A 72,089-nucleotide genomic window follows, 5' to 3' on the forward strand; every position below is an offset into this window, starting at 1 on the left:
TTTTATTATTTAATTTCATACATTTCCTCTAAATATATTACTACTATTTAGTACAAAACATCACAAAAACATTCAAAACTAGAACAGCAAAATTAAAAAAATAAAAATATACATCTATAAATTTTATATTTTTAATGTGTATAGATATATATATATATCTACAAATGAAATAGTTGTTAGGTATACTTTATATGAAAAACCAGTGTTTAATAAAATATCTTTTAAGGTAAATTGAAAATAAATAAACAGTTAGAAAATACCAAATGAAAATTTATACTCCCTTTGTTTCGTAACAAAATATCCATTTTTTCATTTTAATTCGTCCCATAAAAAAATATCCATTTCCTTTTCTAGTAACTGTACTATCTACTAACATTACAAATACTTTTACAATTTACAATATATTATACAAATGTCATTACCTTTATATCACACATACTAATAAGGTTATTTTAGTCATTTCTACTTTATTCTTACTATATCCCAATATAATACTAATATTTCTAAAACTACATATAAAAAGCAAATGAATATTTACTTATTGGACGGAGGGAGTACTGTAGTTTAACATAATATATATTTGAATTGTCAATTTTATATTTTTATTTCAAAATAGTTTCGCAATGACAAATATATTATACATTTGAATTTAAATGTTTAGAATTTAATTCGGTCAACTCAATTGATAATAAAATCCTTTAGATTTCTTTGGCATTTAATTTAAGATTTTGTTCTATTTAGGGATAATTTAAAAGGCATTTATTTGTTTGTTCACATTAGTATTTTATATTTACTATACATTATTCTAGAAAAAAAAAATACATTTCTTAATTTATTTATATTTAAAAAAAAAAAAACATATTTATTTCAGTAAATGGCATCAAATTATTATTACAAAATTCAAATCAATGTTTTAAGCTCAAACTAAAGAAACTTTTATTTATTTATGTAAAAATATATTTAATTGGTGTTTTTCCTTAAAAATAATTGAATTTAAAAAATAAGAATATGCATATCATATATATATATATATTATGTGGGACAAATGATACAAAATTTATAGTGATTTAGTAGTTATTTACTTACATAATTTACATTGTTTTAAATTTGATTTGGGTGTTTAAATTTAATTTAATCCATTTTTTAAAAAATTAATTACTTACTAATCTTCTAAATGAATCTAGATTACATCATATTTAAAGATAACTAACAATCCGTAATTACGCTTCATTTTTCTCTTTTCGCCGATTTTTGGTAAAGATTCTGTTATCACGGCACAAAATGTATGACATGCGCCATTTGTCGTTAGTGATAGACCTACTCAGATGATTCGAACCAAAATTGAAGTGGTGGAATTTTTATTTTTGATTCAAATTTATGACGATTTTAGTTCAAACCGGCAGTTTCGAACCGGATGGACAAGTCCACGCTTCATGCGCCACAAAATCTTCTTTTAATGAATTTGGATTGCGTTATATGCAGCAATGATAGCGTGCAATTTAACGGTTATAGTCATTTTTCTGGATGTGCAAGTCGTCATTAACGACTACAAGTCATGTCCGACCAATAACACGCAAGTGATTCGTGAAAATAAATATTTTGTTTATATACATATTTTTTAAAATTTTGACATAATTTAGTCCAAATATATAACATTTTTAAATATAATATCAAACATTTCATCCATCCAATTTGAAGGTGTACACTTATATTTGGCGCAAAATTTTAAAAATAATAATATTTTAATTATACTGAATAATTAAAAGTAGTCCAAACACAATTTCATCATTTTTTTTGGTGTAAAAATAATAATACGATGATAAAGTATTAATTTTGTTTAAAATTTTTTTTAAAATAATTACTTTATAATTAGATAATAAAAAATAAATATATATACTTTATAAATTGGATGAAAAAATATCTATATATTTTCTTTCACACAAAATGTGATATCGAATATAATTTTTTTTATTAATTTAAATACAATATATATTTTTTATACACACAAATTGATATTCATAATTCTCTTTTTACAATGTAAATAGAAATATAATTCAATTCGCACATGGTATAATGCAATAAATAAATAAATATATAAATAACTAAAATCATATTCAAATTAGGTGTCACCTTAAAAATGAGACACCTATAAACAAGAGTTTCTCCAATATTTTCCCTTCACACCTATTTCTCTTACATGACAAAATATTTAATTTTATTTAATTTCTATTTCAGTTATTTTGAGATAAACGCCAACAACCTCATTACATCCGGTTCTCAACTCCCGCCACCTCACAACCACAATCCCGCCCGACGGTCGAATCCGGGCGCAAAGCTCCCAGAACCCCCAGAAAAAACAAAGGTCCCATTCGGTCATTGCCTTGTCACGTGACCAATGTCTCCGTCAGCCATGACCTACACTAGACACTACCCATATTCTATACATACAAAAATCTGTATCTATACATCCCTCCCTGTAATAAAAACCCTTCATTTTCCCCTAAATTAATTAAACCCTCGCCGCCGTCACTCCAATCTCCGCCGCCGGCGATGTACTCTCCGTTCCTCCGCCGCCGCCCCTCCGCCGTCAAGGCGCCGGTCGTCGTCCGGCAAGTCTGGTCTGCCAATCTCGACTACGAATTTTCGTTAATCCGAGAAATCGTCGATCGGTATCCGTACATTTCAATGGACACAGAATTTCCCGGCGTCGTCTTCAGCCATAACCACCACAGCTCAAATCCCGGCGACCATTACAGAGCTCTGAAATCGAACGTCGACGCGCTGAAGCTGATCCAAGTCGGATTAACCCTAAGCGACGCCGCCGGAAACCTACCGGACTTAGGCACCGGCGGCGGCCGGAGATTCATCTGGGAATTCAATTTCTCCGATTTTGACGAAACCGTCGATCCGCACGCCGCCAGCTCAATCGACCTCCTCCGCCACCAAGGATTCGACTTCGGCGCGAGCCGCCGCCACGGCGCAGCCGTGAGCCGGTTCGCCGAGTTGATGATGTCATCGGGGCTTGTCTGCAACGACAGCGTGACTTACGTGACTTTTCACGGCGGCTACGATTTCGGGTACCTTGTGAAAGCCCTAATCGGAAAATCTCTGCCCGATTCGATCGAAGAGTTTAAGGAACTGATGAGGATTTTGTTCGGGGAAAATGTTTACGATGTGAAGCATTTAATGCGGGCCTGCCCGGGGCTGCACGGCGGCTTGGAGAGGATTTCGCAGCGGCTCGGCATCGGACGTGTCGCCGGAAAGTCTCACCAGGCCGGCTCCGACAGCCTGCTGACGTGGCACGCGTTCGAGAAAATAAAGGATAATTATTTCGCGGAAAAGGCTGAGGAGAGTAAGAATAATGATAAGGTTAATGTGTTAGAACAGTTTGCTGGTGTTCTCCATGGATTAGGAACTCCTTAATTTTTTGGGAATTAATTAGGGTTTCTATACTGTGTGTCCGCCATGGATGAAGGTTGAAGATGAAGTGAAGAAGATCGATTGAATAAGTGTTGTTTGTGTATATATAATTATATAATTATATATATGTATTGTTGTATTGTGCAAGTTTGTAAAATCGGTGGTTTGCTTTTTTTGGGTTTTTGATTTACTTTTTTTACTATTTATTATTTTTATTTCTTATTTAGAAACATCAAATTTATCGATATTTTTCATAAAATTTTACGTCAAATAAATATTCTCACTTGAAGTATATAAAAGGAAAATAAAAAAACACAAGAAATATACCATGGGTGCGTTGAAATCAAAATTATTATTATTCAATTGGTATAATTTTCAATAAAACTATAATATTACTTAAAAAAAAATTATACAAATATAAAAATATATATTTAATATTAAAAAAAATGATGTCAGATGCAAATAGGTAGATTAACTGTGGAAGGACGGACATAGTACTTTGTCTATGAAAGTATAATATCAAAATATAGTTTAAAAAGTAAACTGTTTTTTTAGTCCCGTAACTGGACCCCTTTATTATTTTTGTCCCGTAAGTGGAGCATGTTGCAAATTAGTCCCAAAAGTGAAAAATTTTCGATGTTTTAGTCCTCCGGCGCCGGAGACGCCCGCGGGGCTCGCCGGAGGTGACGTGTCCGCCAGGTCAGCGACACCTGGCGGACACGTGGATTTATTTATTTATTTTTTAAATTAAATCAAATTAAAAAATTAAAAATATATAAATAAAATTAAAAATAAGTTTTAAAAAATAAAAAATCCACGTGTCCGCCAGGTGTCGCTGACCTTGCGGACACGTCACCTCCGGCGAGCCACGCGGGCGTCTCCGGCGCCGGAGGACTAAAACAGCGAACATTTTTCACTTATGTGGACTAGTTTGCGACATGCTTCATTCACGGGACTAAAATGATAAGGGAGTCCAGTTACGGGACTAAAAAAAGCACTTTAGCCTAGTTTAAATTAAAACTCAAATTACTAAACCAAACTTGTTGCTCATTTTAAGAATAAATTAGGGTTTCTTTCCTTTGTTTTTCTCTTAAATTTCTTCTGTTTTTAGTTTATTGTCATTATTATATATATTTTTTTTTTTGTAAGAAAATTATTACAATAAAACTCTATTATTTAATTAAAATGTCATATAAGAAATATATATAAAATGTAACAAACATTTAATTTAATTAGCTCATTGATTTATTATTACAGCTTTCCTTAAACATCTGTAGCATAAATATGCAAATCGAATATATTATTTACTAAAATATTATTAAAGTTCAAATTCAAATTTAAAATCAAACTCTAAACACAAACCAAACAAATCTTGATTAAGGTTTCAATTAGTTGTATTGAACTATTTATCACTTTTTTTTTTTTTTTTTGAATTATCGAAGAAAAAATATATATTTTAATTATTACATAAAAATAAAAATTTTCATTTAAAATATCATACTACACACCTATTGATGTTAGAAAATTATATTTCAAATCAAATTTTTATTACTTTGAAATCCCAAATACAATCCCTACCACCAAACAAACAAACAAATCACATTATTAATTTGTTTGGAGGTGTGAATTTAATTTCATATTATTTATTTCTCAAAAAACTCATCCCTCTATCTTGTAAAATTATGTCATTTGACCGGACACTAAATTTTAAGAAAAAGTAGGTAAAAATTAAAATTTTTGTAAAAAGAAAAAAAGGAAAAAGTCACATTTTTTACTAAAAAAATTTAAGAATATTTTTGAATGACAATTAAAAAAAATAGACATAAATTTGAATGATATATGTTAAAATATTTTGCGGAAACTCTAAAGCTTGCATTATTGATAATCAAAATAAGGGGTCTATATATAGGCAACCTAAAACATACTCGATAGACTCAAATCTGAATAACGTAATCTAATGGATATTACCAAATCTAAATTTAAATCTAACAAACCTAAAACTAAATATCGAAAATCTCTCGACAACATAGAGTATTAAATTAAATACTGATTTTAAATATAAAATATAAAATATTAAATTTATTTTTAATTTAAAACATCAAGGGCGTGTTTGACAATTAGCTGATAGCTGTTAGCTGATTCAATTAGCTGGTTTGACTAGCTGATTTGATTAGCTGTTTGTATTTAAATGTTTGGTAAAACAACTGTTTGATATTAGCTGTTTATACGTAAAATGACAATTGAGTACATTTCTATTTTATTCTTATTTCTAATATATTCAATTATGTTTTTTTGAGTTTAGAATATTTAAAATTTTTTGTTATTAGTTATTGAAAATTGTAAAAGTGTTATAAAAGTATTTATTTTTATTACAGTTAGATTTAAAAAATAATATATTTTTATTAAAATATATAAATAGTTTTTTTTATTGAAAATGATGTAAAATATAAAATAATAAATTTTTTGTGTATATATTTATTATGTTAGTTATCGATTAGTTCATTATATTTACAATTTTCAATAAATTTAATTTATTTTTAGTATAAAATTTATATAATGTAATTTTAATAAAAAATAAATTATTAATATTTATATTTTTTATTTTATGTTGATTTTAATAAATTTATGTATTTTACAATTAAAATAATTTTTATATAAAAATTAATTATTTTAAATTTATAAAAGTAAAACTATAATATAATAAAATATTAATATAATTAATAAATAATCAAAATATATTTATTTGTGTAAAATTTATAATAAATTTTTAAGGTCATATAAGAAATAAAAAATTTTTTACAAAAAAAACTATTTCAAAACGCTGGGTAAGTTAGCTTTTCAGAAATGATCCAAAAAGCTAATTTCAAAAAGCTAATTTACCAAATATCTAAATTAGTTTTTTAACTTGTCAAACAGCTAAAAGCTATTTAATAAGTTAAAAGATTTTCAAAAAGTTATTTTGCCAAACACCCCCAAATATATATTTATATAGCTTATATTAATCCAAACTATTTACAAACCCTAATTAAATCCACTCCCAAATCCTCAAAACAAATTAAACCCCAAACACACAAAAAGTCAAAAAAATACAATAAAAAAAATCTTTTTTTGGTTGAATTTATTTTAACTTTATAGATTTTCTTCAATAGGACATTGTTTTCTTTGATTCCTCTTTGAAAAAAACAAATAAAAAAAAAAAAAAAACAAAACAAAAACAAAGAAGAAAGACAAGAATAATAGTTTGGATTTGAGGGCTATTTTAGCATAACTGCATTTTTTTCCTTTTTTTTTTTAAACTAAAAAAATTGTGCCCTGAATATATATATAAACACTTGCCAATTTTATGTAAAATATTATTTTTAACACCTAATCTTAATTTGAAGTTTTTTCAATAAAAAAATAGCTTCTTTATTACCACAGAATAACCATTTTATGGGTTTAAGATTATTTAAATATTACTCCCTCCCTCCGTCACAAACATAGTGCAACATTTCCTTTTTTATATGTCCCAAACACCATGCAACATTTTCAAATTAGGAAATAATTAATTATACATAATCTCTACCCTACACTTTATCCCCTCACATCATCCAAATTAAAAAAAATAAAATATATATTTATCTCTCCATCACATCACCTAATTTCTAAATTATTATACTTAATACTACCCACCTAAAAATTTGTTGCACTTTATTTGGGACGAAGGGAGTAATAATTTTCCCACACAAAGAAATGGCTGGTATTGTGCGCAAGTAATTACATCAGGATTATTATTCTTTTTTTTTTATTTTATTTTATTTTACTCCCTACATCCTCCATACCATGTTCACATTATCGTTTTTGTCGGTCCCACATTCCATCTCACTTTCTTTTTTTTTGAAAAATGATTACACACTTTAATCTCATTTTAAACTTTTTAATTTAATTTTTTTAAAATTTTAATTAAAGTAATTAATTATCTTAATCTTAATTTATAATTATTTATATTATAAAATAATTATTTTCACTGGTACATTCTTAATTATATACTAATTATATTTATCATAAATCTCGTATCTATAGTGACCCAGACATCCAATGTGGGACGGAGGGAGTACTATTTAATTTTTTACATTTTCATATAAAAATATATTATAATCTCTCTCGTTCTAAAGTAATAGTCTCGTTTTGTCATTTTTGTCTGTTCTAAAACAATAGTCTCATTTTCATTTTTAGTAACCAACCTTCTACTTTTTTACAAAATATCTCAATTTTTCACAATAATTACATAAATTAGGGTCATTTTGATCTTTTAAAAATATTTTTTACCGACTATCAATATAATACTATTATTCATTTATTATCGTGTTCATCCCAAATATCTCTATCATTTTGAAACTTTAAAAAGTATTTATCTGAACTTTTTATGCCATATTATTCAGCTACGCAAATAAAAAAATAGTAGTATTTTTTAATATAAAAGTAAGATAAAAAAAATATATATATATATATATTATAAATAATTCGTTATACAGATTAAAAAAGTAGTAGAATAAATAAAAAATAGTGACAAAATGAGGATTATTTATTAAAAATAAGACTAGTTAAATTAAATGTTTGTGATATTTTAAATTGGTGTATTGATTTGAATTTTAGTTTATTTTATATTTTTATATGATGTTTGATGAGAATTTTTTTATTTTTTATTTTTTTTTAATTGAAAATCCTACGAATTCAACTGTGATATTTTTTTGTTTCAAATAAAAACACATACATCCATAGTGTATTTCTTGTGTTTTTATTTTTTATCTGTATATTTTAGAGGGAGATATTTAGTAGAAAATTTTATATGAAAATTTAACATTAAATTTGGTATTTTTGAATAAAAAAATTAAATAGTAAAAAAAGCTAATTCAGAATAAAAAAAGAATAAACCTACTAATATTACAAACTTGCACTATACAAAAAATATACATATATATATATAACACTGTTTATCTTCTTTTTTCATTTATATTAAATTTAAATTTATTGAAAACCAAAAAATTACGTTGTTATTAATAAATCAAATTATAATCTAAAACTATCAAATTTACAATAAATCAAATCAAACTAATCAAATTAAACCAAACTAATAAATCAAATCTAAATTTAAAATGTCTCAACAATCTACACTTTTGATTAAGCACACAAAGAGAAACCTTTGTTTTTTTTTTAGATTTTAACATATATTTTTACTATTTAATTTTTATTTTTTTTCCTCAGGAAATATTAAATTAAATAATTACTTTTTATTTTTATATTATGCTCCCTCTATTTTAAAATAATAGTCTCATTTTGCCATTTTCATATGTCACAAACTAATAGTTTCATTTATTTTTTATAACAAACTCCCTACATTATAAAACTATCTCAATTTTTCACAATAATTAAATAAAGTAGGGATATTTTTGGTCTTTTAGAAACACTTTTAAATTTATTATCAATATAATACTACTTCCTACAAATGTGTGTTCATTTGACCGGACACGGGTTTTAATAAAAGTAAGTAATAATTGATTTTTTTTTTCTTTTACAGTTAAACAAATATATATAAAAGTGTAATATTTTTTTACTTAAAAGAAAACTAGAATATTTTTCGATGACAACTAGAAAAAGAAAGTGAATATAGATTTGAATGAATGTGGGAGTATTATTCATTAATTCTTGTACCATTCCAAAATGTTCCTATGATTTTGGGACGGAGATATACTATAAATTTATTTTATATTCAAAATATCACATCAATATTAATTTATACAGCATCAAATAATTATTCAAATTCTAATAAAAAATCCAAACCTAAAAGTCCAAACCAACGAACAAACACACCATTAATTCAAAAAAATTGAAAGTTCCTAGCAAAGTAACCTTATTATTATTATTATTATTATTATTTTCATCGACTTTATCTGCGAAGCAATCGATTGATTTTCTAGTGCCACATCAGCAGGCTATCGAGCTAGTGACACTTCCCAACGGCGCACTCAATTTCGATCCAATGCATAATATAATCCTCTCCTCGGTGAAGAAGCTCAGTGGTTTGCACCGCAGTTGATGGAACAGGCTGCGTGGAGATCGACAGATTAGTCGAATTAAATTATCAAATGAATCTCTGGCTGCCGCTGCCGAGGTCGAGAAGTTTCCGGTGGCAATCTAAGTTTGTAGTGAAGTTGACTTCGATTAGCTTCAGCTCAAGTTTGATTTGAGAGCTTGTAATCAAAGAAATTAATCTTTTAAATTGTTATTTTTTTTACGTAAAAAAAAATAAAATTATAAAATTATGTATATAATAACTATTATTTTTCAAAAGTTTCTTAGTTTCTTTTATTTATTTATTTTTTTAATTATTGTGCTGATTTTAAAAAATAATTGTTATGTTAGCTTTTGTTGTTTGATCTACTCTAAATTATTAATTTTTGTTAACATTTTTATTTTATTAATATAAATATAAATATTTTACATTTTAAATTAATCTAACTAATATAAATTTATAATAATTTGACATTTTTTTGTGAAATAATTATATCTAATTGTTGAATTGTGTGTATCAATGACTTGAAATACTTTTATAGAAAAATTGATAGATGATTTGCTTAAAAAATTGACTATTTGATTTATCTTTTAAGAAAAATATATAGCATTTCAACATTATGTAGAATTTATATATTAACTTCATTAATTGTGGTTTTGATTAATTTCTTCTATTTGTCTACATAGTTGTATCTATTAGTGTTTATCTATTGAGATCTATTTAGAATATTATATTATTTTCAATAAATATTATCATATGTGTCCGCGAATAATAATAATAATAATAATAATAATAATAATAATAATGTTATGTTTTAATTAAAATATTCCCTCCGTCCCAGATGCCGTGTCTGCTACACTGTAGACACTATATTTTAAGAGGGATGTAATTAGTAGATAATTAAGAATGTATTAGTAAAATTAATTATCTTATAATATAAATAATTATAAATTAAGATTAAGATAACTAATTAGTTTAATTAAAATTTAAAAAAAAATTAAAATTAAAAAATTTAAAATGAGATTAAAGTGTGTAATCATTTTAAAAAAAAGGAAAGTAATATGGTATGTGGGACGGACAGAAACGACAACGTGGACATGATATTTGGAACGGAGAGAGTATTATGTATAGTATGGTCAAATAGTGCATTATTTCTAATTTATATATAAATGGAATGCCTAAGAGTTATTTATTAAAATTTGCGGAAAAAATAAATAAATGATTGCAATTAGATTTTGTATGTTTAGTATTTTTATTTAAATATATATATATACATATATTTTTACGTGACGGACATATAATTGTTTTGATAATATAAAATTAGTATTCCCTCTGTCCCAACTTAAAGTATTTATTTTATCATTTTTATTTGTTCAACTCCAAAGTACTATTTCTATTTTAGTAAAAGTACATCAATACCAAAATATCCTTAATTTTTACCTAAATTGCAAACATACCATTACACATGTAATTAGTTTTTACATAAAATTAAAGGGCAAAAATGTCAAAACCTCTTATATATCTCCACTAAGTAATAAAATACTACTCCCTCAATCTCTTAGCAATCTATTCATTTTTTCATTTTGTTCTGTCTCATAACAAAGTATTCATTTCTCTTTTTAGCAATTGTACTATCTACCTAACATTACAAATACCCTTCCAATTTACAATACATTATACAAATGTCATTACTTTTATATCATACAATACTATAAAGATAATTTAGCTTTTTTTTTTATCTTTATTTCTACTACATCTCAATATAATACTAATATTTCTAAAATTCCGTGCAAAAAGTAAATAAATAGATAAACATGAGACGAATGAAGTATTATTTTTTAATCTACTACAAAACTTCAAAGGGTCCATTTGGACCGGGACGAAGGGAGTAATATATTTTTTTTCTAATGATGATTTTTATGAATAATAATATATATATATATATATATTTAAAATCGTGTTAGGAAAAAAAATTGGCCAAGACAAACCCGCAGTTGTTTTGTATGTAGAATATGTATTGAATCTTATTTTTATAAGTACTTGGTAAATTAAATAGCAAAAATTTGTTAAATAAATATACAAATTAAACAAAACCTTCAATAAAATTACGGAGGGATGGGATATATAAAAGAAATTATAAAATATTTGAACTTGGTGTTCCCTCCATACTGTTTTTATTTTTATTTAATAATAGTTATAAATTTAAAATAGGAAATTATTAAATTTTGTACGTGCAAATTTATAATTTATTTATTATGGCATACATTATTAACGCAACATACATCAATTCGGACAATAATAGAAATATATTTACATTGCCGTAAAATATAAATCAAATAAATGCCGTACTGAGCCTTAAAGTGAATTTATTATATTATTTTTTAATAAATATATTTATTATTTAAAATTATAGTATATTCATTTTGCTCCAGTAGAATGTATTTTTTTTTATTAATTAATGAAAATATGCATAATAATTTTGACTTTTTTACCCTTATAAATACAAAACTAAATATTTATTATAATGATATACAAATTTATACTCCCTCCGTCCAAAAAAAAAGTATACAATTACTTTTGGGGCGATGTTTAAGAAATAATAGTATTTTAATTATAGTGGGTAGTTAAAAGTAGTGTAATGACATTTTTGTCCTTGCTTTTTGGTGTAAAAGTAATGATGTGATGTAAAGTAGGGATATTTGTGGAAAAAAGTAAGGTATTTAATGAAATATTTACTTTGTAATTGGACGTTCCAAAATAGAAACATGTATACTTTCTAGCTGGACGGAGGCAGTATTTTTTATTTATTTCTTTGTATTTATTGAATTATATTTTTCTACAAAATAATATTCATATTATAATTTATTGAGATATAATATTAAGAAAATTTAAGCACATATTTAAAAATTTTAAATTATTAAATAACTAATACTCAATATCTAAATAACTAATTTATACTTCCTCTACTTTTGACAATCTATCAATTTTTTTCATTTTGGTCTGTAGTATTTATTTCCTTTTTAGTAATTGCACTATTTATATTTATATCATACAATACTAATAGAGTTAATTTATTCTTTTTACTTTTATTTCTACTTTATCCCAATATAATACTAATATTTTTAAAACTCTGTGCAAAAAATAAATGAATATATAGTTATAGAACGAACGAATTACTATTTAAATTTTCGTGCTCGAATAAGTCATATTGAATAATGCCCTTTTTTATGTTTGAATTGAAAGCAAAATAAATAGTAAATAAATTTTATTATTATTATTTTTATTGTTTTGTTAAGGCAAATATGTATAGTATACAAACGGTAAATAAAAAGAAAAAAAAAAAAAATTGTGGAACTAATGGGCGTTTGTTTAATATTATTAGTTTGATTGTTTTTATTACTCCATCAATTCCAAACAATATTTTCATTTTTTTTTTATTCTAGTCCATTTTAAAATAATAATTTTATTTTTAAAAATAATCATATTACATTAAAATTATTTTTAATTTTGCATAATTATTACACAAAATATCATTATTTTTTACACAAAAATTATTTTTACTCACAAGATATTTTTATCTTTTACTATCACTTTATACTCACTTTAAATATAATATCATTATTTTTAAAATTTTATATCAACTTCCAAGGGATTATTGTTTTGAAACGGAGAAAGTATTGTTCAAATAAAAAATATACATTTATTTTTGCGGTGAAGTTTAAGAAATGATAGTATTTTAATTACAGTTAGGTAAAAATAGTGTAATGACATTTTTACCTTTTAGATTTTGGTATAAAAATAATGATGAGACGTAAAATAATAATATTTGTGAAAAAAATGAAGTATTTAATAAAATAGTTATTTTTTAATTAGACATCTCAAAATAGAAATATTAATATTTTCTAGTTGGACGGATGAAGTATAAAAAAGTATATCGATAATATAAAAATGAGTATCTCAGTCATCAAAAAAATATTCTCCTTTTCTTTTTTAAATAAAAATTCATTACACTTTTGCATTACTTTTTACTATAAAAAAATAATTATTACTCACTTCTGTTAAAAGTCGAGCCCGATTAAATGAACACACATTTGCATACGGAGGAAGTAATATTTAATCTACTATAAAATTTCAAAAGACCTTACGGAGTAAATATTATTTTTTAATCCGATATAAAATTTGAAAAAACCTGAAATATTTAATATTCATATGTATAAAACAATAAATGCTCAGCTCCAAAATACGGCAAAGCTGTAACAGTTTTTTATATCTATCATTCAATTCAATGGCAGTTGGAAAGAAATGCAATAAAGGATCTCAACGACTTCTCGTCCAACTGCATTTACTTCATCATTTTTCTATTTTTATAATTTATATTAGAAAAAACTATACATTAAATATCATATTTATGGAAAAAACAGTTTATTAAATAATAAAAACTATTGTTAAATAATATGGTTCAATAAATTTTAATTAATAAGAAAATTATTTTAAGACTAGAGATACAAACAACCGCACTTTTACGTATTTATTTATTTATTTATTTGAGTATATAAATGAAACTGTGAATATATTCATTGCCACATTTCTCTCCATCCGCCGGAGCAAAATGAAGTTTCCGTTCCCGTTCAAATCGGCGTCGGGAACCGTCGCGGCGGCGTCGCGGCTGTGGCCTACCTGCGTCGACAGTCCTCGAACTCCTTCGTTTCGGATTAACACCGGCGGCGACGATCTGTTCGGAGTCAGTTCCAACTCGGCGGCGGATATCGACGGCGATAGTAAGGAGGTAACTGGCCGTAACCGTTCATTAGCTTCTTCAATTTTCAGTTCAGAAAGCTGTAACTACACCGACGAGCACGCGGAAGGTTTGGAATCGGCGGTGGTCGGCGGTTTGAAGTCGGAGCGCCTGTTCTTCGAGCCTGCGGGAGAGACGAAATCGATTTTGGAAGAAGCGAAGGTAATCGAAGATTGTACGGACGGCGACGGCGACGGCGACGGCGGCGTGAAGGTTGTGGCGATGGATTCCGACGATCCGTATTCGGATTTCCGAACTTCGATGGAGGAAATGGTGGAGGCTCACGGATTGAAGGATTGGGAGTATTTGGAGGAGCTTCTGGCGTGCTATCTCAGAATCAACTGCGAAATCCACCATAGCTACATCATCGAAGCTTTTCTGGATCTACTTATTCATCTCGGTATGGTTCTCTCTATCGAAGAATTTTTCTCTCCTTCTGCAGTAACTGCTCCGACTCCGATCTCCTTCACTTCTCCGCTTTCATTTTCATCTCCTTCCTCGCCTGGGAACGAAGAACACAGTAGAACTGTAAGGAACATTCCAGAAACTTCTTCTTCTTCTTCATCCTCCTCCTCCATGTCCTCATATTTATAAAACTGTTCATTCTATGCTTTCGTTAGGCTTTAAATTGTGGATATACAAATAAATTGTAAATCAAACTTTCCAAAACGTGCATCGATTGTTTTGATTTTCTACCTTTTTCACATTACATAAAAGCAAAATCAAATTGTATCTGGAAATCATTTTTGATTCTGTGCTTTGGTCCGACCTACCTGTAGTTGCATATGAAGAGCGGAGGTACTTTGATTCCAAAATCAAGCATAAAACACCATGACATGACACCTGCAAAGCACTCTAAACTTTTCCTTTTGCAGTTTATGTGATGTTTTTGTAAAGTTTGCTTTACTTTGTGCTGTCTCTCTCTCTCTGAATGTACAGATAAAACAGGAAATACAGGGGGAGTTTTGTAGTGTAAAATTTAAGGTAGGGTATGTTTTCATCTTTCTCGTAAAACAAAAGCAATGTTTTGAGTTGTTTGGTTCTATTTTGTGTTGGGTTTATCTACCTATATCTCAATACAAATATGTCATTACGCGTACAGTTATTTTATACATAATTGATTTTAGGTTGGATGTCCGGATCCTTCTTAACATGGTATCAGAGCCATGGTGCCCGTATTGGGGTTGGATCCTATATGGATTTTCGAAATTATCATCTCGAGGGAGGAGTGTTAAGTATCCCACATTGGATGTAATGTTAGGATTCCCCTGCGGTGAAGGACTACTCCATTTACAACTAATTGGTTTTAGTTGGATGTCCGGATCTCTCCTTAATAAAAAATTCTTACATATTTTCACTGACCAATAAAAATAATATTATTTATTAATTTAATATAAAACTCTAAAAGACAAGTTGAATTGGGGCGGAGGGACGTATTTTAGTAAGTATTTTATTAATAAGTGAAAGTAGGTAATAAGTTTTGATATTTATAAGTAATTGTACGTGTAATAATATTTTAGTATTAGCGTGTATGATTATTTTTATTAAAATAGAACATATATATTTTTAAATGAGATAGATGAAAATAGTAAAAAGAATACTTTAAATTACAATACATTATTTTAATTCCATAATATTTTTACAATTTTTAATACTCCCTGTCCAGCTACGATGTATACATATTTCTATTTTGGGACGTTCAATTACAAAGTAATAATTTCATTAAATACTTTATTTTTTTTTCATAAATACCCTTACTTTACATCACATTATTACTTGTATACCAAATACAAGAGTAAAAATGTCATTATACTACTTTTACCTACCCATTATAATTAAAATACTATTATTTCTTAAATTCCGTGCCAAAAGTAAATATATACTTATTATTTAGACGGAGGGAGTATTTCATAACAAAAACACTTAAAATTATCAATATTAAACAAATATGTTACTAATATATCTTGCAAATTTATAAAGGAAAAGGAAATACAATAAAATGACGGAAGTAATAATAGCCTAAATAAGTTCAAGAAGTAATAATTTTATTATTATAATAATAATTTTTTAAATAATGAAAATAGAAATAGAAATAAAAATACATGCAAACATATATAACAATGGACTGAAAATTGAGTTTGGGCCAAACCCTATTGTGTAAGCTCGTTAAAATAAATAATATTTTGAATATATATTCAACTAATATTTTAATTAATAAAAATATATAATAAGAGATATTTTTTTCTTTTGATTTTATGCACTATTTATATTTATCGACAATATTTTTTTATTTTTTATTTTTTATAAAAACCCTAAAAATATATATTTTTCTCAGAAAATGTATATATATATATAAACTTAACTTTTTACTACAATTTTAAGAATTTGAAAACTTTCAAATTTTTATGAAGAAAAAACTGAGCCAAAACTTTAAAAATTAAAAGTAAATAAAATTATTAATGGTAACAGAATCTCTTATTATTGGACTCTAAAATTCTTTTAGGATGTGTTTGTTCCAAAAAATATCAAATCAAACACCTATTATTCAATTTTTTATATTATATTAAAAATCAATTTTACATTCAAAATATCTCATTAATATCTATTTATATCACATCATACAACTATTCAAATTCAAAATTTTTACTATTCAAATCCAAACTCCCAAACAAACAAAAATTTAGGTAACTTTTACTAATAGATAAATTATGGATTTCCTTTTGACATATAGTTTAGAAAAAGAAAAAAATTTAAAAGATTCGACATATAGTTTAGAAAAAGAAAAAATTTGAAAAATATATACGGACGGTTAGGATTACATCTACAAAATCAACGGCTGATATATCGGAATGAAAATACGTTCCGAACCATTATATAAAGGGTTCGCTCTTTGCTTTTGTCGCTGTACTTTAATTCTTGTTGAGATATTTTAGATATTCAGTTTTAGATTTAGTAAATTTATATCTAGATTTGATCTTATTCATAGATTAGATTACTTAGATTTGAGTCCATCGAATCTGTTTTGTATTGCCTATATATAGGCTCCTTATTTTGATCAATTTCATTATTTTCCCCCAAAATTTCTAACAATTCTGTTCTCGAATATTTTTCTCTACTTCTTTCTCTGCTGCTACAAACTGATACTTGATTCAAAGGTATGGTTTCTTTCTCTTATTTGAATTCTATTCGATGTTAATTATGGCGTTTTCTGTTATGTTTATTTTGATATATATGTGGTTTTTTGTTTGTGATGTACGCGATGAGTGATGTTATTTTTGTTTTGGAGGAATTTTAGTTTGTATCGATGTGATATTTAGTTGGAATTTGATTTTTGGTGCGGTTGCGTCGCTGATCTTGGTTCGTATGTGTGTTAATTAGAGTTTTCTTAAGAAAAATTAGTTGAATGAGGTTAATTACGTGCCCTAGAAAGGGGAAGTTTATCCTTGATGACAGTCAAGGATTCATCTGATTGAATGATTATAAGCGGTTTTACAATCTGTTTGATTGATGTATGATGAAGTTTACTTAACCTAATAACTGTTAAGTTAATCCATTCGAATTGTTACGTACTAAACTTCTGTGCGATTTGCCATTGCTCTCTTAAATTTGTTTAAATTCAATTTTGAGTTATTTTCAGATGTTCATGTGAAGTATGTTGTTGAATAATTCCAAATCCTCTTTAAATTTCCCCATCTTGAAGGTTTTTTTTCGTGTTTAGAATTAAAAATTTGAAAGCAGTGAATAATTTGGAGATGTTGAGAAACATTCTTCTAAATCATATTGCTTACACCTTCTCTACAACTCCATGGATTTCAGATGCAGATCTTCGTGAAAACGGTGACGGGGAAGACAATCACGCTGGAAGTCGAGAGCTCCGACACGATTGAGAACGTGAAGGCGAATATTCAGGACAAGGAAGGCATCTCGCCGGACCAACAGAGGTTGATTTTCGCCGCAAAGCAGCTCGACGACGACTGGATGCTCTCCGATTATAATATCCAGAAGGAATCCACCCTCCACCTCGTCCTCTGGCTACGAGGCGGCGCCGCCACCACCACCACCACCACCACCGCCAGGTTCCATTGATTTCCTCTGTTTTTAGGCATTGCATTACATTGCCATATGCATGCATATATATATATATATATGTAGGTTTAGATCAATGGTTTTCTAGTAGTTAGATTTAATAATGCATGGCCATGCAATTGCTATGATTTTTTTTATTTTTTTTCCTTTTTGGGTTTAGGAGAACAAAATGTTGACTGTGGCTTTCATATTTTCATTTATATGACATTTTTAACTCTGCATTTGACATTATTTATTGTGAGTGTGATATATATATATATATTTGTGTTTGTTTAAATGATTTTGACAATTTTACACTATTTATACAATTTGTTTTCAAAAATATCAAATCAAATACTTATTTTTATTTTTTATATTATACTAAAAATTTATTTTACATTCAAAATATCACAAATATAATAAACAAACACACATTCGCATTTTTTTTATTGGTACTAATACTTTGTATGAAAAGAAAAGATAAACATGAGATTTAAATAGTAATAAATTTGAATAAGACATTTTTTCTTTTTAGTTTATAGTTAATTTTGATAAAATAAAAAATTTAACACTTGTTTGCTAAACTTAATTACATTATATTTTCACCATGGTTAATTACCAATTAAATTTTCAAAAATATTTCTAATTATTTTTTTCTTTTTATAATTTTTCAATAAAATATATTAAGTAACTTTTTTTTAAAAAAAAAAAAATTGTATCGAATTCAAATGGACTATGTAATTTAAAAATTATTAAAAATATTTAATTTAATATCTTCAAATCGTAAGATAATTTTGTTGGTAAATCTCCAAGGAGAGGAGAGGAGCATAGAGCTACTTGTAGGCGTTCGACACGTGTCCCCTCCCATTAACTTAAGAATTAGTGGTTAGTTTCCTTTGCAACTAACGCCAACTGCTAACAAAAGCATCATTTTGTAAACACTTTTACTTTTTAAAATAAGTAAAAAAGTGATATAACTAGTCAGTCACTATGTATTATTTAATTTATGTTTTATGCTATATTTTATATAAACAAAATTACTTGGTCAATACTATCAAAATTTTAAAATATATTTACATAAACAGAGCAATAAAACTTATATAATATTTAATGTGCGATAGCCAAATAAATATTATAGTTACTTTCTTAATATAATTATAAAATTATTTTACAATTTATATTGATAAAAAAAAAAAAAAATTGATTCGTTCTAGCGAAGAAAATCGTCGAACCGGCGTTTCCCGACGAGCTCACCGATTCGTATCGTGAATTCGAAAAACGGGTCGACGAGTATGTCGCGTCGGAGACTGTATCGATGCTCGCTCTTCTACCCGACAAAAGCCCCGATCGTGGTTACGTCACGGAAATTCTCGCGCCCGTGAACAACATATCGAAGCGTCTCCACCGATACGGATTAACGAACGTGGAAGGTTATGCGCGAACGTGCTACATACTAATCCTACTCGACGACGATCAAATCGTCGACTGGTTCGTCGGGATCGTGCGGCAGTGGGTGAGGTGGTTCTTCGACTGCGACAATTTCGCCGAAGTGAAGCGGGCAATATCGACCCAGGTGCGGATGTCATGCATACGAACGTTGGCGTCGAAGTACCGAATCCACGAAACGGAGATCGCCAAGAAGTTCGACAAGGAGCTGAGCAGGATCCCGTTGTCGTCGACGGACGAGATCGAGCTCGAGGATGTTTATTCGGACATGGTTTCGAGCGAAAAACGAGCTCGACGGCGCGTCGATGTACGGGGTGAGCGACAGCGGGGTGACCCAGGTTGATATCTGTCCGTCCCATATAAATTATCTCTTTTCTGTTTTGGAAATATAATTATACACTTTAATCATATTTTAAAATTCATAATTTATAAAAAAAAAAATTTTAATTAACTATTCAGTTATTTTAATCTATAATTATTTTTATTATACCATAATTATTTTACTAATATATTTCTTAATTACTTACTAATTACATCATAACTAAAACTTCTTGTCCCAACTAAAATTGACAAATTAGTTGGGTAATATTTTTTTTTACACTACTTTAAACTAAAAATACAAAATTAATATACCAGTAAAGTAAATTTTAAATTATTAATCTATTTAAAATATCATTAGTAATATAATAAAATTAATGATTATAAATAAATATATGTAATTGTAGCAGTATATTCAAATAAAATATTATATTTTTATAGAAGCAATAAAATATAATTTAAATATAAAAATATATATACATATAATATTAAAAAAATTATTTTAATTTTTATTAGATTAGATAGGAGGAGGGTATTATATATGGTAAGTTTTTAAATTAAGTAAGTAGCCGTTAAGTATAATAATTTTGATTTTGAATTTGATTTTAATTTTAATATACACATAATATTAAAATGTGAAATTATATATGGTAAGTGTTTTATATTAGGTAAGTAGCCGTTAAGTATAACAATTTTGATTTTGAATTTGATTTTAATTTTAATATACACATAATATTAAAATGTGAAATTATATATGGTAAGTGTTTTATATTAGGTAAGTAGCCGTTAAGTATAATGATTTTGAATTTGAATTTGATTTTAATTTTAATATACACATAATATTAAAATGTGAAATTATATATGGTAACTTTTTATATTAGGAAAGTAGCCGTTAGATATAATGATTTTGAATTTGAATTTGAATTTGATTTTAATTTTAATATAAACATAATATTAAAATATAAAATTATATATGGTAAGTGTTTTATATTAGGAAAGTAGCCGTTAGAACATATATTATAAATACTCTTGATTTTGATATTGATATTGTATACATTATTATAAGCAATGCAAATGCAAATGAAGGGGGTGGGGGGTACGAGCAGGGGCAGGGGCAGGGGCAGGGGCGGGGGGTTCTGAGAGGAAATTAGGAATTACGAAGAGGTGTGCTTACATGAGGGAGGGCGATCCATTTAAGGAAGAGGTCAAGTGCAGTGCTTAGGAGGGCGATCCATTTAAGGGAGAGGTCAAGTGCAGTGCTTCGATCTCCATCGATCGATCGATGCAATAGCAGCAAAGCAAGGGCAGGGGCAGGTGGAATTCCGAAGGTTTTGTGAAGAGGGTTCTGGAGAATTTCGGAGAACCAGCTGAAACTTGTCGACAAGTAAGTTTTGAGCTTTACTTTTACTGCTCTAGTGGTAATGTAATTTTGGTGAAAAATGGTTTCGAAGAGGCTTATGCTGTCCGGGGAGGGATCAGTGGCAAGAAGGGATGGCATGGTTATTTCTATATGTTTCTTTTTGTCTTGTGTTAATCATTCAAGAAATTATAGTATGGCACTTTTCTTGGAAAATTTTAGAATCCAATCTTGGAACTTTGGCACTTTTCTTGGAAAATTTTAGAATCCAATCTTGGAACTTTGGCACTTTTCTTGGAAAATTTTAGAATCCAATCTTGGAACTTTGGCACTTTTCTTGGAAAATTTTAGAATCCAATCTTGGAACTTTGACACTTTTCTTGAAAAATTTTAGAATCCAATCATGGAACTTTTCTTGGTTACGATGTACCTAATAATGAATGCTTTTAGATTTGACTCTTCACTTAAGCATGTGATTTCTTAGTTATTCTTGATCGATGATGTTGTGTGCTTATTTTGTAGGAGACGAGGGAGTGGCCGGATAATCGGACGACCGTAGGGAGTAATTCGTCCCTTTCCTTTTACATTTATGCATTTAATTTAATTTAGCATTTTGCATATAGAAATAGATTTATTTTTACGTCCGTCCCGGGACATGCATGCATTAATTTTGTTTCTATATTTTATACTAACTTATTTTTTAAGTGTTTTTAATTTGTAGGTAAAGCTTACGGGGAGACGAGGGAGTGGCCGGATGATCGCACGACCGTAGGGAGTAATTCGTCCCTTTCCTTTTACATTTATGCATTTAATTTAATTTAGCATTTTGCATATAGAAATAGATTTATTTTTACGTCCGTCCCGGGACATGCATGCATTAATTTTGTTTCTATATTTTATACTAACTTATTTTTAAGTGTTTTTAATTTGTAGGTAAAGCTTATGGGGAGACGAGGGAGTGGCCGGATGATCGGACGACCGTAGGGAGTAATTCGACCCATTCCTTTTACATTTATGCATTTAATTTAATTTAGCATTTTGCATATAGAAATAGATTTATTTTTACGTCCGTCCCGGGACATGCATGCATTAATTTTGTTTCTATATTTTATACTAACTTATTTTTAAGTGTTTTTAATTTGTAGGTAAAGCTTATGGGGAGAGGAGGGAGTGGCCGGATGATCGGACGACCGTAGGGAGTAATTCGTCCCTTTCCTTTTACATTTATGCATTTAATTTAATTTAGCATTTTGCATATAGAAATAGATTTATTTTTACGTCCGTCCCGGGACATGCATGCATTAATTTTGTTTCTATATTTTATACTAACTTATTTTTAAGTGTTTTTAATTTGTAGGTAAAGCTTATGGGGAGACGAGGGAGTGGCCGGATGATCGGACGACCGTAGGGAGTAATTCGTCCCTTTCCTTTTACATTTATGCATTTAATTTAATTTAACATTTTGCATATAGAAATAGATTTATTTTTACGTCCATCCCGGGACATGCATGCATTAATTTTGTTTCTATATTTTACACTAACTTATTTTTAAATGTTTTTAATTTGTAGGTAAAGCTTATGGGGAGACGAGGGAGTGGCCGGATGATCGGACGACCGTAGGGAGTAATTCGTCCCTTTCCTTTTACATTTATGCATTTAATTTAATTTAGCATTTTGTATATAGAAATAGATTTATTTTTACGTCCGTCCCGGGACATGCATGCATTAATTTTGTTTCTATATTTTATACTAACTTATTTTTAAGTGTTTTTAGTTTGTAGGTAAAGCTTATGGGGAGACAAGGGAGTGGCCGGATGATCGGACGACCGTAGGGAGTAATCCGTCCCTTTCCTTTTACATTTATGCATTTAATTTAATTTAGCATTATGCATATAGAAATAGATTTATTTTTACGTCGGTCCCGGGACATGCATGCATTACTTTTTTTGTTTCTATATTTTATACTAACTTGTTTTCAAGTGTTTTTAATTTGTAGGTAAAGCTTATGTGGAGACGAGGGGATCCGCAAAGATCCTTCGATCTCGATTTCAAATACAAGGTAAGTGATTTTAATATTATTTTTTTGTTTCCTATACATATATACTAATATCTATTTTAAATCTTTTTAGATGCATACGAAAGGGAGTGGCCGGATGACCGGACGACCGAATACATCATAGGGAGTAATCCGTCTCTTTCCTTTTACATTTATGCATTTAATTTAATTTAGCATTATGCATATCGAAATAGATTTATTTTTACGTCGGTCCCGGGACATGCATGCATTAATTTTTTTGTTTCTATATTTTATACTAACTTGTTTTCAAGTGTTTTTAATTTGTAGGTAACGCTTATGTGGAGACGAGGGGATCCGCAAAGATCTTTCGATCTCGATTTCAAATCCAAGGTAGATGATTTTAATATTATTTTTTTGTTTCCTATACATATATACTAATATCTATTTTAAATCCTTTTTAGATGCATACGAGAGGGAGTGGCCGGATGATCGGACGACCGAATACACCATAGGGAGTAATCCGTCCCTTTCCTTTTACATTTATGCATTTAATTTAATTTAGCATTATGCATAAAGAAATAGATTTATTTTTACGTCGGTCCCGGGACATGCATGCATTAATTTTTTTGTTTCTATATTTTATACTAACTTGTTTTCAAGTGTTTTTAATTTGTAGGTAAAGCTTATGTGGAGACGAGGGGATCCGCAAAGATCCTTCGATCTCGATTTCAAATACAAGGTAAGTGATTTTAATATTATTTTTTTGTTTCCTATACATATATACTAATATCTATTTTAAATCTTTTTAGATGCATACGAGAGGGAGTGGCCGGATGATCGGACGACCGAATACATCATAGGGAGTAATCCGTCTCTTTCCTTTTACATTTATGCATTTAATTTAATTTAGCATTATGCATATCGAAATAGATTTATTTTTACGTCGGTCCCGGGACATGCATGCATTAATTTTTTTGTTTCTATATTTTATACTAACTTGTTTTCAAGTGTTTTTAATTTGTAGGTAAAGCTTATGTGGAGACGAGGGGATCCGCAAAGATCCTTCGATCTCGATTTCAAATCCAAGGTAGATGATTTTAATATTATTTTTTTGTTTCCTATACATATATACTAATATCTATTTTAAATCCTTTTTAGATGCATACGAGAGGGAGTGGCCGGATGATCGGACGACCGAATACACCATAGGGAGTAATCCGTCCCTTTCCTTTTACATTTATGCATTTAATTTAATTTAGCATTATGCATAAAGAAATAGATTTATTTTTACGTCGGTCCCGGGACATGCATGCATTAATTTTTTTGTTTCTATATTTTATACTAACTTGTTTTCAAGTGTTTTTAATTTGTAGGTAAAGCTTATGTGGAGACGAGGGGATCCGCAAAGATCCTTCGATCTCGATTTCAAATCCAAGGTAAGTAATTTTAATATTATTTTTTTGTTTCCTATACATATATACTAATATCTATTTTAAATCCTTTTTAGATGCATACGAGAGGGAGTGGCCGGATGATCGGACGACCGAATACACCATAGGGAGTAATCCGTCCCTTTCCTTTTACATTTATGCATTTAATTTAATTTAGCATTATGCATATAGAAATAGATTTATTTTTACGTCGGTCCCGGGACATGCATGCATTAATTTTTTTGTTTCTATATTTTATACTAACTTGTTTTCAAGTGTTTTTAATTTGTAGGTAAAGCTTATGTGGAGACGAGGGGATCCGCAAAGATCCTTCGATCTCGATTTCAAATTCAAGGTAAGTGATTTTAATATTATTTTTTTGTTTTCTATACATATATACTAATATCTATTTTAAATCCTTTTTAGATGCATACGAGAGGGAGTGGCCGGATGATCGGACGACCGAATACACCATAGGGAGTAATCCGTCCCTTTCCTTTTACATTTATGCATTTAATTTAATTTGGCATTATGCATATAGAAATAGATTTATTTTTACGTCGGTCCCGGGACATGCATGCATTAATTTTTTTGTTTCTATATTTTATACTAACTTGTTTTCAAGTGTTTTTAATTTGTAGGTAAAGCTTATGTGGAGACGAGGGGATCCACAAAGATCCTTCGATCTCGATTTCAAATTCAAGGTAAGTGATTTTAATATTATTTTTTTGTTTCCTATACATATATACTAATATCTATTTTAAATCCTTTTTAGATGCATACGAGAGGGAGTGGCCGGATGATCGGACGACCGAATACACCATAGGGAGTAATCCGTCCCTTTCCTTTTACATTTATGCATTTAATTTAATTTAGCATTATGCATATAGAAATAGATTTATTTTTACGTCGGTCCCGGGACAAGCATGCATTAATTTTTTTGTTTCTATATTTTATACTAACTTGTTTTCAAGTGTTTTTAATTTGTAGGTAAAGCTTATGTGGAGACGAGGGGATCCGCAAAGATCCTTCGATCTCGATTTCAAATTCAAGGTAAGTGATTTTAATATTATTTTTTTGTTTCCTATACATATATACTAATATCTATTTTAAATCCTTTTTAGATGCATACGAGAGGGAGTGGCCGGATGATCGGACGACCGAATACACCATAGGGAGTAATCCGTCCCTTTCCTTTTATATTTATGCATTTAATTTAATTTAGCATTATGCATATAGAAATAGATTTATTTTTACGTCGGTCCCGGGACAAGCATGCATTAATTTTTTTGTTTCTATATTTTATACTAACTTGTTTTCAAGTGTTTTTAATTTGTAGGTAAAGCTTATGTGGAGACGAGGGGATCCGCAAAGATCCTTCGACCTCGATTTCAAATCCATGGTAAGTGATTTTAATATTATTTTTTTGTTTCCTATACATATATACTAATATCTATTTTAAATCTTTTTAGATGCATACGAGAGAGAGTGGCCGGATGATCGGACGACCAAATACATCATAGGGAGTAATCCGTCTCTTTCCTTTTACATTTATGCATTTAATTTAATTTGGCATTATGCATATCGAAATAGATTTATTTTTACGTCGGTCCCGGGACATGCATGCATTAATTTTTTTGTTTTTATATTTTATACTAACTTGTTTTCAAGTGTTTTTAATTTGTAGGTAAAGCTTATGTGGAGACGAGGGGATCCGCAAAGATCCTTCGGTCTCGATTTCAAATCCAAGGTAAGTGATTTTAATATTATTTTTTTGTTTCCTATACATATATACTAATATCTATTTTAAATCTTTTTAGATGCATACGAGAGGGAGTGGCCGGATGATCGGACGACCGAATACACCATAGGGAGTAATCCGTCCCTTTCCTTTTACATTTATGCATTTAATTTAATTTACCATTATGCATATAGAAATAGATTTATTTTTACGTCGGTCCCGGGACATGCATGCATTAATTTTTTTGTTTCTATATATTATACTAACTTGTTTTCAAGTGTTTTTAATTTGTAGGTAAAGCTTATGTGGAGACGAGGGGATCCGCAAAGATCCTTCGATCTCGATTTCAAATTCAAGGTAAGTAATTTTAATATTATTTTTTTGTTTCCTATACATATATACTAATATCTATTTTAAATCCTTTTTAGATGCATAGGAGAGGGAGTGGTCGGATGATCGGACGACTGAATACACCATAGGGAGTAATCCGTCCCTTTCCTTTTACATTTATGTATTTAATTTAATTTAGCATTATGCATATAGAAATAGATTTATTTTTACGTCGGTCCCGGGACAAGCATGCATTAATTTTTTTGTTTCTATATTTTATACTAACTTGTTTTCAAGTGTTTTTAATTTGTAGGTAAAGCTTATGTGGAGACGAGGGGATCCGCAAAGATCCTTCGACCTCGATTTCAAATCCATGGTAAGTGATTTTAATATTATTTTTTTGTTTCCTATACATATATACTAATATCTATTTTAAATCTTTTTAGATGCATACGAGAGGGAGTGGCCGGATGATCGGACGACCAAATACATCATAGGGAGTAATCCGTCTCTTTCCTTTTACATTTATGCATTTAATTTAATTTGGCATTATGCATATAGAAATAGATTTATTTTTACGTCGGTCCCGGGACATGCATTCATTAATTTTTTTGTTTCTATATTTTATACTAACTTGTTTTCAAGTGTTTTTAATTTGTAGGTAAAGCTTATGTGGAGACGAGGAGATCCGCAAAGATCCTTCGATCTCGATTTCAAATCCAAGGTAAGTGATTTTAATATTATTTTTTTGTTTCCTATACATATATACTAATATCTATTTTAAATCCTTTTTAGATGCATACGAGAGGGAGTGGCCGGATGATCGGACGACCGAATACACCATAGGGAGTAATCCGTCCCTTTCCTTTTACATTTATGCATTTAATTTAATTTAGCATTATGCATATAGAAATAGATTTATTTTTACGTCGGTCCCGGGACATGCATGCATTAATTTTTTTGTTTCTATATTTTATACTAACTTGTTTTCAAGTGTTTTTAATTTGTAGGTAAAGCTTATGTGGAGACGAGGGGATCCGCAAAGATCCTTCGACCTCGATTTCAAATCCATGGTAAGTGATTTTAATATTATTTTTTTGTTTCCTATACATATATACTAATATCTATTTTAAATCTTTTTAGATGCATACGAGAGGGAGTGGCCGGATGATCGGACGACCAAATACATCATAGGGAGTAATCCGTCTCTTTCCTTTTACATTTATGCATTTAATTTAATTTGGCATTATGCATATAGAAATAGATTTATTTTTACGTCGGTCCCGGGACATGCATGCATTAATTTTTTTGTTTCTATATTTTATACTAACTTGTTTTCAAGTGTTTTTAATTTGTAGGTAAAGCTTATGTGGAGACGAGGGGATCCGCAAAGATCCTTCGATCTCGATTTCAAATCCAAGGTAAGTGATTTTAATATTATTTTTTTGTTTCCTATACATATATACTAATATCTATTTTAAATCCTTTTTAGATGCATACGAGAGGGAGTGGCCGGATGATCGGACGACCGAATACACCATAGGGAGTAATCCGTCCCTTTCCTTTTACATTTATGCATTTAATTTAATTTAGCATTATGCATATAGAAATAGATTTATTTTTACGTCGGTCCCGGGACATGCATGCATTAATTTTTTTGTTTCTATATTTTATACTAACTTGTTTTCAAGTGTTTTTAATTTGTAGGTAAAGCTTATGTGGAGACGAGGGGATCCGCAAAGATCCTTCGATCTCGATTTCAAATCCATGGTAAGTGATTTTAATATTATTTTTTTGTTTCCTATACATATATACTAATATCTATTTTAAATCTTTTTAGATGCATACGAGAGGGAGTGGCCGGATGATCGGACGACCGAATACATCATAGGGAGTAATCCGTCCCTTTCGTTTTACATTTATGCATTTAATTTAATTTAGCATTATACATATAGAAATAGATTTATTTTTACGTCGGTCCCGGGACATGCATGCATTACTTTTTTTGTTTCTATATTTTATACTAACTTGTTTTCAAGTGTTTTTAATTTGTAGGTAAAGCTTATGTGGAGACCAGGGGATCCGCAAAGATCCTTCGATCTCGATTTCAAATCCAAGGTAAGTGATTTAATATTATTTTTTTGTTTCCTATACATATATACTAATATCTATTATAAATCTTTTTAGATGCATACGAGACGGAGTGGCCGGATGATCGGACGACCGAATACACCATAGGGAGTAATCCGTCCCTTTCCTTTTACATTTATGCATTTAATTTAATTTGGCATTATGCATATAGAAATAGATTTATTTTTACGTCGGTCCCGGGACATGCATGCATTAATTTTTTGTTTCTATATTTTATACTAACTTGTTTTCAAGTGTTTTTAATTTGTAGGTAAAGCTTATGTGGAGACGAGGGGATCCGCAAAGATCCTTCGATCTCGATTTCAAATCCAAGGTAAGTGATTTTAATATTATTTTTTTGTTTCCTATACATATATACTAATATCTATTTTAAATCCTTTTTAGATGCATACGAGAGGGAGTGGCCGGATGATCGGACGACCGAATACACCATAGGGAGTAATCCGTCCCTTTCTTTTTACATTTATGCATTTAATTTAATTTAACATTATGCATATAGAAATAGATTTATTTTTACGTCGGTCCCGGGACATGCATTCATTAATTTTTTTGTTTCTATATTTTATACTAACTTGTTTTCAAGTGTTTTTAATTTGTAGGTAAAGCTTATGTGGAGACGAGGGGATCCGCAAAGATCCTTCGATCTCGATTTCAAATCTATGGTAAGTGATTTTAATATTATTTTTTTGTTTCCTATACATATATACTAATATCTATTTTAAATCCTTTTTAGATGCATACGAGAGGGAGTGGCCGGATGATCGGACGACCGAATACACCATAGGGAGTAATCCGTCCCTTTCCTTTTACATTTATGCATTTAATTTAATTTGGCATTATGCATATAGAAATAGATTTATTTTTACGTCGGTCCCGGGACATGCATGCATTAATTTTTTGTTTCTATATTTTATACTAACTTGTTTTCAAGTGTTTTTAATTTGTAGGTAAAGCTTATGTGGAGACGAGGGGATCCGCAAAGATCCTTCGATCTCGATTTCAAATCCAAGGTAAGTGATTTTAATATTATTTTTTTGTTTCCTATACATATATACTAATACCTATTTTAAATCTTTTTAGATGCATACAAAAGGGAGTGGCCGGATGATCGGACGACCGAATACATCATAGGGAGTAATCCGTCCCTTTCCTTTTACATTTATGCATTTAATTTAATTTAGCATTATGCATATAGAAATAGATTTATTTTTACGTCGGTCCCGGGACATGCATGCATTAATTTTTTTGTTTCTATATTTTATACTAACTTGTTTTCAAGTGTTTTTAATTTGTAGGTAAAGCTTATGTGGAGACGAGGGGATCCGCAAAGATCCTTCGATCTCGATTTCAAACCCAATGTAAGTGGTTTTATTATTATTTTGTTGTTTCTTATATATATATATACTAATATCTATTTTAAATCTTTTTAGATGCATAAGAGAGGGAGCGGGCAGATGATCGGATGACCGAAAATATAGAGTAGTTAGTCGTTTTTCTTTTATATTTTCGCATTGCATTTATATTAGCATCTTACATATAATAATAGAATTATGTTTAGGTCCCCGGACTTGGATGTATTAATTTTGTTTCTAAATTTTGTCTTTATTTGTTTTAATGTGTATTTAGTTTGTAGGTAAAGTTTATGTGGAGTCTACTACTATCAAATCCATATTCGGCACGAACAAATAAAGATTTGGGTCTAAAAAATAGTTCCAAGCTATTTTTAGGTCAGGCCAACCCGGTATGGTTGAATAACCAAACTGGTTTGAGGCCTATGCAAATTATGACGTGCCTAGCAGGGTCTAGTTGATTAAAATATTCTAAGAAAAAATATTTTTTAATATAATATTAACTATATAATAAAATTAATAATTAATTAATGTTTAAATTCTTAATTATCAATAAAATACTTTGTCCTAATTATATCAATTTAGATTAATATAATTTATTATCTAATAAAAAATGATATATTATTTTTAAAATCTAATATTAAAAATCTGCGTTGGGCTGGCCTGGCCCGGTATAATTTGAAACCGGGCCATGCCTTGGTTTGGGTTTTCAAGCCCAATGCAAAATCAGGCCGAACCTATCGGGCTTGAATTTTAAAACAGCCCGAGCCAACCCAAAAAATATTACTCCCTCCCTCGCAAAAAATGCACTAATTTTTTGCGTGGTGGGGGGAGTAATACCAGCTTTAAATTGCCACATTTTTTTTTCAAATATGATATCAACTTTCTCAAATAATAAAAGCAAGATACCTTGAAATATGAATCCACCGATATGCTGAAAGGTTTTTTCTTTAAATCCGCTGATATGCTGAAGCTTATTCCAGCAATACCTTTGTATCGAACTGCAATGGTGCACCAGAGAAGTCATTTCCCAATGCTTTTACATATACCTCTTCAAAGTAAGAAATAAGTAAAAAAAAAAAAAAAAAACACAAATCATGCCTACACTGGTTTTTCAAATATCTATTATTATGAAATTGTCCAAAGCATTATTATTACGAAATACAGTTTACCAATTCTCTAAACTAAGACTACTTAGTATCAGCTCGCAAACAATTTGTCCATACCATCTTTAATGTGCCAACATAACTCAGGGGAAGAAAAAAAATGCCCGTGAGAAAATTATTAAGCACAACATGACAACTATTTTAAACATTTTAATAAAATTTGACCTATTTGCCTTATGGAAATATGTTCAGCAATTAGTGGACAAAAAATTAATGTTCATACATAGACACGAATACTAGAAACCATATTACTCTTTTTGTACATTTTTTATTATAAAACTCAGAAGGTAACAAAAAGTACACAACCATTTAAATAACACGTTGCAATACTTCAAACACACATTCGACTACGCATACCTGCAATACCCCTGGGTTTATTTGCAATAGTTATATTTGTAAGAGGAACTAAAATTTATTAATTGAGAAGATAAATATTGCATTCAAATAATATAATTTAGATAAAAAAAAATTTATAGTCCTCCTCTCTTTACTTTTTATTTGCAATAGTTTTATAATTGTTTTTTAATTATAAAAAAGAAAAAAAAATGAAGCTATAAAAAATAAAATAAAATAAAATAAAAAGATCAGAATATTTCATATTAAAAACAATATATAATAAATACTAATCTCCTCTGCTAAAAAACTATGGTCATATTTGGGTTGCGCACAAAATTTAAAGAATATTGATATTATATTAATAGTTGGTAAAAAATATAAGTATAAAAAGTAATAGCATTTGTGTAACAATAATAAAAAAATAATATTAAATTTTGCAGGATTTTACATGCTCGAGAGGTAAGTCCGATCACTAGTGATTTCATTAGTATTATAAATATAAAAATATTAATATTTTTAAATTTTAAAAAATCATTTCTAAAAATAAATAGAAACAAAACGGTCATATTTTAAAAGTTTTTTTTATCGTAATGATTTCATTGGTATTATAGTAATATATATATAATATGAATATTTTTTAATTATAAAGATTTTTTTTAAAAAAAAATATTACTTGTAAAAATAAATAGAGACCATAACGGTCATAATAATAAGATTTTAAAAGATCTTATGACTAATGGTTTCCTTAATTGCTAATCACCAACAGATTTGGATTGGGCAAGAAGAAAAAAGAACGAAGGAAAGGTAGACTTGGATTGTTAGAGATTCGACCTGAACTGCTGCTGGCAGCAGCTCCATTTTTGGGTGACAGTGCGCAAACCAGGTTGAGTAAGCTTGTGGCCATTGGGAGTGCGAGGGGATGATTTCACCTGACAAAAAAAAAAAAAAAAAAAAAAGGAGAGAATACTTCAGTAATACAGCTCAGAGGGAGTATGATATCCGAAATTCAGTAAATGTAATTAAGATCACTTGCAATGGGAGTTTTATATGCATTACTAACCCCATCAAAGAACCCGATTTTGGGAGAAGGCATTCGTAATCCTGTTGGTTTCCCTAAACCCTGAACAACACTACTGGATTGCCCTCTACCTGAAGTAGAAGAATTCGTTAGAGAAGTCTTCGATGGCTGGCACTGCAGGCCTTGGCAGCATCCTTCCTGCGCCGACAGCTACTTTTGGGAGTTGGGTTCCTTTACTTGTAGTAGTTAGTGTCAATAAATAATACTAACACTAGGCACAAGATGATTTCTGATTTCATTTAAACACACAAACACACACATGATGAGTTCCTTGGCAATGATTTCTGAATTCATTGTTAAACACACACAAACACCAACTAGAAAAATATGTAGTAATTGAGAAATCTTATTTGATCAAAGAAACAAGTAAAGCCGGAAAGAAAACATACTAGTGGGAGTCGAAAGCTTAGATCTCAACAACTATTTTGACAAGCTAAATCAAAATTTTCCTACTGTCCTCAACCTCAAGCCAATAATTAAGCTCCAACCAAATTTTGTTCTTAAACTTCACAGCTACTGAAGTACTCTAAATACAAAATAATATCCAAATCATTGCATGAAAAACAGAGGCAAATCTTCATATGCATTACGAAAATAGAAAAAAAAAATCATGTAAACCTTAAAATCTACTTGTGTGTCCACCCATACCACCTGCAATAACCCCATTGAAGTGAAAACTTAAAACCAAATTTACAAGAATCGAATCAAATGAAAACTTCAGATACTTTCAAATGTACTGCATATCTCATCCCAAACCTAGTTTGGAAGCTTAAACCATTCGAAAAGATAAGAACACTAACAATTTCTTAAACATATCCAAAATCTGACTGTGCTAAATGCTAACACTAAATAAACAACCGCTGTAAGAATTTGCACCTTCTAAGGCAATATTATGATTCATTTAGATAACCTACAGGCTCTGCAACCAACTATGGTTAGAGCTAAGAACAACAACTTAGCAGAATTCATTCAATGGATGCAATTTAATCAATAAGAAAGAATTAATCTACCAACTTCAAATCGTGTTACCCAAATTTATAGATAAAGTGAATATTCGGAGCTAAAACCTAATTTGGACAGAGTTAAGGAGCAGAGCAAAACAAAAATTAAGCCAGTCAAATTTCAACCAGGCAAATAAACCAAAATCAACCGACTGAATCATGGAGGAAGATAATCAAAGCATCTACGCCCACGCCCAAAATGCTACCATACTCACAAGATGATCAGCATAAAGTTGTATTATTAACTGGAACAAGGAGAGCTTCGAATTCATACCTGATCAGAATCGCTGATTCATTCATTCACACAGTCGAATTCATTCCCAGGATCATCCGTGCTCGGAAATGAAATGCCTGAATTCCAGTCACCATAGCATCAGGAAGACCTCTCCTACACCGCTGCTCCATCTCCCGAAAACAACGCCTCCACAGATCCATCCCGGCGGTTCCGAACCCAACCTTTCAACCCTAACTCCTTCGCATTATCAATCGTCCAATTCCGATAGATCCGACGCACCTTGCACTCTCCCCCTTATCACCATTCTCACCTGATTCAAACACCAAATTAGAACGAAACAGAAATCTATTAATGAAATTGAGAAATCGCTTACTGTTTTGACAGAGGCCTCCTCCTGCGGCGAGTTCATCGAGGACATAGTAGAGAATAGAGTGCGTAGACGGTGTCGGAGCAGAGGAGGAGGAGAATGAGGAAGATGAAGACGACGGTACAGCGGAGGAGGAGAACGAGGAAGAAGAGAAGTATGATGAGGAAGAAGAGGAGGTCGCGCGAATGTCAGGCGGCAGAGCGCATTGGCATTGCTACGCCATTGGAGATGCTTCAGATCTGAAATCGTGGTTTGGAACAATAGCGATTTTGTCGCCATTTCTGTTAAAGTCGCAAATCGGAAGTGTGGAAAAGTGATTGGTAGTGTTGTTTGTGGTTCTGCCAGAGTAACTATGGGTGTGTTTGTTTGGGGTTGAATTTTGAATTGGGATTTGAATAGTTAAAATTTTGAATTTAAATAGTTGTATAATGTGATATAAATAGATATTGATGTAATGTTTTAAATATAAAATTGATTTTTAGTATAATATAAAAAATAAAAAAATAAATGTTTGATTTGATGTTTTTTGGAAAAAAAATTGGATGAATAGTTAAATCCAATTTCCCAAACAAACACACCCATAATAAGGACTTTAAATGAGTTGTTTATTGTATGGGCCTAAACTAAAAATGGGTTCTGGCATAGTAATTATGTGTTTGTTTGGGGTAATGGATTTTAAATTCACTGTTCATCCTATTTATTTATTTTTTCAAAAATATCAAATTAAATACATATTTTTTATTTTTTATATTATACTAAAAATTAATTTTACATCCAAAACATCAAATCAACACCTATTTATATCGCATCATACAATTATTCAAATTTAAAATTTCTAGTATTTAAATCTCAACTCAAAATCCAAACCTCCAAACAAACGCACCCGTTATCTTTGTCAGTCCAGTAACTCCAGCCCAATAAAATATCTAATAAAATATTGTTACTTTTATTTAATAATATTTATGAAAATTTATTCCATTAAAAAATGTTAGATAAACATTATGATATTTTTTTATTCAAAAATCAGAAAACGAAAGATAAAAATTTGAATCTAAAACTTAAGCTCAAAAGATTTTGGCCGAACCGTGCCTAGTGCAATTTTTTTAAAAAAAGAAATTGTTTAAATATTTTTTAATATATAATAAAATTACAACGTAATTGCACATTTATGGAGTGTATTCAATAGAGATTTTATTGGATTTTACTGTACTTTTAAAATTTTGGTGTATTCAATTCGGATTTTAAAAAGACTTTTAAATTTTGAATGTATTCAATTCAGATTTTAAAAAGTCTTTTAAAATTTTAATGTATTCAAGAATCCATTAACTTTAAAAATCCATGGATTTTGTTGGATTCTTTAATAAAATTGTTAACAAATTACACTTTATAGAATCTCTTGTTATAAGGTGAGATTTCAATGGATTCTCAAAATTACTAACAATATACATATTATCTTATTTATAGCATTAATAACTATTTATTATTTTATATGTAGTTATTATTTTATTATAATAATATCAATAAGATAAAAAAAAAAATTATGTCTAATATAAAAATTACAAATATTTTAAATTTTTATATATTTGAAATAATATTAAAAATTATATATATATATAAAAAAATAACAAATAAACTTGTTCAAATAGTTTGGATTAAAATTATCAGTTTTAATGTTTGGAAATGTCAAATCAAAATTAAATTTTCTATAATTTTAATTTATATTTTCTTATTTCGATTTCAGTTATGTCGGTTCAAAAACCACCGATTATATTTGACAATGTTAGTTTATGTTTATTCATTTTTAATTATTTTATTTTTAATTTTAATGTTATTTTATTTATATTTTTTGTATAAAAATTCAAATAAATAATAATAATAATAACAATTAAATAAATTGTTACAAAATAAAAACTAATTGAGCTGAATATATATAATGTAATAAATCCGATTAAATAATACTATAACAAAAAATATAAATCTAAAATATTATTATTATTAAACTAAAATAAAAATGAGAATAATAATAAATATATTTTTTGAGAACTAATGTACTTTTAATATTTTTGTTAAATATTTGAATTTTTTTATATACATACAAGTACTGTATATATTTGAAATTATATAAATCACGAAAAAAAAATATTTAATCCACAATTTATAAACTCTAATCAAGTCTAGAGAAATAAATAAATAATCCAATCAAATCTATCAAAATTCATATAAATCAATAGATAAAATCAATTAAGCTCTACATAGATTCTATATAACTTATAAATTCACTCAAATTTACGAACTTTTCAAAATCCAAACAAATCCATTAAAATTCTAATTGAATACACCCCTCTAATGTTCATGTTATTGACAACCAATAAAAATATTTTATTATATTTTATATTTATTTTACAAAAAACATTTGTACCAAAATTCAAAAAGTTTTATATCCAAAACATAAAAGACAATATTTACTTGAAATTTTATTTTAATTTTTTTATATCACATATTAATTTATTTTTATCATAAATTTTACCTCAAATATTTGAATTTTTTAATTATTTTAAAATATTTAAAACTTCATAAATATATTTTTTAATATATGTCTAAATAAATCCCTAGGTACAAGCAGCCGACAACACATACATTTGTAATAAACTAATAAAAATAATTTTTTTAAAAAAAAAAACTAAGAATGTTCTTTTTTTTGGTACACTTAATTCTACTTATTTACTAATTAGTTAATATATTTTTTTTATGACGTAAAAATCCGCAACCATTACCCGAAAGTGGACATCTGGTAAACTCCTGGCCGCACTTAGTAGTTAGTACCCTGCAAACAATTAGTTAGGAGTATTTTTTATGACGGCTATTGGAGCTTGGACTGTTTCATATTAGAATCTTTTTCACTTTTTTGCAAGATGATATTTTTGTAAAAATTAGTTTTTTTTTTTAATTTTCATATTATTAATAAAATTATAATTTTTTAAATATAGTATATTACAAATTTTTTAGTATTAAATATTCATTATTTTTTATTATTCTGAATTTTTTAAAAAATTTATAAATTTTCATCTAAAGTGAATGGTTCTGTATTTAACTCTACATAAATTAAATGAATATATTAGTAATATTTTTCTAATTAATAAAATACTATTATTTTTTAATCTACTGTATAACTTAAAAATACCTGAATTGAGCCGGAGGGATTATTATTTTATTTTATGCTTCCCCAAGATTAAAAATAAAATATATACGTATAATATTTTTCATTTCTTTTATAAAAAAAAAAAACTTTTAGTGAATTCAAAAAACAAAATATTATATTCAAAATTTTAATGAAACAAAAGTTTAATTAAAAAAAAAAAAACAAACCCAAATGTTGATATGACAGTGATATTAATTATGCTTTTAAGATATTTTTATCAAATACTTAGATTCATAATGTAATTAATAATTTGAATAAATTTTATTTTCCATTTGCCGTTAATGTCATTATCATCGTATTAATTTTAATTAATAATTAATTAGTTTTACTTTAATTTTTATAAATAAAATTATTATGCCACTAATTGATCGTGAGTTTATAGTGCTATTTTTATTTTTTTAAGAGTTAAATTTTAATTTATTTACTATGTAATTTTATTATCCATTATAAAAAATAATAATATTTATTATTATAAAATATTATATTTATTTATTATGTTGGAACTGGACCAACTCAACACTAGTATGGTATTATCTGCTTTGGGCTGAGCCGCACGGATTTGTTTTTGAATATCCTCCAAAAGACCTCGTACTGGAGTTCACTTTGGGACTTATATTTTTTTCGCAACTTCCAATGCGGGACTTGAGATTGCACCCAAACATATTATTTGAATAAAAAATTAAAATAAGAACACAAAATCAAATTAAAAAAATAAAAAAATCATTATGAAATTATACAATAAGCGTGTCTGTTTAATAATTTTTATAAGTTAAATCGATTCTAATTTAAATTGAAATTAAATATTATTTATAATTTTTATAAAAATATATTATTTTTTAGTGAAAATATTATATTAGAATACTAATTAAATAAAATGAATATGTGTGTAGTATTTACTATTTGTTGTAGATTTTATGTCAGTTATTAATATTTTTAATTTTATTTAGGTAAATTTATTATTATTATTTTTTAAATTATAAAAACAATACTACTTTCTTTAAATAATGTAAGATAAAAAGAATAAAATGAATATTTTGAGTGATATAATATTGGATATAATATTAAAAAAATAAAGTAAATAATAGAAAAGAATTAAAATTGATGCTTATTTATTTATTTATTAATGTGGGAACTTTGTTTAATGTTGTTTGTTCTGCTATTTTAATTTGTTTAAATATATATATATATTTTATCAACAATCTATTTAATTTAAAATTTTATATTATTAATCATATACTACATTTTTAAATAAATATAAAAATTTGAGAGAGTATTTGTTTAAGATATTATATTAATTTTTTTGTGTATTTATATGTATTTTAATTTCAAAGTATTTTTTATATTAAGTATGCAAAGTGATAATATAACAAAAATATTATTTTTTTAAAAAAAATTGATTTATGTGTATATAATATATATATATATTATATTGTAGCATGCACAATTTTTTTTGTTGTATAAAAAATACTTTTACTTTTATTAAAAAACTGTTATAAATTTATTCATACAACCAAATTATTTTCTTGACGCAATTTTTAATATATAATATATATTATACTATTTTATATATATATATATATATATATTTTATGCATCACATAAAAAAACATTTGAAACTAAAATATAGTAAAAAAATAAAAATTTATTAATGGATTGAGTTTGAAATTTGATTTTTATTTTTTCTTTTTGGAATTTGGAGTATTGATTTTTTTTTTATCTTTAATTTTTTCATAAATTTAAAATTACTATTAATAAAATATTATTCTCTCTTTTACGCTTTAAGTATTATATTTACTTTTGTAAGTATTAGATTTAACATTAAATATATTTTTATATTTGTGTAATTTTTTATACAAATATTATTATACTAGTATAATAAGACACTAATATAAATAATTTTTATTTTTTATTTTTAATTTGTATTACACTTTGATATAATAATTAATATTTACAGATCATATCTAAATGTAAAAAGTAAATATTACAAGGACGGAAGAAGGAAGCATTATTTTTTTTAAGGAAAAAAATAATTTTTGGTCCCAATATAACAAAAATTCATCAATTTTGGTCATAATATAAACATCTTATCAATTTTGGTCCAAATATAACCAAAACTCATCATTTTTTGTCTCAATATAAATTTTTTATCAATTTTAGTCCCAATATAACCAAACCTCATCATTTTTGGTCAAATATAATTAAACCTTATCTTTTTTTGTCCCACCGTTAACAAACCGACGAAAATGCTGACATGGACTTGCAAGATTGTGCAATTTCTTCAAATATAAATATAAGATTTGATTTCTTTTCACGTTAATATTTTCCGTCGGTTTGTTGATTGTGGGAAAAAAAAAAGGTTTGATTATATTGGGACAAAAAATGATGAGTTTTGGTTATATTGGGACTAAAATTGATACAAAATTTATATTTGGACAAAAAATGATGAGTTTTGGTTATATTGGGACAAAAATGATGAGTTTTTGTATATTGAGACCAAAATTAATAAAACTTTTATATTGAAACCAAAATTGATAAAATGTATATTTTTAATTGAGATAAATGAACATAGTAAAAAGAATACTTTAAGGGTGTGTTTGTTTGAGGGTTTGAATTTGGAGTTGGGATTTGAATAGTAAAAATTTTGAATTTGAACAGTTGTATGATGTGATATAAATAGGTGTTGATGTGATGTTTTGAATGTAAAATTGATTTTTAGTATAATATAAAAAATGAAAAATAGGTGTTTGATTTGATATTTTTTGGGGGAAAAAATAGGATGAATAGTGGAAATCCAAACAAATCCCTCAAACAAACACACCCAAATTGATACGGACGAGTACAATACATTATTTTAATTCCATAATATTTTTACAATTTTTAGTACTCCCTCAGTCCAGCTACGAAGTATACATATTTCTATTTTGGGACGTCCAATGACAAAGTAATAATTTCATTAAATATTTTATTTTTTTTCATAAATACCCTTAATTTACATCACATCATTACTTGTATACCAAATACAAGGGTAAAAATATCATTATACTACTTTTACGTACCTATTATAATTAAAATACTATTATTTCTTAAATTCCGTGCCAAAACTAAATATATACTTATTGTTTAGACGGATGGAGTATTTCATAACAAAAACACTTAAAATTATCAATATTAAACAAATATATTACTAATAATACAAGATCAAAAAGTTAAAGATATTCAATGGTTTTCTAGTAGTTAGATTTAATAATGCATGGCCATGCAATTGCTATGATTTTTTATTTTATTTTCTTTTTAGTTTATAGTTAATTTTGATAAAATAAAAACTTTAACACTTGTTTGCTAAACTTAATTACATTATATTTTCACCATGGTTAATTACCAATTAAATTTTCAAAAATATTTCTAATTATTTTTTTCTTTTTATAATTTTTCAATAAAATATATTAAGTAACTTTTTTTTAAAAAAAAAAAAATTGTATCGAATTCAAATGGACTATGTAATTTAAAAATTATTAAAAATATTTAATTTAATATCTTCAAATCGTAAGATAATTTTGTTGGTAAATCTCCAAGGAGAGGAGAGGAGCATAGAGCTACTTGTAGGCGTTCGACACGTGTCCCCTCCCATTAACTTAAGAATTAGTGGTTAGTTTCCTTTGCAACTAACGCCAACTGCTAACAAAAGCATCATTTTGTAAACACTTTTACTTTTTAAAATAAGTAAAAAAGTGATATAACTAGTCAGTCACTATGTATTATTTAATTTATGTTTTATGCTATATTTTATATAAACAAAATTACTTGGTCAATACTATCAAAATTTTAAAATATATTTACATAAACAGAGCAATAAAACTTATATAATATTTAATGTGCGATAGCCAAATAAATATTATAGTTACTTTCTTAATATAATTATAAAATTATTTTACAATTTATATTGATAAAAAAAAAAAAAAATTGATTCGTTCTAGCGAAGAAAATCGTCGAACCGGCGTTTCCCGACGAGCTCACCGATTCGTATCGTGAATTCGAAAAACGGGTCGACGAGTATGTCGCGTCGGAGACTGTATCGATGCTCGCTCTTCTACCCGACAAAAGCCCCGATCGTGGTTACGTCACGGAAATTCTCGCGCCCGTGAACAACATATCGAAGCGTCTCCACCGATACGGATTAACGAACGCGGAAGGTTACGCGCGAACGTGCTACATACTAATCCTACTTGACGACGATCAAATCGTCGACTGGTTCGTCGGGATCGTGCGGCGGTGGGTGAGGTGGTTCTTCGACTGCGACAATTTCGCCGAAGTGAAGCGGGCAATATCGACCCAGGTGCGGATGTCGTGCATACGAACGTTGGCGTCGAAGTACCGAATCCACGAAACGGAGATCGCCAAGAAGTTCGACGAGGAGCTGAGCAGGATCCCATTGTCGTCGACGGACGAGATCGAGCTCGAGGATCTTTATTCGGACATGGTTTCGAGCGAAAAACGAGCTCGACGGCGCGTCGATGTACGGGGTGAGCGACAGCGGGGTGACCCAGGTCGATATCGGCACTTAATTTTTAATATGGTTTTCGATTTATATTAAAAAAATATAATATATATAGTTTTGTACAAAATATATAATATATAATTTATACACTAAAAAATATAATAGTTTAACATAAAATATTACTTCCTCCATCCCACTTAATTTGTCCACTTTTTCTGTATCTGTCCGTCCCATATAAATTATCTCTTTTCTGTTTTGGAAATATAATTATACACTTTAATCATATTTTAAAATTCATAATTTATAAAAAAAAAAATTTAATTAACTATTCAGTTATTTTAATCTATAATTATTTTTATTATACCATAATTATTTTACTAATATATTTCTTAATTACTTACTAATTACATCATAACTAAAACTTCTTGTCCCAACTAAAATTGACAAATTAGTTGGGTAATATTTTTTTTTACACTACTTTAAACTAAAAATACAAAATTAATATACCAGTAAAGTAAATTTTAAATTATTAATCTATTTAAAATATCATTAGTAATATAATAAAATTAATGATTATAAATAAATATATGTAATTGTAGCAGTATATTCAAATAAAATATTATATTTTTATAGAAGCAATAAAATATAATTTAAATATAAAAATATATATACATATAATATTAAAAAAATTATTTTAATTTTTATTAGATTAGATAGGAGGGTATTATATATGGTAAGTTTTTAAATTAGGTAAGTAGCCGTTAAGTATAATAATTTTGATTTTGAATTTGATTTTAATTTTAATATACACATAATATTAAAATGTGAAATTATATATGGTAAGTGTTTTATATTAGGTAAGTAGCCGCTAAGTATAATGATTTTGAATTTGAATTTGAATTTGATTTTAATTTTAATATACACATAATATTAAAATGTGAAATTATATATGGTAAGTGTTTTATATTAGGTAAGTAGCCGTTAAGTATAATGATTTTGAATTTGAATTTGAATTTGATTTTAATTTTAATATACACATAATATTAAAATGTGAAATTATATATGGTAAGTGTTTTATATTAGGTAAGTAGCCGTTAAGTATAATGATTTTGAATTTGAATTTGAATTTGATTTTAATTTTAATATACACATAATATTAAAATGTGAAATTATATATGGTAACTTTTTATATTAGGAAAGTAGCCGTTAGATATAATGATTTTGAATTTGAATTTGATTTTAATTTTAATATAAACATAATATTAAAATATAAAATTATATATGGTAAGTATTTTATATTAGGAAAGTAGCCGTTAGAACATATATTATAAATACTCTTGATTTTTATATTGATATTGTATACATTATTATAAGCAATGCAAATGCAAATGAAGGGGGTGGGGGGTACGAGCAGGGGCAGGGGCAGGGGCAGGGGCGGGGGGTTCTGAGAGGAAATTAGGAATTACGAAGAGGTGTGCTTACATGAGGGAGGGCGATCCATTTAAGGAAGAGGTCAAGTGCAGTGCTTAGGAGGGCGATCCATTTAAGGGAGAGGTCAAGTGCAGTGCTTCGATCTCCATCGATCGATCGATGCAATAGCAGCAAAGCAAGGGCAGGGGCAGGTGGAATTCCGAAGGTTTTGTGAAGAGGGTTCTGGAGAATTTCGGAGAACCAGCTGAAACTTGTCGACAAGTAAGTTTTGAGCTTTACTTTTACTGCTCTAGTGGTAATGTAATTTTGGTGAAAAATGGTTTCGAAGAGGCTTATGCTGTCCGGGGAGGGATCAGTGGCAAGAAGGGATGGCATGGTTATTTCTATATGTTTCTTTTTGTCTTGTGTTAATCATTCAAGAAATTATAGTATGGCACTTTTCTTGGAAAATTTTAGAATCCAATCTTGGAACTTTGGCACTTTTCTTGGAAAATTTTAGAATCCAATCTTGGAACTTTGGCACTTTTCTTGGAAAATTTTAGAATCCAATCTTGGAACTTTGACACTTTTCTTGAAAAATTTTAGAATCCAATCATGGAACTTTTCTTGGTTACGATGTACCTAATAATGAATGCTTTTAGATTTGACTCTTCACTTAAGCATGTGATTTCTTAGTTATTCTTGATCGATGATGTTGTGTGCTTATTTTGTAGGAGACGAGGGAGTGGCCGGATGATCGGACGACCGTAGGGAGTAATTCGTCCCTTTCCTTTTACATTTATGCATTTAATTTAATTTAGCATTTTGCATATAGAAATAGATTTATTTTTACGTCCGTCCCGGGACATGCATGCATTAATTTTGTTTCTATATTTTATACTAACTTATTTTTTAAGTGTTTTTAATTTGTAGGTAAAGCTTACGGGGAGACGAGGGAGTGGCCGGATGATCGCACGACCGTAGGGAGTAATTCGTCCCTTTCCTTTTACATTTATGCATTTAATTTAATTTAGGATTTTGCATATAGAAATAGATTTATTTTTACGTCCGTCCCGGGACATGCATGCATTAATTTTGTTTCTATATTTTATACTAACTTATTTTTAAGTGTTTTTAATTTGTAGGTAAAGCTTATGGGGAGACGAGGGAGTGGCCGGATGATCGGACGACCGTAGGGAGTAATTCGACCCATTCCTTTTACATTTATGCATTTAATTTAATTTAGCATTTTGCATATAGAAATAGATTTATTTTTACGTCCGTCCCGGGACATGCATGCATTAATTTTGTTTCTATATTTTATACTAACTTATTTTTAAGTGTTTTTAATTTGTAGGTAAAGCTTATGGGGAGACGAGGGAGAGGCCGGATGACCGGACGACCGTAGGGAGTAATTCGTCCCTTTCCTTTTACATTTATGCATTTAATTTAATTTAGCATTTTGCATATAGAAATAGATTTATTTTTACGTCCGTCCCGGGACATGCATGCATTAATTTTGTTTCTATATTTTATACTAACTTATTTTTAAGTGTTTTTAATTTGTAGGTAAAGCTTATGGGGAGACGAGGGAGTGGCCGGATGATCGGACGACCGTAGGGAGTAATTCGTCCCTTTCTTTTTACATTTATGCATTTAATTTAATTTAACATTTTGCATATAGAAATAGATTTATTTTTACGTCCATCCCGGGACATGCATGCATTAATTTTGTTTCTATATTTTACACTAACTTATTTTTAAATGTTTTTAATTTGTAGGTAAAGCTTATGGGGAGACGAGGGAGTGGCCGGATGATCGGACGACCGTAGGGAGTAATTCGTCCCTTTCCTTTTACATTTATGCATTTAATTTAATTTAGCATTTTGTATATAGAAATAGATTTATTTTTACGTCCGTCCCGGGACATGCATGCATTAATTTTGTTTCTATATTTTATACTAACTTATTTTTAAGTGTTTTTAATTTGTAGGTAAAGCTTATGGGGAGACAAGGGAGTGGCCGGATGATCGGACGACCGTAGGGAGTAATCCGTCCCTTTCCTTTTACATTTATGCATTTAATTTAATTTAGCATTATGCATATAGAAATAGATTTATTTTTACGTCGGTCCCGGGACATGCATGCATTACTTTTTTTGTTTCTATATTTTATACTAACTTGTTTTCAAGTGTTTTTAATTTGTAGGTAAAGCTTATGTGGAGACGAGGGGATCCGCAAAGATCCTTCGATCTCGATTTAAAATACAAGGCAAGTGATTTTAATATTATTTTTTTGTTTCCTATACATATATACTAATATCTATTTTAAATCTTTTTAGATGCATACGAGAAGGAGTGGCCGGATGATCGGACGACCGAATACATCATAGGGAGTAATCCGTCTCTTTCCTTTTACATTTATGCATTTAATTTAATTTAGCATTATGCATATCGAAATAGATTTATTTTTACGTCGGTCCCGGGACATGCATGCATTAATTTTTTTGTTTCTATATTTTATACTAACTTGTTTTCAAGTGTTTTTAATTTGTAGGTAAAGCTTATGTGGAGACGAGGGGATCCGCAAAGATCCTTCGATTTCGATTTCAAATCCAAGGTAAGTGATTTTAATATTATTTTTTTGTTTCCTATACATATATACTAATATCTATTTTAAATCCTTTTTAGATTCATACGAGAGGGAGTGGCCGGATGATCGGACGACCGAATACACCATAGGGAGTAATCCGTCCCTTTCCTTTTACATTTATGCATTTAATTTAATTTAGCATTATGCATATAGAAATAGATTTATTTTTACGTCGGTCCCGGGACATGCATGCATTAATTTTTTTGTTTCTATATTTTATACTAACTTGTTTTCAAGTGTTTTTAATTTGTAGGTAAAGCTTATGTGGAGACGAGGGGATCCGCAAAGATCCTTCGACCTCGATTTCAAATCCATGGTAAGTGATTTTAATATTATTTTTTTGTTTCCTATACATATATACTAATATCTATTTTAAATCCTTTTTAGATGCATACGAGAGGGAGTGGCCGGATGATCGGACGACCGAATACACCATAGGGAGTAATCCGTCCCTTTCCTTTTACATTTATGCATTTAATTTAATTTAGCATTATGCATATAGAAATAGATTTATTTTTACGTCGGTCCCGGGACATGCATGCATTAATTTTTTTGTTTCTATATTTTATACTAACTTGTTTTCAAGTGTTTTTAATTTGTAGGTAAAGCTTATGTGGAGACGAGGGGATCCGCAAAGATCCTTCGATTTCGATTTCAAATCCAAGGTAAGTGATTTTAATATTATTTTTTTGTTTCCTATACATATATACTAATATCTATTTTAAATCCTTTTTAGATGCATACGAGAGGGAGTGGCCGGATGATCGGACGACCGAATACACCATAGGGAGTAATCCGTCCCTTTCCTTTTACATTTATGCATTTAATTTAATTTAGCATTATGCATATAGAAATAGATTTATTTTTACGTCGGTCCCGGGACATGCATGCATTAATTTTTTTGTTTCTATATTTTATACTAACTTGTTTTCAAGTGTTTTTAATTTGTAGGTAAAGCTTATGTGGAGACGAGGGGATCCGCAAAGATCCTTCGATTTCGATTTCAAATCCAAGGTAAGTGATTTTAATATTATTTTTTTGTTTCCTATACATATATACTAATATCTATTTTAAATCCTTTTTAGATGCATACGAGAGGGAGTGGCCGGATGATCGGACGACCGAATACACCATAGGGAGTAATCCGTCCCTTTCCTTTTACATTTATGCATTTAATTTAATTTAGCATTATGCATATAGAAATAGATTTATTTTTACGTCGGTCCCGGGACATGCATGCATTAATTTTTTTGTTTCTATATTTTATACTAACTTGTTTTCAAGTGTTTTTAATTTGTAGGTAAAGCTTATGTGGAGACGAGGGGATCCGCAAAGATCCTTCGACCTCGATTTCAAATCCATGGTAAGTGATTTTAATATTATTTTTTTGTTTCCTATACATATATACTAATATCTATTTTAAATCCTTTTTAGATGCATACGAGAGGGAGTGGCCGGATGATCGCACGACCGAATACACCATAGGGAGTAATCCGTCCCTTTCCTTTTACATTTATGCATTTAATTTAATTTAGCATTATGCATATAGAAATAGATTTATTTTTACGTCGGTCCCGGGACATGCATGCATTAATTTTTTTGTTTCTATATTTTATACTAACTTGTTTTCAAGTGTTTTTAATTTGTAGGTAAAGCTTATGTGGAGACGAGGGGATCCGCAAAGATCCTTCGATCTCGATTTCAAATCCATGGTAAGTGATTTTAATATTATTTTTTTGTTTCCTATACATATATACTAATATCTATTTTAAATCTTTTTAGATGCATACGAGAGGGAGTGGCCGGATGATCGGACGACCGAATACATCATAGGGAGTAATCCGTCTCTTTCCTTTTACATTTATGCATTTAATTTAATTTGACATTATGCATATAGAAATAGATTTATTTTTACGTCGGTCCCGGGACATGCATGCATTAATTTTTTTGTTTCTATATTTTATACTAATTTGTTTTCAAGTGTTTTTAATTTGTAGGTAAAGCTTATGTGGAGACGAGGGGATCCGCAAAGATCCTTCGACCTCGATTTCAAATCCATGGTAAGTGATTTTAATATTTTTTTTTTGTTTCGTATACATATATACTAATATCTATTTTAAATCTTTTTAGATGCATACGAGAGGGAGTAGCCGGATGATCGGACGACCGAATACACCATAGGGAGTAATCCGTCTCTTTCCTTTTACATTTATGCATTTAATTTAATTTGGCATTATGCATATAGAAATAGATTTATTTTTACGTCGGTCCCGGGACATGCATGCATTAATTTTTTTGTTTCTATATTTTATACTAACTTGTTTTCAAGTGTTTTTAATTTGTAGGTAAAGCTTATGTGGAGACGAGGGGATCCGCAAAGATCCTTCGACCTCGATTTCAAATCCATGGTAAGTGATTTTAATATTTTTTTTTGTTTCCTATACATAGATACTAATATCTATTTTAAATCTTTTTAGATGCATACGAGAGGGAGTGGCCGGATGATCGGACGACCGAATACATCATAGGGAGTAATCCGTCTCTTTCCTTTTACATTTATGCATTTAATTTAATTTGACATTATGCATATAGAAATAGATTTATTTTTACGTCGGTCCCGGGACATGCATGCATTAATTTTTTTGTTTCTATATTTTATACTAACTTGTTTTCAAGTGTTTTTAATTTGTAGGTAAAGCTTATGTGGAGACGAGGGGATCCGCAAAGATCCTTCGACCTCGATTTCAAATCCATGGTAAGTGATTTTAATATTATTTTTTTGTTTCCTATACATAGATACTAATATCTATTTTAAATCTTTTTAGATGCATACGAGAGGGAGTGGCCGGATGATCGGACGACCGAATACATCATAGGGAGTAATCCGTCTCTTTCCTTTTACATTTATGCATTTAATTTAATTTGACATTATGCATATAGAAATAGATTTATTTTTACGTCGGTCCCGGGACATGCATGCATTAATTTTTTTGTTTCTATATTTTATACTAACTTGTTTTCAAGTGTTTTTAATTTGTAGGTAAAGCTTATGTGGAGACGAGGGGATCCGCAAAGATCCTTCGATCTCGATTTCAAATCCAAGGTAAGTGATTTTAATATTATTTTTTTGTTTCCTATACATATATACTAATATCTATTTTAAATCCTTTTTAGATGCATACGAGAGGGAGTGGCCGGATGATCGCACGACCGAATACATCATAGGGAGTAATCCGTCTCTTTTCTTTTACATTTATGCATTTAATTTAATTTGGCATTATGCATATAGAAATAGATTTATTTTTACGTCGGTCCCGGGACATGCATGCATTAATTTTTTTGTTTCTATATTTTATATTAACTTGTTTTCAAGTGTTTTTAATTTGTAGGTAAAGCTTATGTGGAGACGAGCGGATCCGCAAAGATCCTTCGATCTCGATTTCAAATCCATGGTAAGTGATTTTAATATTATTTTTTTGTTTCCTATACATTTATACTAATATCTATTTTAAATCTTTTTAGATGCATACGAGAGGGAGTGGCCGGATGATCAGACGACCGAATACATCATAGGGAGTAATCCGTCCATTTCCTTTTACATTTATGCATTTAATTTAATTTAGCATTATGCATATAGAAATAGATTTATTTTTACGTCGGTCCCGGGACATGCATGCATTACTTTTTTTGTTTCTATATTTTATACTAACTTGTTTTCAAGTGTTTTTAATTTGTAGGTAAAGCTTATGTGGAGACGAGGGGATCCGCAAAGATCCTTCGATCTCGATTTCAAATCCAAGGTAAGTGATTTAATATTATTTTTTTTGTTTCCTATACATATATACTATCTATTTTAAATCTTTTTAGATGCATACGAGAGGGAGTGGCCGGATGATCGGACGACCGAATACATCATAGGGAGTAATCCGTCTCTTTCGTTTTACATTTATGCATTTAATTTAATTTAGCATTAATGTCGGTCCCGGGACATGCATGCATTAATTTTTTTGTTTCTATATTTTATACTAACTTTTTTTCAAGTGTTTTTAATTTGTAGGTAAAGCTTATGTGGAGACGAGGGGTTCCGCAAAGTTCCTTCGATCTCGATTTCAAATCCAAGGTAAGTGATTTTAATATTATTTTTTTGTTTCCTATACATATATACTAATATCTATTTTAAATCCTTTTTAGATGCATACAAGAGGGAGTGGCCGGATGATCGGACGACCGAATACACCATAGGGAGTAATCCGTCCCTTTCCTTTTACATTTATGCATTTAATTTAATTTAGCATTATGCATATAGAAATAGATTTATTTTTACGTCGGTCCCGGGACATGCATGCATTAATTTTTTTGTTTCTATATTTTATACTAACTTGTTTTCAAGTGTTTTTAATTTGTAGGTAAAGCTTATGTGGAGACGAGGGGATCCGCAAAGATCCTTCGATCTCGATTTCAAATCCAAGGTAAGTGATTTTAATATTATTTTTTTGTTTCCTATACATATATACTAATATCTATTTTAAATCCTTTTTAGATGCATACGAGAAGGAGTGGCCGGATGATCGGACGACCGAATACACCATAGGGAGTAATCCGTCCCTTTCCTTTTACATTTATGCATTTAATTTAATTTAGCATTATGCATATAGAAATAGATTTATTTTTACGTCGGTCCCGGGACATGCATGCATTAATTTTTTTTTTTCTATATTTTATACTAACTTGTTTTCAAGTGTTTTTAATTTGTAGGTAAAGCTTATGTGGAGACGAGGGGATCCGCAAAGATCGATCTCGATTTCAAACCCAAGGTAAGTGGTTTTATTATTATTTTGTTGTTTCTTATATATATATATACTAATATCTATTTTAAATCTTTTTAGATGCATAAGAGAGGGAGCGGGCAGATGATCGGATGACCGAAAATATAGAGTAGTTAGTCGTTTTTCGTTTATATCTTCGCATTGCATTTATATTAGCATCTTACATATAATAATAGAATTATGTTTAGGTCCCCGGACTTGGATGTATTAATTTTGTTTCTAAATTTTGTCCTTATTTGTTTTAATGTGTATTTAGTTTGTAGGTAAAGTTTATGTGGAGTCTACTACTATCAAATCCATATTCGGCACGAACAAATAAAGATTTGGGTCTAAAAAATAGTTCCAAGCTATTTTTAGGTCAGGCCAAGCCGGTATGGTTGAATAACCAAACTGGTTTGAGGCCTATGCAAATTATGACGTGCCTAGCAGGGTCTAGTTGATTAAAATATTCTAAGAAAAAATATTTTTTAATATAATATTAACTATATAATAAAATTAATAATTAATTAATGTTTAAATTCTTAATTATCAATAAAATACTTTGTCCTAATTATATCAATTTAGATTAATATAATTTATTATCTAATAAAAAATGATATATTATTTTTAAAATCTAATATTAAAAATCTGCGTTGGGCTGGCCTGGCCCGGTATAATTTGAAACCGGGCCATGCCTTGGTTTGGGTTTTCAAGCCCAATGCAAAATCAGGCCGAACCTATCGGGCTTGAATTTTAAAACAGCCCGAGCCAACCCAAAAAATATTACTCCCTCCCTCGCAAAAAATGCACTAATTTTTTGCGTGGTGGGGGGAGTAATACCAGCTTTAAATTGCCACATTTTTTTTTCAAATATGATATCAACTTTCTCAAATAATAAAAGCAAGATACCTTGAAATATGAATCCACCGATATGCTGAAAGCTTTTTTCTTTAAATCCGCTGATATGCTGAAGCTTATTCCAGCAATACCTTTGTATCGAACTGCAATGGTGCACCAGAGAAGTCATTTTCCAATGCTTTTACATATACCTCTTCAAAGTAAGAAATAAGTAAAAAAAAAAAAAAAAACACAAATCATGCCTACACTGGTTTTTCAAATATCTATTATTATGAAATTGTCCAAAGCATTATTATTACGAAATACAGTTTACCAATTCTCTAAACTAAGACTACTTAGTATCAGCTCGCAAACAATTTGTCCATACCATCTTTAATGTGCCAACATAACTCAGGGGAAGAAAAAAAATGCCCGTGAGAAAATTATTAAGCACAACATGACAACTATTTTAAACATTTTAATAAAATTTGACCCATTTGCCTTATGAAAATATGTTCAGCAATTAGTGGACAAAAAATTAATGTTCATACATAGACACGAATACTAGAAACCATATTACTCTTTTTGTACATTTTTTATTATAAAACTCAGAAGGTAACAAAAAGTACACAACCATTTAAATAACACGTTGCAATACTTCAAACACACATTCGACTACGCATACCTGCAATACCCCTGGGTTTATTTGCAATAGTTATATTTGTAAGAGGAACTAAAATTTATTAATTGAGAAGATAAATATTGCATTCAAATAATATAATTTAGATAAAAAAAAAATTTATAGTCCTCCTCTCTTTACTTTTTATTTGCAATAGTTTTATAATTGTTTTTTAATTATAAAAAAGAAAAAAAATGAAGCTATAAAAAATAAAATAAAATAAAATAAAAAGATCAGAATATTTCATATTAAAAACAATATATAATAAATACTAATCTCCTCTGCTAAAAAACTATGGTCATATTTGGGTTGCACACAAAATTTAAAGAATATTGATATTATATTAATAGTTGGTAAAAAATATAAGCATAAAAAGTAGTAGCATTTGTGTAACAATAATAAAAAAATAATATTAAATTTTGCAGGATTTTACATGCTCGAGAGGTACGTCCGATCACTAGTGATTTCATTAGTATTATAAATATAAAAATATTAATATTTTTAAATTTTAAAAAATCATTTCTAAAAATAAATAGAAACAAAACGGTCATATTTTAAAAGTTTTTTTTTATCATAATGATTTCATTAGTATTATAGTAATATATATATAATATAAATATTTTTTAATTATAGAGATTTAAAAAAAAAAAATTACTTGTAAAAATAAATAGAGACCATAACGGTCATAATAATAAGATTTTAAAAGATCTTATGACTAATGGTTTCCTTAATTGCTAATCACCAACAGACTTGGATTGGGCAAGAAGAAAAAAGAACGAAGGAAAGGTAGACTTGGATGGTTAGAGATTCGACCTGGACTGCTGCTTGCAGCAACTCCATTTTTGGGTGACACGGTGCGCAAACCATTGGGAGTGCGAGGGGATGATTTCACCTGACAAAAAAAAAAAGAGAGAATACTTCAGTAATACAGCTCAGAGAGTATGATATCCGAAATTCAGTAAATGTAATTAAGATCACTTGCAATGGGACTTTTATATGCATTACTAACCCCATCAAAGAACCCGATTTTGGGAGAAGGCATTCGTAATCCTGTTGGTTTCCCTAAACCCTGAACAACGCTACTGGATTGCCCTCTGCCTGAAGTAGAAGAATTCGTTAGAGAAGTCTTCGATGGCTGGCACTGCAGGCCTTGGCAGCATCCTTCCTGCGCCGACAGCTACTTTTGGGAGTTGGGTTCCTTTACTTGTAGTAGTTAGTGTCAATAAATAATACTAACACTAGGCACAAGATGATTTCTGATTTCATTTAAACACACAAACACACACATGATGAGTTCCTTGGCAATGATTTCTGAATTCATTGTTAAACACACACAAACACCAACTAGAAAAATATGTAGTAATTGAGAAATCTTATTTGATCAAAGAAACAAGTAAAGCCGGAAAGAAAACATACTAGTGGGAGTCGAAAGCTTAGATCTCAACAACTATTTTGACAAGCTAAATCAAAATTTTCCTACTGTCCTCAACCTCAAGCCAATAATTAAGCTCCAACCAAATTTTGTTCTTAAACTTCACAGCTACTGAAGTACTCTAAATACAAAATAATATCCAAATCATTGCATGAAAAACAGAGGCAAATCTTCATATGCATTACGAAAATAGAAAAAAAAAAATCATGTAAACCTTAAAATCTACTTGTGTGTCCACCCATACCACCTGCAATAACCCCATTGAAGTGAAAACTTAAAACCAAATTTACAAGAATCGAATCAAATGAAAACTTCAGATACTTTCAAATGTACTGCATATCTCATCCCAAACCTAGTTTGGAAGCTTAAACCATTCGAAAAGATAAGAACACTAACAATTTCTTAAACATATCCAAAATCTGACTGTGCTAAATGCTAACACTAAATAAACAACCGCTGTAAGAATTTGCACCTTCTAAGGCAATATTATGATTCATTTAGATAACCTACAGGCTCTGCAACCAACTATGGTTAGAGCTAAGAACAACAACTTAGCAGAATTCATTCAATGGATGCAATTTAATCAATAAGAAAGAATTAATCTACCAACTTCAAATCGTGTTACCCAAATTTATAGATAAAGTGAATATTCGGAGCTAAAACCTAATTTGGACAGAGTTAAGGAGCAGAGCAAAACAAAAATTAAGCCAGTCAAATTTCAACCAGGCAAATAAACCAAAATCAACCGACTGAATCATGGAGGAAGATAATCAAAGCATCTACGCCCAAAATGCTACCATACTCACAAGATGATCAGCATAAAGTTGTATTATTAACTGGAACAAGGAGAGCTTCGAATTCATACCTGATCAGAATCGCTGATTCATTCATTCACACAGTCGAATTCATTCCCAGGATCATCCGTGCTCGGAAATGAAATGCCTGAATTCCAGTCACCATAGCATCAGGAAGACCTCTCCTACACCGCTGCTCCATCTCCCGAAAACAACGCCTCCACAGATCCATCCCGGCGGTTCCGAACCCAACCTTTCAACCCTAACTCCTTCGCATTATCAATCGCCCAATTCCGATAGATCCGACGCACCTTGCACTCTCCCCCTTATCACCATTCTCACCTGATTCAAACACCAAATTAGAACGAAACAGAAATCTATTAATGAAATTGAGAAATCGCTTACTGTTTTGACAGAGGCCTCCTCCTGCGGCGAGTTCATCGAGGACATAGTAGAGAATAGAGTGCGTAGACGGTGTCGGAGCAGAGGAGGAGGAGAATGAGGAAGATGAAGACGACGGTACAGCGGAGGAGGAGAACGAGGAAGAAGAGAAGTATGATGAGGAAGAAGAGGAGGTCGCGCGAATGTCAGGCGGCAGAGCGCATTGGCATTGCTACGCCATTGGAGATGCTTCAGATCTGAAATCGTGGTTTGGAACAATAGCGATTTTGTCGCCATTTCTGTTAAAGTCGCAAATCGGAAGTGTGGAAAAGTGATTGGTAGTGTTGTTTGTGGTTCTGCCAGAGTAACTATGGGTGTGTTTGTTTGGGGTTGAATTTTGAATTGGGATTTGAATAGTTAAAATTTTGAATTTAAATAGTTGTATAATGTGATATAAATAGATATTGATGTAATGTTTTAAATATAAAATTGATTTTTAGTATAATATAAAAAATAAAAAAATAAATGTTTGATTTGATGTTTTTTGGAAAAAAAATTGGATGAATAGTTAAATCCAATTTCCCAAACAAACACACCCATAATAAGGACTTTAAATGAGTTGTTTATTGTATGGGCCTAAACTAAAAATGGGTTCTGGCATAGTAATTATGTGTTTGTTTGGGGTAATGGATTTTAAATTCACTGTTCATCCTATTTATTTATTTTTTCAAAAATATCAAATTAAATACATATTTTTTATTTTTTATATTATACTAAAAATTAATTTTACATCCAAAACATCAAATCAACACCTATTTATATCGCATCATACAATTATTCAAATTTAAAATTTCTAGTATTTAAATCTCAACTCAAAATCCAAACCTCCAAACAAACGCACCCGTTATCTTTGTCAGTCCAGTAACTCCAGCCCAATAAAATATCTAATAAAATATTGTTACTTTTATTTAATAATATTTATGAAAATTTATTCCATTAAAAAATGTTAGATAAACATTATGATATTTTTTTATTCAAAAATCAGAAAACGAAAGATAAAAATTTGAATCTAAAACTTAAGCTCAAAAGATTTTGGCCGAACCGTGCCTAGTGCAATTTTTTTTAAAAAAAGAAATTGTTTAAATATTTTTTAATATATAATAAAATTACAACGTAATTGCACATTTATGGAGTGTATTCAATAGAGATTTTATTGGATTTTACTGTACTTTTAAAATTTTGGTGTATTCAATTCGGATTTTAAAAAGACTTTTAAATTTTGAATGTATTCAATTCAGATTTTAAAAAGTCTTTTAAAATTTTAATGTATTCAAGAATCCATTAACTTTAAAAATCCATGGATTTTGTTGGATTCTTTAATAAAATTGTTAACAAATTACACTTTATAGAATCTCTTGTTATAAGGTGAGATTTCAATGGATTCTCAAAATTACTAACAATATACATATTATCTTATTTATAGCATTAATAACTATTTATTATTTTATATGTAGTTATTATTTTATTATAATAATATCAATAAGATAAAAAAAAAAAATTATGTCTAATATAAAAATTACAAATATTTTAAATTTTTATATATTTGAAATAATATTAAAAATTATATATATATATAAAAAAAATAACAAATAAACTTGTTCAAATAGTTTGGATTAAAATTATCAGTTTTAATGTTTGGAAATGTCAAATCAAAATTAAATTTTCAATAATTTTAATTTATATTTTCTTATTTCAATTTCAGTTATGTCGGTTCAAAAACCACCGATTATATTTGAAAATGTTAGTTTATGTTTATTCATTTTTAATTATTTTATTTTTAATTTTAATGTTATTTTATTTATATTTTTTGTATAAAAATTCAAATAAATAATAATAATAATAACAATTAAATAAATTGTTACAAAATAAAAACTAATTGAGCTGAATATATATAATGTAATAAATCCGATTAAATAATACTATAACAAAAAATATAAATCTAAAATATTATTATTATTAAACTAAAATAAAAATGAGAATAATAATAAATATATTTTTTGAGAACTAATGTACTTTTAATATTTTTGTTAAATATTTGAATTTTTTTATATACATACAAGTACTGTATATATTTGAAATTATATAAATCACGAAAAAAAAAATATTTAATCCACAATTTATAAACTCTAATCAAGTCTAGAGAAATAAATAAATAATCAAATCAAATTTATCAAAATTCATATAAATCAATAGATAAAATCAATTAAGTTCTACATAGATTCTATATAATTTATAATTTCACTCAAACTTACGAACTTTTCAAAATCTAAACAAATTCATTAAAATTCTAATTGAATACACCCCTCTAATGTTCATGTTATTGACAATCAATAAAAATATTTTATTATATTTTATATTTATTTTACAAAAAAAATTTGTACCAAAATTCAAAAAGTTTTATATCCAAAACATAAAAGACAGTATTTACTTGAAATTTTATTTTAATTTTTTTATATCACATATTAATTTATTTTTATCATAAATTTTACCTCAAATATTTGAATTTTTTAATTATTTTAAAATATTTAAAACTTCATAAATATATTTTTTAATATATGTCTAAATAAATCCCTAAGTACAAGCAGCCGACAACACATACATTTGTAATAAACTAATAAAAATAATTTTTTTAAAAAAAAAAAAACTAAGAATGTTCTTTTTTTTGGTACACTTAATTCTACTTATTTACTAATTAGTTAAAAAAAATTTCTATAACGTAAAAATCCGCAATCATTACCCGAAAGTGGGCATCTGGTAAACTCCTAGCCGCACTTAGTAGTTAGTACCCTGCAAACAATTAGTTAGGAGTATTTTTTATGACCGGTATTGGAGTTTGGACTGTTTCATATTAGAATATTTTTCACTTTTTTGCAAGATGACATTTTTGTAAAAATTAGTTTTTTTTTAATTTTGATATTATTAATAATATTATAATTTTTTAAATATAGTATATTACAAATTTTTTTATTTTATAAAATATTGCATTAAATATTCATTTTTTTTATTATTCTGAATTTTTATAAAAATTTATAAACTTTCATCTAAAGTGAATGGTGAATGGTTCTGTATTTAACTCTACATAAATTAAATGAATATATTAGTAATATTTTATTGTGCTTTTCTAAATCTCTTGTCAATTTTATTTAAGCTCACCATACATGTAATGCACTTTCGATTGTTAATTAATTATTGTTTTTGTCCCAGCTAATTTGTTCCCTTGGGCACGGAGTTTATATATTATATAATTAATAAATAATTATAAAATATATTAGTAAAAATAATTATGATCCAATAAAAATAATTATAAATTAAAATTAATATACTTAAATAGTTTAATTAATAAAAAAAAATTAAATTTAAAATTTTAAAATATAATTAAAATGTATAATTATATTTAAAAAAAAATAATTTACGTGAGACGGACGAATATGAAAAAAAAAGTAGACAAGTTAAATAGGACGAATGTAGTAATATTTTTCTAATAATATTATAAAAAAATACATATTTTTATCCAATGAAAAAAATCAAGAATTCTATTAAATATCCACTTACTTATTTGTATATATAAAAAAAAACACACACACACACACATTACATAAATATATATATAGAGGATTTGTGTGATATATTTTTATTTAAATAATATTTTAATTTGATATAAAAAAATACTACTCTATTCATCCAAAATATAAGACAATTAGCCTAGATATAAAAATTTAAAAATAGTGCAAAATAAGGCTCAGATTAATCAAGCTATAAACCAGTGAAATGAAATCTTTAAATTCAAAGTTTATATAAATATGAATAAGTGTGGAGGAGATATATATATATATATATATGAAGAACCGAATGATATTTCTATCACTTACTACTAAAGCTGGAAAGACTAAAACTACAAAGCTGTAATTAGAAGCAGTAACCTAATCTAAAAAAACGGTAAAGACTTGGCCAAGGGAGGAGGGAAATCCTACTCCCTTGGCCATTCTTGTTGAGAACTCCCTTATAGGGTTGAAGCTCTCGGAGACAGAAAGACAACTGGACTGCGCAGAAGTAATTGCTAAAAAAATACTTCAAAATCGAATCCCCTACATAAGAGTATCTGGGTCTATTTATACAGTACATGAAACGGAACAATTACAAGCGGTTACTGGGCGGTTCCAACCGTTGGGTAGTTAGGCGATTGATGGAAGTTAATTTGTTGAAGCAGTTGCTGGCCACAACTTCCAAGGTACCCGCTTCGCTTGCATTGAATTGTAAAGGCACAGATCTTTCTTGTTTGCCGGGAAACTGGAGGGCATCAGCGCAGGCTGCGTAGCTTGGCTCGCTTGTGTTGGCTGGAAGTGAAATGGCTGCACCGCTGCAGTTGGAACATTTAGTCAAAATCTACTGACATTTTACAGCGGTGGGCGTCTGAGCAGTCGCTTACAAACGGGAGAGGCTATCGTTTGTAAGCGGTGGAAGCCACCGCTTGCCTCTCATGCCTTAGTCTTTTTTAGGAGGTATTTTGGGCGCTTGCGAGCGGAGGTGGCTACCGCTTGTGGCGCATGTCTTAGCTTTTTTGGCACCAGACTTTCGCTTAAAAAGGACAAAAATCGTTAATAATCTCAACAACGAACTCTGGATCATGCTAAGCGATATAGATCAATAATATATGCCATTAATGAGTTATTACGATGGTTTTTATTCAGAAATTCTTGTAATACATAATTTTTTCAAACTAAGAATATGCTCATATTTGGAGTCATCAGCCCCAAATCCTTCAAACAATACACTCTAAAATCACACCTCTTTTTATTTAAAAAATATATATATTTTATAGCTAAGTTTTAAAAAAAATATATCGATTTTATTGTATTGTATAGACAAAAAAAAAAAAAAAAAGAAACAGTACTTCCTCTCTTTGTTTGTAAAATAAATATACTTTTATTTTTTTAATAATTTTTATAATAATGGCTTGAATAACTGTTGCTTCTTTTATTTTAAAAATATTTTATAATATAGGCAACAATTTTAATATTTTTAAACGATAAAATTGCATTAGTGCTTCAATTATTGTGTTGCATATAAATAAGGAGAGAGATTTATTTTGTGAAATTAGGCTATGCTAACATATATTTCATCAATTTTATTACTCCCTCACTCTCAGATATCATGTCCACGTTGTCGTTTCCATTCGTCCCACATACCATGTCATTTTTTTTTTTTGAAAAATTATTACACACTTTAATCTCATTTTAAATTTTTTAATTTAAATTTTTTAAAATTTAATTAAACTAATTAATTATTTTAATATTAATTTATAATTATTTATATTATAGAATAATTATTTTAACTAATACATTTTTAATTATCTACTAATTACACCATTCATAAAATAGGCAGTGTAACATTCAAGGACGGATAGAGTATTTTATTACTCATGTGTATATATATAATATATATTTTATAAAATATCATATTCAATTTTTATTTTTTTATAAATATAAATGTTAATATAATATTAATATTAAAAAACATGGATAAATAGATTTAAGGAAAAAGAGAGTGTATGTGTATATATATATATATGATGAACTCAGCAGTAGTTCTTGAAGAAGAAAAGATGAGAAATGAGTGCAAATTGTACATTTTGCTGTGTGTCAATCAACCATCACAGAATCAGAGATACACAAGAATCATCTTTCATACCAACCAACAATCACAAATCAAATAAAAAAAGAAAAAAGGAAGAATAACCAAATCGACGAATTACATCGAAGTAAGATATATAAATTTAAAGCAAATGAGGATCCAAATATATATATATATATATAATATGCACCACCACAAATTCCGGCACCGTTGTCCTTCGTCAATGTCTTCTCATTGCTATGGCGGAGGCCAGCACCAGGAGAATAAGAACTCCGACGCCGACGAAGCCTGCCACCGCCGCTCCGCTCACCTTCTGGCAGAAATCGGAGTACAGCTGGCATATCGCCAGCCAATTCGCCGACGAGTTGCCGTTGTGCGCCAGGTACACTATCGCCGCCGCGGCGGCGGAGGCGGAGGTTGCTAGAGTGAGCATCATCTAGATTGTTCCAAAATGTACCGTCATTAGTGAAATTACATTTTTACCCTCGCATGTATGCATGTATATATATAGGTGTGAAGTGTTGCGCAAGTATTTACTGTGTCGAATAGCATGAGGAGCATCCTCGGTCCGGTGGCGATCGGCCGGATAATGCAGACTATGGAGAACGGTACGGAGAGGAAAAGGTAACCGGTGACGATCGCCATGGCTATGACGAAGAATCTGCAGAGCATCATCGTCAACAAAAGGTTGGTAGAATCAACAACAAAAGGTTGAATCAATTTTTGAATTCCATTCGCGGTTGATTTCAATTAGTTCGCAACGAAAGGTAGAATCAATTTTTGAATTCGATTCGCGATTGATTTCAATTAGTTTTCCGCAGATTTTTTTAATCTAAGTTATCGTCGGGAGATTTAGAGAGGACTTACGAGAACGTCGGCATATCGTCGTATCCGGCGTCGAACTGGAAGAACTGAGTGAAAAACGGAAGCGTTTCTTCGGCGGTCGCCATGGCAACGGCTGCGGCCAAGGTCGTAACCGCCGCGCAGATTCGGAGAATAAGGTCGAATATCCCGATGCCGCGGTTGTGTCCTCTTGCCGCCTTCACACGCCCTAGCGCCGCCGCCGGAGCGCCTGAAAAAGGTAATTTCCCCTTCCTTTCCCTGCTGGTTTCTGCAATTTCAATCGTTGCTGCATCGCTTTTCTCCATTGATGGATCGAATGAATTGATTCTGTGCTGTTACTGCTACTGCCTTAGAGGATTGAGAATAATAATGCTGATTGATGCGTAGGTGAACAGAAACACGAGAATTTATAGGAATCGAATGAGAACATTGGGTAGGTAGAAAGATCAGAAACACAGAGAATTGAATTAGGGATTGAATTTGAAAATTGGTAATGGAGCAAGAAGAGTAGTTGTTGATCACTTTTTGTTGGAGCAGATATGGAATTGAAGAAGAAACTCCATTTTAGTTAATGGTGGACTAAATTAAGCTATTCAAATTATAAAAAAATATTTATATATTAATTATTATTTTTATAATATTATGAAGAATGGCTTAGATTGAAAATATATTTTTTTTTTGTAAATAATGGGAAATAAAATGTTGAAAATACAAATAAGTGTGCTAATGTGATGCCTAATAGATGAACAATAAACATGAGCTTTAGATTGTTTATATTTATTACGCTAAATTGCACAAAATCATCTATATGGTTTCATAAAATTGCTTAAAATTCCTTATACTTTTAAAATTGTGTCAAACTCTCTCGTGATTTCATAAATTTTAGAGGTTGAAATTGATATTCTAAAATTTATTTGCAGTTTGGGCGCATTTATATTAAATACCATTAAATAAAGGCCGCCGATGGGGTTACACACAGTTTTAAAAGCACGGGAAATTTGGTGCAATTTAGTGAAATCAGGTACAATTTAGTCTTATTATTAATTACTTTGTGATTAAAAATAATAATAGATTTGTTGTGATATCTTATTATTATTATAGAAAATCTTTAAAATGCATGGTAATGAAACTAAAAAATTTATGTGCACGGATGTGTATTTGTCATCTTTGAATTTTACATAAAAATTATAAGAAAATATATATATATATATTATGTTTATTTTATTGAATAAAATACTAAGAATATAATAATGGTACGACTTTATGTGTGCTGTGGAACAGTTGATGGAAAGAAGGAAATTTGTTAATTAATATATTTAGTCAAATTAAAGGGAATATTTCAAAACATTGAAATAGAAATTGAGGAGTTAAAGAAATAAATTGATTGTTCACATTTTTTAGTTATGAGAAAGGCATATTCAATTATTCATTTCCCTAATCCACTACAGTCCAACTGCGTTTACTTTATGAAGAATATATATATATATATATACATGTTAGTGTGGTCAGCACAGTTATAATTACATTAAGATTAAAAATTAATTTTGTTCTCATTATATATTATAATTATTAATTTTAGTTTCATCGATATTTTTTTTTTATTAATTTTGGTGTCATTCAAACTAAAATTTATAAATTTTACTCTAATAGTAGTTAACATTGACTGACAACGGTCGTGTTTATTTGAACATTGATTTGAAATAAAGTATTAATTTGAATTTTTATTTAAATAATATTTTGATTTGATATTTTGTTAAAAAAACAAATTTTTGATTTAAAAAACAAAAAGAATAAATCATTTTAATTTTAGAAATATATACATTCTTTACATAGAATTTAGCTTTGCACAATATGGATTATTTTACGAGGAGATATATAGATTATTTTTATTAAAAAAAAAAAAACATTATGAGTAAACTCCAAAAATACAAAAGGTACGCTCTTTTAATAAATAAAAAAAATTGACATATTTTTTCGATTGATATTATAAAAAAAAAAAATCATATGTACATATTTTTTACATAAATATACGATATATATTATACTTCCTCCGTCCCAAATACCGTGCAACATTTGTGTTTGACACGATAATTTAGGTATGGAGTATTAAGTATAGTAATTTGAGATAATTTGGATATTAAGTAATGTGATTGGAGAGAAAAATGATTATTTGTTTTTTCATTTGAGTAATGTGATGGATAAAGTGATGTGTATATTAATATATGTATATAAATATTATTAATTATTTCTAATTTTGAAAATATTGCAGTGAATTTAGACAAAAAAAATAAAAAATATTGCAAAGTGTTTTGTACAGAGGGAGTATTAATTAAAAATTTAATAATATAATACAATATATTATTTTTTATATTATCACATGTATTTCAAATTTAACATTAAAAAACTATCAAACCAAAACACAAAACAAGCACACTCAAATACTTAAACATAATACTTTTATAAAAGTATATATATTTGATTGAAGGCAAAACTTTAAAAATAAGGAAAGTGTACAGTATATTAATTTATTTTTTTAAAAAAATGTGAAAAAAAAAATTGAAATAAAAAAAACAAAAGTATATACTCTCTCCGTCCCATGTAATATGAGTGTATTATTGTAGATACGAAAATTTAGTTAAAGTATAATCAATAAGTAATTAAGAAATATATTAGTAAAAATAATTATATATTAAAATTAAGATAAGTAAATAGTTTAATTAAAATTAAGAAAATTATAAAATTTAAAATGCGATTAAAGTGAATAATTATATTTTCAAAATTAGAAATGACAAGTTATGTGGAACTGACGAAAATAGAAAATAAGGACAAATTATGTGGGAGGGATGGAGTATAATCATTATTTTCTGCAAACATTACAACATCAATCAATATCCTCAACACAAAAACTCATATATAAATCATTCGAAGATAATATTAATCTTAATTTTAAAACCAAAATTTAAGCCCACTCTCAATTTCTTAAATTAAATATATTTATAAGTCTGAAAAATCAAAGTCCTCCGAATTCCACCATGCTTCACTCTCCGCCGGATTGTTTTCATTCTCCGGCGGCGGCGCGCCTCCACTGCGCCGCCCAGAGGATGAGCTGTCCAGTGACCACTGATCAGTCGGCGCCGCCGCCATGGCAGGCTGAGAATCATAATACTGCTGAAAGTTTGCGGCCGCCGCCGTGTCGGAAAACGGGCGGCGGTCGAACGCCCTCAAGGTCCTGGACCTCTTGTACAGCCTGCATATGCTCAATCCTTCCCTTACCTGAAATATTGTAAATATTATTTACATACAAATACAAAAACCCTAACCTTCCGTGAGTTTGGAAAAAATTAATTTTATTTTGATATTACAATAATATTTGATAAGATAGATGTTTTTGTAAGAAAAAATATATATGTTTTTAAAAAATATATAGTACAAATAGTAAAATTTTTAAAAAATAATTGACAATAAAGAAACACATCTTTAATAAAATACTTCTATTATCCACTTAATAAAAAAAAATTGCAGGGTATTAGGTTCGGCCGAAGGTTTACTCAGTAGGAATTTTCGATTAGCTGCTGCGGATTTTCATGTCATTAAAAAATAAATAAATTATAATAAATTAAAGAAAAAAATAGTATTATATTTGTAAGTGAATTTGTATAAAATAAAAGTAAAATCTAAAATACCTAATATGTTGATTATATGTTGGTAAATAACAATGTAAAAACCAAACACACTATAAATGAAAATAATTACACCATTTAGATATAATAACCTTAAATAGAAATTAAAAAATGAGACTATTTAAATGAAATCGAACTAAATAATAAATTATTATTATCATCAAAACATATATATATAATACTATTGTATTATAAAATTTGCATCTAATAAGAAATGTACGTTGAAAAAATATGTATTTACACATTTCTCCGAAACTCTTCTTCATTTATAAAACAAAAAATAAAATAAAATGTATATGTTGTTTATAAACTTTCTAATTAAAAAAAAAAAAAGTAAATAAACAATTATGTAATAAAAATTCTAACCCGGGGATGAACAATGGGTGTGGACGACGAAGAAGAGGCGTGATCGGAAGGAGCGTAAAGCGCTTTATATTCATTCATTTTCCAAACGGTTTTGTGGCCATTTGGAGCCCTTCCGATGTAGAACACCATTGTTCTTTTCCGGCCAATGACGGTGTGATCCGTGGAGGAGTAAACTTCTCCGGGAGACCCCGTGGCCTTCCAATAGCCCTCGGTGGTTAGCCGGTTAGGCCTTCCACCGCGCGCCTCTCTTTCTTGCCGGGGGATAAAGAAAAACCACTGTTCATTGTCTTGTCGGCATAGCTCCCCGGCAAATTCTGTATAAAAAAAATAAATAAATTATTTTATAGTTTAATTGAATAATAGTTTAATTAAATAAAACGTGATTTTTACGAAATAAATAAATATATATATATATATGTATATGTATATATATATATACTCTCCTCTGTACAAAGTTGAGTGTATTTTATAAAAGGGAAAATTATGTATAAATTGTAGGGTTACAAAATTTATGAAAATAAGTAAATATTATTGGTATTTTATGTTTAAGTAATGATTAGATGTAATGTTTGGGTTTTTTTTTTTTAAAAAAAAACAATGTATATATATATATATTATAGTATGTTTTTAAAAAAATAAAAATAAAAATAAAAATTGTATGGTAAAAAAAAATGTTTAAAAATATAAAACTCTGGTGTTGTCCGAACAAAGAACTTTTTCCGTCTTTCCAATATATTATACTCCCTCTTGCCACAGATAAAGTAAACATTTATTTTTGGCGCGGTGTTTAAGAAATAATAGTATCTTAATTATAGTAAGTAGTTAAAAGTAGTGTAATGACATTTTTGTTTAATTATAGTAAGTAGTTAAAAGTAGTGTAATGACATTTTTGTTTTTGTTTTTTTTTTTTGTGTAAAAGTAATGATGTAATGTAAAATAAAAGTATTTATAGAAAAAGAAATAACTTATTTAATAAAATATTTACTTTGTAATTGGACGTCCCAGGACGGATGGAATATATGATTAAATTTTGGTAATTTTCATAAATATATATCGATTAACAATCCCAATAAATATGGGGAAATTTTAAATATTGATTCTATGCTCTTGTATATATGTGTGTTGGATTAGATAGATAGATAGATATATAGAGATTGTCTCAAAATAACCCATAAAATAAAGCTTGTTCACTATATGCATTGAAAAATCCTAAGGATTAACCTAAAACAAATAAAGTTTATTCTCTTTATATATATATATATATATATCAAAAATTTTGAACTTACTCATTTTTATTCTATAATTATTCATGATCATGAAATTATTATTTTTTTTTTAAAGAAAAGAGAAAAATGTCGTCTGAAAAATAAGAAATGGTTGTGTATTGAATTGAGTACCTGGAAGATCCCAAGGATTGTAGTCGTAAATATCGACGACGGGGATAACCCGGTCGAGGTTGGTTCGGGTTCCTCGGATTTTATGGTAAAGATAGAATGAGACAAGCTCTTCTTCAGTAGGATAGAATCTGAAACCTGGCAATAATGGATCACTATCCATCTTCTTCTTCTTTATTTCTTCTTCTTTTTCAATATATATATATATATCTATATTTCTTTATGTATGTATATGTGATTTTGGTGAAAATTGGAGGACGACATTAGAGGTATTTAAGGGGAGAAATTGAAATTGAAATTGAAGAAGATAAATTCGTGGAAATTAGAGGGACACAATTGACACACTTTCATGGAAACTTCCAGGTGCATGCAAAGTCAAGAAGACTACATGACCTCAATATCAAATACTATTTGATTATCGAAATTTATGTTCATTTGACTGGACAAAGAGTTTTATAAAAATAAGTAAAAAAGTAAAAAATAAAAAAGATTCTTTTATAATAAAAAAAAAACTACTTTTCACTAAAGAAATGATCGGAAATAGTTTTTTTATGATGATCAAAAAAGAAAAATAAACACAAATTTGAATGACATTGGGACTAATATACTATTGATGCGTTTACTTTAAATGATTAAAGTATATAATACTCCCTCCGTCCCAAAAGTATAGTCTTATTGTGTTGGACACGGGATTTAAGGAATATTGATATTATATTGGTGGTTGGTAAAAAATACGGATAAATGAATTTTTTGTCCTTGTAATTATATTAGTGTAAAAAATAGTGGCAATTGTGTAATAATAATGAAAAAGTAAGGATAATTTTATGGTGATATGGTTATTTATGGAAATGAGACTATTGCTTTGGAACGAACAAAAATGGTAAATAAGACTATTGTATTGGGACCGAGGGAGTATTATTTTATACAATATATCATGTGTTTACTATACATTATTATAATCCGGAATAAGGTAAAACCCGGTATAATAATATTATAATTAAGAATTTTTCATTATTCTCTTATAAGCGGTATTAAGGTGTAATGAATGTGAAAAGATTATTTTTTCTTTTATTAATATTTAATTTATTATTAATTTTATCATGTAATTAAAGATATTTTAACAAAATTAAAAATCTTATACAATAATTAATTCTACTAAATATTGAATTATTTATTAATATATGATTATATAATTCATTAGAATAATATATATACTACATTCTATAAAGTAAACGCATCATATACCTATATATATATATTTATAGGTCATCCACATTGTTTAAATGTAAAATAATGTATTTGTTCATTTAATTTTATAACACGATACATAAATATTATTAAATAAATTATAAAGACACATGCATTAACGAAATATAATATATATATATATATATTATTACTTATAAAAATTCGATATTTCATTCATCAACTTAGGGTGGTAAAATAAAAGTATTTGTAGAAAAAAAATATGAAATCTATAGTTATTATAAAAAAATTCTGGGGCGGCTCCTAGCGGGAGCAGGGTGAGCGACTCCTCAGAGCCCTTAATTAACGGAGGCCCATATTTTAAAATTGTATTATCCATTATTATTATTATTATTATTATTATTATTATTATTATATTTTAACATTTAGTTTATATTTTTTTTTCTTCATAATTATTCAATTTAATTTTAAAATTAAATTTTAAACTCTGATAATATGTACTTTTATATCTCTTCTTCCTAACTATATCTTATTTCATTTAACAAATTTAATCATCGTCTACGTTTCTCTACCTCACACCCTGTCGCACTGCATCTACCCACTCAAACCCAACCTGCCCCACCTTCTCTTTTTTCTCTCTTTCACCCTCATTCAGTCCTTGTTTTTGGAACCTTCGGATAGTTCGTCTTTTATTTTCTTTTCTCAAATACTACCCAAACCGTTGCATTCAACCTCTTGTCCAATCGACGTCAATCAGTAATATTATTTTGAAAATACATTTTAATCATGTGTTTATAGGGGCCTATAATTAATTTTTCGCTCAGGGTCCCAAAAAAGTCCAAGACGGCCCTAAGAAAAATGATTACTTTGTAATTGGAGAATTCAAAATAAAAATATTTATACTTTGGGTGTGTTTACTTGTAATATTTTGATTTATTTTTTTTTTAAAATAGTATTTGAATTGAAATAGTTGTTTAATGTGATATAAATATGTATTGATATTATATTTTGAATGAAAAATAAAAATTTAGTGTAATATAATAAATAAAAAATTACTCCCTCCGTCCCACTTACCATGTTGTCGTTTCTGTCCGTCCCACATCTCATGTCACTTTCTTTTTTTGGAAAATGATTACCCATCTTAATCTTATTTTAAATTTTCTAATTTATTTTTTTAATTTTAATTAAATTAATTAGTTATTTTAATTTTAATTTATAATAATTTATATTCTAGGTTAATTATTTTCACTAATATATTCTTAATTATCTACTAATTATACTTATCCTAAATTCTCGTGTCTACAGTGACCAAGACACCCAATGTGGAACAGAGATAGTAATATTTAATTTGATATTTTTTAAGGCAAAAAAAAAAATTAAATTAGTAAAATTAGGTAAAAATTTGTAAAAGTAAACACACCTTTGTGATTTTCGCAAATATATATATATATATATATTAATTAAAAATTGTATAGAGTGCATAGCATTGATTTTAAATTAAAATTACAAAAAGAAAAAACTCATAAAAATGTGAAGCATAAAAATTAAAAGAAATACCAAGTAAACAAATATATATATATATATATATATGACGACAAAGACTGAAGTGAGAAAGTATTGTTCCAATGTTGTAACGTAAATTATGATTTGTGAGTATTTGTAATTTTAAAATATGTTTAGTAACACCAAAGAAGTTGCCACCAACTTTTCCAACCATTATTTTTATTTATTTTTTTTACGATATGAAAATATGTAGTCGCTACCCGAAAGTACGCACTGGATAAACTATTATTTTTTTTTTTTCATTTCATAAAAAGAGTACATATAATGCTGGTATGGCTTTTCTAGTTCTATTTTAATATTTTTATCATGTGATTTTTACTATTTTTAATAAAAAATATATATATATATTTTTTTTTGTTCATTTTTAATGTTTTACTTTTATCAAATTTTATTTATTCCAAATAAATGAATTTATTTTTTTATTATAATAAAAGGAATTACACAATAATGCTGAAATAATATTAAATTTTTATACTTTTTATGTCGCATGGAAAAGTTGTCGTTTACTTTTTCCAAGTACATTTTAAATATTAGTATTATAATAAATTTTAGTAAAAAAAACAAAACCAAAAACAACACTATTGATATTGTGTAATATAAATGAAATAATATTTGTATAATATATTGTAAGTTAAAAAGGTATTTGTTATGTTAGGTATGTAGTCAATTACTAAATTAGGAAATTGTAACTTTATTTTTTGGGAGGGACGGAAATGAAAAATGACACGGAAAGATTATATAAATTACAAATATATCATTACATATTTAAAATATAAAAATAAAAATTAGCAAAGTTTTCTTATATATTTTCACTAATCAATAAAATACTACTCCATTTATCTACAAAAATTATATTGTTTAGTTAAACACAAAGACTAAAAAATTACTCATTCTGTCCCACATAATTTGTCTTTATTTTATATTTTCGTCAGTCCTTGTCATTTTATTTTTTGGAAAAATAATTATACAGTTTAATCATATCTTAAATATCATAATTTATAAATTTTATTTATCTTAGTTAAACTATTTAGTTATTTTAATCTTAATTTATAATTATTTTTATTAATACATTTTTAATTGCTTACTAATCATATTTTATCTAAATTTTCATATATACGGTAACGTGCCCAAAATAATGGAGAGAGTATATTTTAATATAAAAATAGTGAGTGAAAAAATAAGTTGAAAGTATTACATAAAAAATGATGAGCTAGATATTATAAGTAGTAAAAATTGATTAGTACTTCATTTACCATGTTCATGTTGTCGTTTTTGTCTGTCTCACATCTCATGTTACTTTTATTTTTTGTAAAATAATTACCCATCTTAATCTTATTTTAAATTTTCAAAAATTTTTAAAAAATTTTAATTAAACTAATTAGTTATCTTATTCTTAATCTATAATGATTTATATTATAGGTTAATTATTTTTACTAATACATTCTTAATTATCTACTAATTATATTTTTCATAAATTCTTGTGTCTACCGTGACCAAGACATCTAATGTGGAACGGAGGTAGTATTATTTATTAAAAATAAGTAATAATAAAAGGTTATTCGAAAACAATAGTCTTGTTTCCTTATTTAGTAACAGTGGTTTCCACTTTACAACAACATTATTGTTACTTTTCCACAATTACCCATAATTATTACTTTAAACTACTTTTTAGAAATTTTCAAATAATTTAGTCTTTTACATTCAACCTTATACTCATTTTCAATTAAATACTACTCCTTCCGTCCCACGTACCATATCCACGTTGTCATTTATGTCCGTCTCACATAACACGTCACTTTCCTTTTTTGGAAAATGATTACACACTTTAATCTCATTTTAAACTTTTTAATTTATTTTTTTAAAATTTTAATTAAATTAATTAGTTATCTTAACCTTAATTTATAATTATTTATATTATAGGATAATTATTTTCACTAATACATTCTTTATTATCTACTAATTATACCTCTCCTAAAATACCGTGTCTACAGTGTAACATACACGGTAT

The 72,089-nt window shown here is 28.3% G+C and overlaps 6 protein-coding genes and 1 long non-coding RNA gene across 20 annotated transcripts; 4 read left to right on the forward strand and 3 right to left on the reverse strand.

The window, feature by feature from the left end:
* Window positions 1-2,443: 2,443 nt before the first annotated feature.
* Window positions 2,444-3,583, forward strand: LOC127239868 (probable CCR4-associated factor 1 homolog 9). Its single transcript, XM_051258217.1, has one exon. The coding sequence runs from the start codon at window positions 2,551-2,553 to the stop codon at window positions 3,421-3,423; it is 873 nt and encodes a 290-aa protein (XP_051114174.1). The 5' UTR covers window positions 2,444-2,550; the 3' UTR covers window positions 3,424-3,583.
* Window positions 3,584-13,999: 10,416 nt separating this feature from the next.
* LOC127239862 (transcription repressor OFP15-like) lies at window positions 14,000-15,163 on the forward strand. The gene has a single exon (XM_051258209.1). The coding sequence runs from the start codon at window positions 14,082-14,084 to the stop codon at window positions 14,859-14,861; it is 780 nt and encodes a 259-aa protein (XP_051114166.1). The 5' UTR covers window positions 14,000-14,081; the 3' UTR covers window positions 14,862-15,163.
* Window positions 15,164-17,370: 2,207 nt separating this feature from the next.
* On the forward strand, window positions 17,371-18,551 carry LOC127239601 (ubiquitin-like). The gene is made up of 2 exons (XM_051257833.1): window positions 17,371-17,422; window positions 18,084-18,551. The coding sequence occupies exon 2, from the start codon at window positions 18,084-18,086 to the stop codon at window positions 18,351-18,353; it is 270 nt and encodes an 89-aa protein (XP_051113790.1). The 5' UTR covers window positions 17,371-17,422; the 3' UTR covers window positions 18,354-18,551.
* An 827-nt stretch (window positions 18,552-19,378) lies between these two features.
* On the reverse strand, window positions 19,379-55,674 carry LOC127239599 (uncharacterized). 12 transcript variants are annotated; one of them, XM_051257831.1, is made up of 6 exons: window positions 55,363-55,674; window positions 55,029-55,299; window positions 53,741-53,829; window positions 32,805-32,902; window positions 31,381-31,472; window positions 19,379-20,124 (listed from the first exon to the last, which is right to left on the reverse strand). In XM_051257831.1, the coding sequence occupies exons 3-6, from the start codon at window positions 53,771-53,773 to the stop codon at window positions 19,691-19,693; spliced, it is 657 nt and encodes a 218-aa protein (XP_051113788.1). In that variant the 5' UTR covers window positions 53,774-53,829; window positions 55,029-55,299; window positions 55,363-55,674; the 3' UTR covers window positions 19,379-19,690. The 12 variants fall into 12 exon arrangements, 11 of the variants coding, with proteins under 11 accessions (XP_051113788.1, XP_051113787.1, XP_051113786.1 ...); XM_051257830.1 differs by lacking the exon at window positions 53,741-53,829 and adding an exon at window positions 33,034-33,122 and having other exon boundaries at window positions 55,363-55,673; XM_051257829.1 differs by lacking the exon at window positions 53,741-53,829 and adding an exon at window positions 33,034-33,189 and having other exon boundaries at window positions 55,363-55,673.
* LOC127239602 (uncharacterized) lies at window positions 23,515-28,510 on the forward strand. Of its 3 annotated transcripts, none has more exons than XR_007836160.1 (3): window positions 23,515-23,797; window positions 26,240-26,302; window positions 28,393-28,510. It is a non-coding gene; the product is annotated as an uncharacterized LOC127239602 (long non-coding RNA). The 3 variants fall into 3 exon arrangements; XR_007836158.1 differs by lacking the exon at window positions 28,393-28,510 and adding an exon at window positions 27,696-27,831; XR_007836159.1 differs by lacking the exons at window positions 26,240-26,302; window positions 28,393-28,510 and adding exons at window positions 27,285-27,347; window positions 27,696-27,831.
* Window positions 55,675-61,035: 5,361 nt separating the features above from the next.
* Window positions 61,036-62,236, reverse strand: LOC127239904 (casparian strip membrane protein 1-like). The gene is made up of 3 exons (XM_051258277.1): window positions 61,897-62,236; window positions 61,567-61,690; window positions 61,036-61,465 (listed from the first exon to the last, which is right to left on the reverse strand). The coding sequence occupies exons 1-3, from the start codon at window positions 62,175-62,177 to the stop codon at window positions 61,250-61,252; spliced, it is 621 nt and encodes a 206-aa protein (XP_051114234.1). The 5' UTR covers window positions 62,178-62,236; the 3' UTR covers window positions 61,036-61,249.
* A 2,510-nt stretch (window positions 62,237-64,746) lies between these two features.
* LOC127239917 (NAC domain-containing protein 90-like) lies at window positions 64,747-67,481 on the reverse strand. The gene is made up of 3 exons (XM_051258299.1): window positions 67,316-67,481; window positions 65,919-66,232; window positions 64,747-65,145 (listed from the first exon to the last, which is right to left on the reverse strand). Exons 1-3 carry the CDS (start codon window positions 67,473-67,475, stop codon window positions 64,867-64,869), a joined length of 753 nt encoding a protein of 250 aa, XP_051114256.1. The 5' UTR covers window positions 67,476-67,481; the 3' UTR covers window positions 64,747-64,866.
* Window positions 67,482-72,089: the final 4,608 nt, after the last annotated feature.

This window comes from Andrographis paniculata, unplaced genomic scaffold, assembly GCF_009805555.1.
Source record: "Andrographis paniculata isolate CXL003 unplaced genomic scaffold, ASM980555v1 Contig78END, whole genome shotgun sequence".
NCBI classification, from domain to species: Eukaryota; Viridiplantae; Streptophyta; class Magnoliopsida; order Lamiales; family Acanthaceae; genus Andrographis; species Andrographis paniculata.

Coding starts and splice junctions, on each gene's coding strand:
- LOC127239868 (XM_051258217.1), top strand. CDS start 2,551: ATGTACTCTCCGTTCCTCCGCCGCCGCCCCTCCGCCGTCAAGGCGCCG.
- LOC127239862 (XM_051258209.1), top strand. CDS start 14,082: ATGAAGTTTCCGTTCCCGTTCAAATCGGCGTCGGGAACCGTCGCGGCG.
- LOC127239601 (XM_051257833.1), top strand. CDS start 18,084: ATGCAGATCTTCGTGAAAACGGTGACGGGGAAGACAATCACGCTGGAA.
- LOC127239599 (XM_051257831.1), bottom strand. CDS start 53,773: ATGCCTTCTCCCAAAATCGGGTTCTTTGATGGG. Junction 32,903..53,740: donor AAATCGGGTTCTTTGATGGG/GTTAGTAATGCA, acceptor TTTTTTTGTCAG/GTGAAATCATCCCCTCGCAC. Junction 31,473..32,804: donor TGCTGCCAGCAGCAGTTCAG/GTCGAATCTCTA, acceptor GCACCATTGCAG/TTCGATACAAAGGTATTGCT.
- LOC127239904 (XM_051258277.1), bottom strand. CDS start 62,177: ATGGAGAAAAGCGATGCAGCAACGATTGAAATTGCAGAAACCAGCAGG. Junction 61,691..61,896: donor GACGATATGCCGACGTTCTC/GTAAGTCCTCTC, acceptor GATGCTCTGCAG/ATTCTTCGTCATAGCCATGG. Junction 61,466..61,566: donor TCCTCATGCTATTCGACACA/GTAAATACTTGC, acceptor GGAACAATCTAG/ATGATGCTCACTCTAGCAAC.
- LOC127239917 (XM_051258299.1), bottom strand. CDS start 67,475: ATGGATAGTGATCCATTATTGCCAGGTTTCAGATTCTATCCTACTGAA. Junction 66,233..67,315: donor CAATCCTTGGGATCTTCCAG/GTACTCAATTCA, acceptor TTTTTTATACAG/AATTTGCCGGGGAGCTATGC. Junction 65,146..65,918: donor CACCCATTGTTCATCCCCGG/GTTAGAATTTTT, acceptor ACAATATTTCAG/GTAAGGGAAGGATTGAGCAT.